The sequence below is a fragment of the Pelecanus crispus genome, chromosome 7 (assembly GCF_030463565.1).
Source record: "Pelecanus crispus isolate bPelCri1 chromosome 7, bPelCri1.pri, whole genome shotgun sequence".
NCBI lineage: Eukaryota > Metazoa > Chordata > Aves > Pelecaniformes > Pelecanidae > Pelecanus > Pelecanus crispus.
Window position 1 is genome coordinate 14,409,356 of NC_134649.1, and position 54,666 is coordinate 14,464,021.

General features: G+C 49.6%; 2 protein-coding genes across 2 annotated transcripts; both read right to left on the reverse strand.

The window, feature by feature from the left end:
• Window positions 1-13,227: 13,227 nt before the first annotated feature.
• BCL2L10 (BCL2 like 10) lies at window positions 13,228-16,049 on the reverse strand. Its single transcript, XM_075714365.1, has 2 exons — window positions 15,648-16,049; window positions 13,228-14,069 (listed from the first exon to the last, which is right to left on the reverse strand). Exons 1-2 carry the CDS (start codon window positions 16,047-16,049, stop codon window positions 13,938-13,940), a joined length of 534 nt encoding a protein of 177 aa, XP_075570480.1. The 3' UTR covers window positions 13,228-13,937.
• Window positions 16,050-21,814: 5,765 nt separating this feature from the next.
• On the reverse strand, window positions 21,815-48,942 carry GNB5 (G protein subunit beta 5). The gene is made up of 11 exons (XM_075714168.1): window positions 48,817-48,942; window positions 42,240-42,351; window positions 36,053-36,189; window positions 34,289-34,330; window positions 33,423-33,499; window positions 31,762-31,894; window positions 27,718-27,861; window positions 24,469-24,560; window positions 24,299-24,347; window positions 23,058-23,154; window positions 21,815-22,023 (listed from the first exon to the last, which is right to left on the reverse strand). Exons 1-11 carry the CDS (start codon window positions 48,940-48,942, stop codon window positions 21,815-21,817), a joined length of 1,218 nt encoding a protein of 405 aa, XP_075570283.1.
• Window positions 48,943-54,666: the final 5,724 nt, after the last annotated feature.

Here is a 54,666-nt window from a genome sequence, read left to right on the forward strand (position 1 = left end):
GAGCCTGCAAAATAGCCTATAATGTACTTTGAAGGGTAGGGTGGGCATCAGGGAGATGGGCCACACCCCCCCGGGGAGGTGGGAAGCATCCCTCCATAGGGGAGGGGGGCTGGCGGTAAATAAGCTTGCTGCCTTCCCTCTTAAAGCACGTCAGGCTTTGCCCATTCCCAGAGGCCTGGTGCCCGGATGCTGCCCGTGCCCCAGCACACGTGGGCGCCGGGAGGCCCGTCCCCACCTGAGCACCGGGGTTTGCCTGCGGCCCCGGTGCAGCTCGATAAGCCGGCGATACCGCATCCCGCTGCAGCGGCCCCGCCGCGGCTCCTGTCACATGATGGGTCAGCAGTTCGTGGGAAGTTGCAGGCTGAAAGCTCGGAAAAAAAACCAAGTTACTTTAGCCAGCTCCTTCCCCACAGGAAATAAAAACTGGATCTGAGCTTTAGCAATCTGGGTTTGACCGGACTTATCTCGCCTGGGGCCCGGGGTGGGTTTGTCTCGCCTCACTCCTGACCAAGCTCCCAGCCATGAAACCCAGCAGGGAAAGGATTCACAGAAGGGCAGGAGGGGCAGAGAAAGGAGAAAACACCACTGCATGCGTTATGGTGGGGGGCAAAGAGGGTTGCTGTGGCTCTCCTGGAGCCCCACATCGGGCCGACTCCGCATGGAAAAGAAAGTTATCTCCCAGACTTTCCCGTCCCTGCGAGGCCGATGGGAAAAGCCAGCACAGCAAATATTCCCACGGCCGCTGTCCTCATGCCCCGGCGAAGCCGATCCCAGCGCGTAGCGCACAGTGCGGCACGGAGAGGCTTTTGCCCTTCCTTTGCCCGGGCTCCATCGACAATCAGGCAGCTATTTTTAAACCGGCTCTTTCTTTTCCCCTGCAGAGGCGCTTGAATGGCTTTCCCCTCGCGCACAGAAGCACAGGGAGCGTGGACGTCGTCTCTCATTGTGATGGGAAAGGTTATCGGGTACAAAACAAAAGTGAAATCATCCACTGGCATTCCTGGGACCAAAATAGCCGCCTGCTCTCCAGCGCTGACGTTATCGCAGGGGAAGGAAGGCTCCGGATACAGGCAGTCCCGCTCCCGGGCTCACGTACCGACCCTGTAGCAAGCCAACACCCAGGCTTGCTGCAAGCAAGAGCAAAATGAGACATTCTTGCCATGAAAGATTAAAGATAACTCAGTGGGCAAGGTCCCAAAGTTGCCATCGCTCCCAAGCAGCCACAGAGCCTCGCACAAGCATCACTCCAGCAACAGCCCAGCAGAACAGCTCGGCTGTCTCGTGTCCATGTGCAGCACCAGAGACCTCCTGGGGACAGCGGGGGAGCGGGGAGTGCCGTGGCAGAGGGACGCTCCTCCCGGGGGGCCCTGTGAGCTGCTGGCCCCCGCTCCCAGCAGCCTGGGGGCTGCGGTGCCCTGCAGAGCTGGGGCGGCGCAGGGAGACGGTGAACCGCAAAGGCAAGCCTTGGCTATCAGCTCACTAAAAGCATCTTTGCTATTGGACTTAGCTGGGGGGTTTTTGTTATTTTTTTTCCCTCTTGCACAAATAGATTAAATCCAAGAAACAGCATTGCCATAACACCGGGCGCATCCATCACGCCTGTCCCGACAGAGCCACTTAGGCGTTTCTCAGCTGAAATTTGTCACAAAACACTGGTTTGCTGAAAGCAGAGCTTGCCACCAGCCCGGAGGCCCGTGCGCTCAGGAGGGCTCCGGTGGGGGGCTGCCCAGCATCACCCCAAGCTGGCAGCATGTCGCCGTATGACCGAAGCGCTGCCCCCGCCCTGGTCCCCTCATTGCCTCGTGCCTTTCTGCAGCCGCTCCCGTCGCGCCCTCTGTGAGAAACGCCAGGGAAGCACCCAGCCCTGGGGGATCCCTGCTGCCGGCGGCTTCCCAGGGATCTCCCACGCCTCCTGCTATGGGAAACACGACCACTGGAAAGTCCTTGTTTTGATTTCTCTTCTCAAGGCAGGACCATGCAGGCGCGGAGCGGAGACCCGTGGAAACCATTTCTAGTGACACTCCGAGGAGAGGAGCCGGAGGTGGGGATCGCAGGGAGACTCCAACACCGCAGACCAGTTGCTGCTTGCAGACCTGCTTGCCATCTGCAACTGAGCAAAAAAACTGGGTAAGGGCCGCAGGGCCAGGCCGGGAGGGCTGTGGGGTGCTTCGCAGATGGAGAAGGCAGGGACATCCAAGAGATTCTGCAGAGTCCTGGTGGAGATGGAGTGGCTGGCAGCCAGCACACTGGAGCTACGGCATGGCCCAGGACATGGGGAGAGCGGGATTTGGGGAACCCTTCAGTGCTGAGCAGCCTTCTGCGCTGCCCTTGGCACTTCCCAGCCTGGAAGAGGAGCTCATGTACTGGGCATCTGGGCTGAAGAGGTAAACCTCCTGCAAAGCACAGAGACTTCATTGCTTAAATATCTCCCTGTGACACGACCGCTGGGGGCGAGGGGTGAGTCGTGGCAGCGCTGAAACTGAGAACCAAGGAACATGAAAACTAGGGGTAAATTTTACTTCCCCCGAACACACAGTAAGATATTTACCAAAACTGTCCAAGGCATTTTCAAAATAAGCCGAGTGCTCCAATGCCTGCCAAACCCAGATTCTTTTCAGAGAAGATTTAAGACTCTTCTTCATTTGAATTGCAGTAATGAACTAATACTGTGAGTGCCTCCAGCTGCCAGCAGCTGGCTCGGACTTAATTGCGCCCAGGAGCCTTTCCCAGGAGCTGCGGAGTCGCCCTGCGCCCAGCCAAGCCCAGCCCAGCCCGGGCAGCAGGAGCGGCCCACGGGCACTGCAAATGTCAGTTCATGCAAAACCAAGCAGGTCAGGAAACACACGCCAGCGCTGTCCGTATGGACTCCGGCGGGGATGGCAGGGCCGCCAGCGCGGGCTCCAGTGCGGCTTTCCTGGCTTTGTTGACGGGTACAGCTTTATCGCTGTTAAAACACTGTTTGTTGCTGTGACTTTTCCCCCCCTTCTTAAATGTCAACTTGAAAAGAAAAATTTGGGAAAGGTCACTTACCAGAGAGACTGGAACAACTCCAGTCACTTGGATAAACACGTGTAGGGTCAGCTGCTGCAAGAGGGGTTTTTAAACCAGTTATTTACCTGGCTGAACAAGTGGTGTGTTTCTGCAGGAGGGCGAGACTTTATGTACCTTGTGGGAGGCAATCAATCTCCTTACCACCCATCCATCTGCTGCCAGGATCGTTAACCCTTCAGGACACCCAGGCAGAGAAGATGCTTCACTCAGGATGCCTAACTCCATATTCTAAGGGGGCACGAGCACCCGTCAAAGCCCCAGGCTTACCCCAACACCACTGGTCTGACACTGTGGAGAGCTGCTCACCCGCAGCCCCGCCAGACCCCTTCCCCGGGCACCCGCTGAGGCTGCGCCGTGCCCCTGCATCACGCTTGGTTCTTCAAGCCAGTCGAGTCACTAGTATTTGGCTGGAAGCAACGTGCCAGAGACCCTGTTAGTGAGGAACAGCACTATGCATACATAGATGTACGCAGAATGGGTCCAGAGCCAGGCGCGCTGGGTCCTGTTCTTACCAGCAGTGTGAGCAGAGACCTGCTGCACTCCGCAGCTTCCCCCAGCTGCAAAAAAAGGATAACCAGGAGATCCCATTGATAAAAAGGCACCCATTTAGAAGATCAGGGGAATGGGATGGGGTTTTCACTACCCCCAGCTATGATGGGGAATTGGAAGGTGAGAGCTGAGCACCGCAGCAGACACAGTGAGCCAAGCTTTCCCTTGCTGCCTTCCCAAGGATGCTTCAGCATCCAGCAAACACCATGCAGACCCTGGCAAAGAGCACCCAGTACAGAAGGCCTTCCCCTGCCTCCCCTTACCTCCCAGTTGGTGCCCAGCCACCTTCAGCGCATGTTTGAGTGTGCCCAGCACTCACAGCCCTCCTGCCCCTGCAAGCTGGCAGCAGTTTGCCCCGTGATTTGCAGGTAGTCATCAAATCTGGTAATTGCCTCTGCTGACAGCTGTAGAATGGGGCAGGAGTTTGCCTGCTGATCCAGGGAGCGGGGAGGGTTTGGCAGCCCCAAGCACACCCACTATCCTTTTCGGGGAGCCTGGGCAGCTTAGGCGGGGAGGAACCACAGAGGGTTTCCTGCAAGGTCTCACCAAACACCATGATACACCGCTCACCTTCCCAGCGGCGGAGCAGTGGGTGTTGCCAGCAGCTCTAACCACTGCTCCCCTCTGCCCAAGCGCTGCGCCTATTTCAGTGCCAGCAGGGCACGGTCAGAGCCCCGATAACTACGGCTCCTTCAGAAAAATTCCCAGCTTCCCAAGGCGCAGGTGGCAGGGGCTGCTTTCGCAAAGAGGTCAGCAGGTGCATTGATAAGGAGCAGCCCCAACAGACACGGCCTCGTGATGCCCTTTAGCTCTACCTGCTGCCGCTGCGCTTGATCTCGGCGGGTATGTTTGTCTCTCACCTGGTACGTTTCCACCCCGCCGCTGAACGTGCTGGCTGCAGCCAAGTCAAGGATTTGACTAAAATAATAAACCTTTTTTCATTTGTTTCCCCTGTCCCAGCCTTCATCCCCATGGCTTCTCAGCAAGGCAAACTTCAGAATTTCGTTAAACAAAATCCATTGAATTTTGCCCTTATTTATAGCCAGTATGCTCATTTATGACTTGCACAGAATGCTCCATAGCTCAGTAGCACACAAGCTAGCACACGGACCAGAGCAGTTCCAGACAAACCTGCTGCAAGTTGGGCCTCCCAACCATCATCACCGTCTGAACCTGTTTGGTTGATCAAGGTCCCTAGACGCGCACCGCCTCCATTCCCCCTGCACCCTCGCGCTGCCTGGCGCGCATCCCGCGCCCAACGCTTCCACAAGGGCCTGGATGAGACCATCACCACCGCAAGCTGGGAAGGCTGGAGTTACTCTGGAGGGTCAGTGCTAACCCCACAGCAGGCAGGGAATGGCTTTGCGGGCGCCTGCTTTGTGATCACCCCCTGTGGCCACGTTTGCTGAGAGACTTCCCAGCGGCAGCCCCAGTTTCAGCAGGGAGCAGAGCACACCTCTGCCAGCCCATCAGCAGCCCCAGCTCAGCCTGTGGAGAGATCAAGCCAAGGTGCATGCTGAGCCAGACCAAGGTGTTTCGTGTAAGCACTCTTCCCACAGCAAAAAGGGGATCACTGTCTGTGATCAAGTTTAGCTCTGTTGACAATTGCTGTGCCTACTCCTAAATAAAAGTGGAGCACACAGCCTTATTCGGGACAACTACTCAGCTGCAGACACCTGAAGGCTTATGTTGACCTTGTAAGGAAATCAGCACCAGCCAGGGACCCCACGTCAGCCTCGTCCAAAACAACCAATGCTGCTCAAACCTAACAACTCAACGTTATTGTGTGCAGTGAGCAGCTTTATGGCCTCCAGCAGCCGTGCAAAGGGTACCGCGGTGGTGCAAGGTCAAAGGCATAAGGTCTCTGCACAGTGGGAAACCACCACCACGAGGCTTTCAGAAGTTCAGCTAGACAGAAGAATTGCCAGCAGCGGGGAAAAGGGCAGCTGTTGGTCCTGCCAGTAAAAACAAAAAAGGAGAAATCAGCCTACCACTGCTTCCGATCGGATGTGACAGCTCTGTCTGAGTTCCTCAGCAAACCCAGCCTGTGTTGCAAGTGCAGCAGGAGACCCAGGAGCTCCCAAGTGAGGGGAAGTGGAGAGCCCCGGCTCCAGGGGCATGGGAGAGGGAGCCACGGAAAGCAGCCCCCACTTCGGCTCTTCCCCACAGCCAGCACTACGCACCGGCTCACGCATGCCTCAGGAAGGAGCCCAGGTCCCGGTTACATGCGTGCCATAGCCCCATTAATGCTGGTGTCCCGTGCCGGCAGCCTTCCCCAAGCAGAAGGTGGGTTTCTCTAAGAAAACCAGAGACAGATCATTTCCTATAGCTAGGGAAATGAAGAACCTCTTGCACCTCTGTGCCGGCCAGGGGAGACTGCTTCAGGCAGCCTGTTCCCATACACAGCAAAGTGTTCCCACATGCCCCTTGAAATAATTCATTTTTTGTGGAATTCAGTCACTTTAAAAAAAAAAAAAACAACAGAAAACGCTTCCACAGGCTTGCAGCAATATTTTGTCTGTAAATAATCTGGAGAGCAAGGTCACATTCCCAAGTGAAAGCGGAGCAGGGGAGGGTGGGCAGGAGGGCGGAGGAGGCGTGCGGTGCAGAGGGGTGTGCAGCCCGCGGCCCTGGGCACAGCCGGGCTGGGGGACCGGGGGAAAGAGAAATGGGGGCGGGGGAAGGGGCAGAGCAGAAAGGGGACCCAGAGGTAAGAGGTGAGTTGATTTCGCCTTTCTGGCGAGGGTGAGCCACAGGCACCGAGCTCTGGGCATGCCCCGCGCTGCCTGCTCACAGGCTCTTGCACATCTCTGACATCTCTGTGCTCCTTGTCTGCAAAGCGGGGACAAGCGACTCCTCTGTCCTCCCACGCTTTGGCACGCATGCCAGGCCCTGCTGCCGGCAGGATGGTGTGCCGGCACGCAGCCATGCGGGGCTCGGCCTGCCCCGCTGCTGGCTCACGGGGACAGCAGCAGCGGCCGGGCGGTGGGCACGGGCCGCCCCGCTCGCCGGGGAGCATCCCGCGCTGCTGGTGCATCGCTGCAAACGTGGAAACGCGAAGCGCTCCCAGGGAAGCAGAGGCTGTCCTGCCCGGGCTCTCCCTCCCCACGGGCACGGCACAGGATGCGCTGACCCCGGCATCCCCTGGTGCTCGCGCTGTTCGTGCCAAAGGCGTTGAAGTCCGTGCTTTTCTGGCTCGCCGCTGGAGCGGGCTCTCAGCGGCAGCTCCAGTGCAGTGGCTGGGCCACGGCACCTGGCTTTGCCCTGCCAAAGGGCAGCTCCTCTGGGAGAAAGGAGATGCAAATCTCACCCAGCTCTGCAGCGCCAGGAACTCCAGGAGTTCAAAGCCCTCCGCCGGCCGTGTGGGGAGCGGGAGTGCTATGGAAAACCACCCACAGCCCTGGATCGAGTGTAGAGCAGATGGCAGAACAAACGGCACCGGGATTTCTGTTTCACATAATCTTTTGCCCTACTTGCTCCCACATTTAACCTTTTCCTCCCATGGAGCAGACCTTCTCTTGGAAAAAGCGACCAGAACACTGGAAGGGTTTCAGAGCGGCAGGTGGTGTTCTGCTCTGAACATCACCAAGGACAATACACAAGACCCCAGAGGATTTTTTTTTCTTCTTCTTCTTTTTAAAGATTCAGACTAGTTATGTGGTATTTTGTGTCCTTTTTTTGAGAAAAGAATTTTTCTTGTTCTAGGCCAGGGGAAGGGTGATACTGCTATGGTAGATGGCTGCCTACACGACTGGCAGTAAGAACGTCCAAGATGCTGGGTGCTTTGCACTACAGCTGTGAGCGTGACTTGGGCTGAGCAGCAGCCCCGCGCGGGAAGGGTGCTCACGCTCAGCAGGGCCACTGCAGGTACACGTTCTTCAGGGCATGGAAAGGTTAGGGGGGAAAAAAAAGAAAAACGAGAAAAAAATTCAAATCCTGCACATGTTTTACAGACTTCTCACACGGCGGAAAGCTCAGGGGTTTCTGTGGAGTTTTGGGACGGAAACCACATACTGACTGGCTGACTCTGCAAGGCCAAGTTTCACCCGCAGCAGACAGTGGCTGTGCGACAGCCCCATGCTCCCGTCGCAGGGGACGCTGTCCCTGCCCAGTGGTGCCACCCCGTACACGGCTGCATGCGGAGACAGGATCCAGCCCAGGGAGAAGCCCAGCCCTCCTCGGCAGAGCTGGCACCTGCCGGATCGCGTCCCACGTTCTGCTTGAAAATGCCACCATTAAGTTTGGGTATGAAACGCTCAAGAAACCACATTGCTTGCCGGCTCCCAGTACAACGAGGTTCAACATTTAAAGCGCTTGCCTGTATCAAGGCGCCCACCGTGCACATGCCGAAACAATCGTTTGCCCGGCGTGTCAAGCACCGTCAGCTCTCCGCTGCCGCTGGTCTCGTCACTACCGTTTTACAAGGTTATTTTACACCCGACTGGTGGAATTCGTTCTTGCTCATGCATTATAATCATTAGAAAGTCATCTAACCACCACCCACCCCATACAGCACCAATGTGACCACTCCTTCATGGCACCGTTCTTGGCACCAAGAGGCGGCGTGGCCGTGCTGCCTGGGGCACAGCCCAGTGCGCAGGGCAGGGCGACGCTGGGTGCATCCCTGCACGGCCACACTTCCCGCAGGCAGGCTACTGGGACCTCTGGGAGCGCATCCTCTGTCTCAGCAGAGGTGGGAAAGCCCCAGGCTGGTGAGGGCACAAAGCAGCTGTGTCCAGCTGGAGGAGCAGGAGGGTCCAGCCTATGTGGCAGGAGCTTGGGTGATGAGTGAGCTTTTGCTGGCAGCTCACAGAGACATAAGAGTTAACACTGCTCGCCCTGCACTGACTCCATAACGGAGCCACAGGGCTCTGCCTGTATTTTAGGAGTTGCCAATGGGCTCATCATAAAGCTTCACAATTAACGCTCAGAAATTAATTACAACAGTCTGGGATTCTTCTAAAGACACTAATAGCTACAAGGAAGAAGCCAAATAGCCTATTAGCTCAGCAGACTACAGCCAGTGCTTTCTCTCTAGCACTTTGGTGAAGCCAAGCACTTTTGCACTTTTACTATTATGCATTGCAAATTAAAAGTGCCAGCAAGATCTCCTGGCTTTGGCATCAGGCTGCAGAGCAGGCTGCCCATAGCAGAGCTCTAGATACCACGCCTGGTCCTCCCTGAGGTGCAATGCAGCACGGACAACTTCCCCGCAGTTAGACGGAGCCAGGCCATCGTTCCCCACAGACCCAGCTGGGAACAACACCCATTTCAAAAGAAAAAGAGACAGTATCCAAAAGCTGTGAGCAGGGTGTGGGGTTCCTGCTGTTACTCACCATGTGCTGAGCTGTTCAGAGACAAACAAAGGAGCAGGTTGGGTCAAACACAGGAACTCCCTCAAGTGAACTGTTGTCACAGGTCAGAATCATTAAAGGGATTCAATCCAGAGTGCACAAACTTTCTGCAGTGCCTACAGTGGCTCTCTGCAGACAGACTTTTCTAATTCCTGTGCTGTGGTATCTCTTACAACAGGACATGAGGGATTTCAATCGCCCCGATAGCTGGCATGGTTCCCTACTGAATTAAACCAGACATTTTAGTAGGTTTAATTCTTAACCGACAGAAACATGCAACGCACGTCAGCTCTGACACAAAATGGGTGAACATCCAGAAACCATGAGATTGCCAATTTGTGAGTATCAGTTACAGGCTGCAGTGCTAGAAACTTATCACAGGCTCAGCAGAAACAAATCACCTGTTTGAAAGGAGACCTATTCGACAAGGAAAGCCAGGTCCTCTCTTCCTCATCTCATTTGCATAAAACAAATAGACCAAGCCCAGGCAGAGAAAAAAAAATCCAATTAAACAATCGTGTCAGTTCAGCAGAGAGCTGATTTTTAGACTTCCTACATTTGACTTCAAGCAAATCAGGATTTTGCTTTTTTATTTTTAACTCTGTTCTCATTTAAGAGCTTCAATTTGTGACAGGATAACTGTTAAAGGTAACATTTTTAAGTGCTCCAAATAACAGCAGCACTTATGAAGGCACTACACTGACTCTTTTTAAACCTGAAAGCAAGTCACTTCCCAGCTGCGCCTGCTCTTCTCACTGCAAGGACAGCCCAGCTCGAGTCAGGTACAGAAAGTAGCCAGGAAACCAGAATTGAAACCCAGAAGTTTGCTTTCATTATCCAAACTGAATGAACACAAGAAGTGAAATTACGTGAATAAATGCTACACGCATCTTTTTTCCCCTCCAATGATTCGCTGGGGGTTTTTTTGGCTGTCCAGTTAGTAAGTTATTTGTAACAGGGCTCTCCCATCCTGGCCGGGCTTGGGTACCACGCCACAGGCGAGGTCCGCGCTGCACCCCTTCAGGACGGCAGCATGCGCAGGCAGAAAAGGCCGCAGCACCAGCACCAATTCCTTCAGCGAGACGTGCCAGACCAGATTTTTTGCATACCACAGCAAAGCAGCTCACAAACTGCCGTATAACACCATTCTGCAACTTACATTTTTTGAGCTCTAACAGCGTCTCATTTTTTCCAAGTCAAAAAGAAACCCACTGGCTAGTTCAACGCTCTTCAGAAGCCTGATGAATCGATTTCTCTTTCTTTTAACAAGAAGGCAGCTGGGCTTCTGCAACAGCACGGCAGCCTTTGCCCGTGGTTACAGTGGATGCCCCTTCAGAAGGGAACCGCGTAGGGAGCAGGTGCAGCACCAGCAGGTAACACCAAGAGCTCCAGCAAGGCCACTGCGAATGCCATTAGCAGCTGGGAACACCACCTTCTCCACCCCTCAGCCCTGCAAAGGTCTCCATACGCAGCAGAGCAGGGAAGACTCAGAACTGGTACGAGCAGCCAGGCGACGGCCGCAGCTCAGCCGGCACCTCCAATTCACTTCTCTCCCCTCGAACATGAAACCCTGCCCGGCACTCGAGCACCTCAAAGTGACCCACGATTGATGGCTGCTGCAGGTGTAGGCACATTGGGACCCAACAGAACCTGCAGCAATTACTGTGTGCTAATCGTCAGATAGGACGAGGCCTGTTGCATCCACCACCTGCCCGGGAAATACACCAAGGCTGAAGATCTGAAAGCTGTCATGAGGATTAGACACAGCCTTGTGCTTAAATACCACCTACTCTCCTTCTGCATTTAAAGAAAGGAACAGCAGCGCCTTGCTTCCCTTTTCTGAGGCAGAAAAGAGGATGAACAGCAGTTTTCAATTGAAATATGGGACTTCATTGAGACAAACAGTCAGACTGAAACGGAGAGAAAAAAATTGAAAAATCAGAAGTGTCAGGCAAATGTAAGCTAGTCTAAACTGCCCTGAAATCAATGGGGCTGCAGTGATACAAGCCCTGGTCTTCATCACCACAGTCCCACGGCAGCAGAGACCGGCTCGGGGAGCGCGGCTCCGGCTGGGACAGGCAGATCCCCTGGCAGTGCCAGGGCAGGGAGCGTGGGCTCCGGCAGCCTGGGCTGCGCCCACTGCTCTCGGAGTGGCTGAGTGGAGCACCCTCGGGTGCGGGCTGCCAGCAGAGACCAGAGCAGGCTGGCTCTGGGCATCAGGCAGCCACAGGCAGCATCGCTTCTATGCTGCTGAGCTGCACTGCCGTCTCCTGACTCAGCCTTACGGCTTTCCTAAACCACCCCCGATTCTTCTAGCTCTTAGGAAACCTACCCCCAGCTTCTCCCAAGCCAAGGAAGAATGGCAGACACTCTCCAAGCTGCACCTTGTAAAGGGTCAGGTTTACACCAAAGGCTGATGTGACTTTACTCAAGAACGTTTCCAGACTTTTCTTCTCTTTTCCAGAGCGCACTGTAAAAACCAGCATAATATCCTCTCTGCTATTGCTTTTGTGGGGCCTGCCGGATCAGGTTACACTGGAAATCAAGATACTGATATTTTACCTCTGTCCTGCTTGCTATTGGGGAGACCTCGAGATCTGCAGCAGGACATTTCCATGCAACATTTGTCCTCTGTTTAGAGCATTTCTTGCCCCGTTTGCCACGCTTTTCAGCACACATCCCCTTAAGCATCCCACATTTTGGAAACTACCTTCACTTCCCAGCACCAGCCAGCTCACTCCCACCATAGCCAAAGTTTCAGGCACCGCAGCCTCCTGGCCGCCCAGGAGAACCGGAGGCAGATGCCCGAGAGCATCCAGCTGCTACGGAAGCAGGCGCCGTCCCTGTGGGAACTCAAGAGAGGAACTGAGCACAAGGGTCCCGCACCGCGGGATCTTAATCCTTTTGCCGAGAGGAGCCAAGCTGGAGTTTAGAGAACTGGAAGTCAGAGAACAAGCAGACGTTTGTTCAGACCAGGCGGTGCGAGGGGGAGGACCCCCAGCTCCTTCCCGCCTCCGCGGGACTTACCGTCCCTGAATGTCCCTTTTTGTCCTTCTCCCTGCATCTGCGGCCAGTCGGCACAACGCCGCTCTGTCCAGCGTGGGGCCGCGGCCCCCGCCGCACACCTCCCCCGGGGCCCCGTGGCCAGCAGAAGGAGAAGCAGGGTGGCCGCTACCGGCCGCGGCGATGCCGACCCGGCTGCCAGGCTGATCTTTCCCAAGAGGAAGTCTGCCGCCCGCCGGGTGCTCTTCCCACGAAGGAGCATAGCCTCTTGAAGGGCTGAGGGGTGGGCGGACGGGCAGCCGGGGAGGGAGGCTGAACAAAGGGCTTGCACGGTTTAACAGGCATCAGAGCCACCAGTGCCACAGAAACATCTGCCTGGGAGACGGGAGCATGAGACCCTTTTTTAAAAGCGTTAAGCCCAACACCCTCAAAAATTACAGCTGCTCAGTATTACTAATCTGAGAAGGGTTGAACTCCGTCACCTACCGCTCAGTCTTTATCGTAACTCCTATCAGAGACTCCAGTTTCGGTAAAAAAGCATGCATGTGTGAAAGAGAGAGGCAGCAGCAAGTCTTGGCAGAGAAGAAACAAGAGCTCTGTCGCTCTCTACAAGCAGGAGCAGGTATCAGAGGAGCCTGTCTGTACCCAGCTATGTTAGTAAACTTTGGAAAGTTTTGGCCTACAAAACCACCAGGTTATTTCCAGTCGCAGTGGGAAAGATGGGCCTTTTGGGCTGGATTTTCCCCTCAGGCTGTCTTACCCCTAGTTCTGACTGCGGGACTCCTCTGCAACGAGGACTGGTATCACACTGCTCTGGTCCTGCACAGCTCCTCGTTTCAGGTCAAAGCACCGGGAAGGTGGGTACAAACTGATGCATCCAGGTAACCACCGAAACACTCACTGTCTGAGTACCATCACCCATCCGATCAAATAAGCAGAAAGTTTTTTTAAAATAAAAATACTTAACATTTATTCACCTTTGAAGTCACCACAGTAAAATTGTACACACTATGAGTAACCCAGGAACGTTATTAAAAGCTACGAGAAACATAAGGCAATTTGTACAACCATTGAAAGAAATACACAGCATGTTGAAAATAGAGTGAACGATTACTCAAACAAGACAATGCTTGATACGCACTAGAGTGACAAGAACCAGCATTAAGTTTTAAACAAAAATAAAGATGTCATGGCTACAAGTATCATACAGTGATAAATACTTCAAAAATATATTAAGATATATGGAAATTCTTGTTTTGTCAAGGAAATCCAGAGAAATCCCAGCCTTCAATGGATTTCAATATACCAATTAAGGTTTAATATTTAAATTCCTTTCCTTTCAGTAAGAACCAGTACTGCAGCTATTATCATCCTGTATCAATACTTATCTTCTTGTAGTGTAATGAAATCAGCCTTATGTTATATTAAGCCTTAATGCCTCTCACATCACTGGCACTAATTGCTCTAAATCAACCATGAGTTGCCTTTCAGTAACAAGTGCTGTGCACCACATCTGAAGCCATAAACCATGTTAAATCACAGTCAGCGTTCGCCCACTTTACAGTATTAATGGAAGGCGGGTTCGAAGACTTGCCTCCATGTAAATAAGACTTCTCAAACAGAGGGTTTAGTAGCAAGTCCACCATAACGTTTTCCTAGCGTAACATTGAGCACTCAGAAGTTACAGTACATGAACCGTGCTAAAGTTTAGGTTACACCTTCAAAAAGAAAGTCCAGCTGATGTTTGGAGACGACAGGTTTTGAACATGCACAAATGGTGGTTTAGTACACATTTGTTTGTGCTGTTACTAGGTAGCAAGTGAAGCAGTTTATAGCCAAGGATTTGGTGAGACAGTTTTCTGAGCCAGTTTAAAAATATAAACTTCTTCTTAGAGAGTCTGTTCTATAGAAAATAAGAGTGAAATCTGGTAAATTGTCAGTTTTGAGAGTACTTTCCCGTGGCAAGATCCGTTCATCAGCCTACCGCACCACCAAGAGAAAAGCCAATCCTGCTATTCCAAATCCTGCTGCGGCCATGATCGCGTTGCTTATGGTACTGCTCTGGTCAGCCGGCTGGGAGCCGTGTCTGCCGAAGAAGCGACAGAAGCCGTCCTAGAAAAGCAAGAGAAGGACATTGAGTTTGTTGGCTACAATTAACCGGATTTCTTTTAACAGGTCTTTGAGCACAGTTTGATTCACGCTCCCAGCGCAGCATTTGTCAGCTGCAGAAGTCTCTGCTTTCACGAAAGTCTAAGCCTGCTGCCTTGGGCACACAAAAACGCTTTGTGAGAGCCTTTGCACGAGGCGACCAAAAGCAGTAGCTCCAAGTGTTGTTCAAAAGACAATTGCAAACTTCCTATCGAGATGCTCAGCATGTCATTACGTTATTTTTGCCCTTTCAGGCAACTTTCTGATGGGAGCTGCCAGCATTGTTCCCCCTCATTCAAGTTTCAGAAAGCATCTGAAGCACGGGATATGGAAATTTCCACTTGAAAGAGAGGAGCCCGAAGCTGGTCCCATCTCAGTGGACGTGGGACTGGTTACACGCTCTCTTGGAAGGGCCAAGTGGACGCTGCTCGGAGCTGACCTATGACAGAGCAAAGCTGGCAGCTGCTCTCCCAGATCGTTATTTGTGATAATCAGAAGTGGCAGCAATACAACTCCAGATGGTCCTGTTTGAACTCTGCTCTGCAGATGTCTATGTAAACAAGTTATACTCTTAATTTCTTCCGGAACTTTGTTCTTTACACTTTAATTTGTGCGAACAGGCAATGCGATTCTGCCAAGTGACAGTGTACGTTGTAGCCAACCACCATACTGTTCCGAGCAGTCAGATGGACCGGTGACCACTGGAAAACCAACTTCATTTTGGTCTCTGGAAAAGTCAACGAAACCAGTGGCCGCTTCCCCCCCTTTCTATTTTTAGTGCTTATTTGTACTGGCATCAAATATTCCACTAGGACCGAAAATAGGAAATGTGCAGTTCTGCGGGATAGCTGACATTTTGTTCAGAAACGCAGGCAGAGAGCTGCACGGATGCCTTACAAGCCGTGCTTTGAGCACGCATCTCAAGCGGCAGAACGCAACGGCAGCCAGCGCTTTGCATCGCAACGTACGTTTATGCTATTGCCCGCACCTTCCCGAGGCCCCGACCGGTTTCGGGACGAGCAGGAACCAGAGCAGCGGGTCGAGCGGGATGGGTGGCTTTATCCACGGGTAGATTTAAGAACGAGCACATCGGGGTTTTGTGTTTACACCTGGGAGAAGGCCCGTGTCAGCCTGCTCCCCAAAACCCGACGGCTGCGGGCCCGAGGGGAAGGCACACCTTGCCCCCCGCAAGCCAGCGGCGCCTCTCCTGGATTTTCAGGAGGCTGCGGCCTGACAAGGCCGGCCACCGGCACCTTTGCGGAACCGGCCTCGGCCGCAAGACGGGGCGCCCGCGGGCACCTTGCGCAGGCCGGCGCGCACCCACCGCCCGGCGCTGCGAACCAGGCGGCCCCGCAGCCGGCCCGCAGCCGGCCCGCAGCGCCCAGCGGCTGCACGGCGCGGGGGGCGGCCCCGCTCCGCCAGCCGCGGGGAGGGGGCCGGGCCCGCCCATGCCCGCCCCGGGCCGCTCCGGGCTCCCGGCTCCCCGCCCTCGGCCTCACCCGGGCCGGCGCCCCCCGCCCCCGCCGCCCCGGCCGCGCTCACCCATCCGCCGTGCGCCTCCAGCCACTCGCCCCGCTCCTCGGCCAGGTAGGCGGCCAGCGCGGCGGCCAGGCAGCGCGGCCCGTCGCTGCAGCCCCGCTCGGCCAGCGCGGCGGCCAGCGTGCCGGCGAAGACCACCAGCGCCAGCAGCCGGCCCCAGTTGAGGCCGCCGTCGGCCTCCAGCTGCGCCGCCACCCGCCCCAGCAGCGCCGCCGCCTCCCGCGGCTCGGCCCGCGCCAGCGGCGCGCAGGAGCGGAAGAAGGAGCGCTCCCGCCGCTCCAGCTCGGCCGCCGCCCGCCGCAGCGTGGCCGCCGTGGGGCTGGGGGCCAGCGCGGCGCCGCCGCCGCGGTGCTGGAAGTAGTCCTCCAGCAGCAGCGCCGTCTCCTCCTTCAGAGAGCCCGGCATGGCGGCGGCTGCGGCGGCGGCCCTCGGCGCCTGCGGCCCCCGCAGCAGCAGCTGCCGCCGACTAAGAGGCGGGGCGGCCCCTCCGCCCGGCCCGGCCCGGCCCGGCCCTGCCCAGCCCGCCCCGGGGCGCTGGGGAGCGCTCCCCTCCTCCGGGGCGGGGCCCGGCGCGGCGGAAAGCCAAAGCCGGGGCGGGGGGGAGGCGGCCCCCGGGCCCGGGGGGAGCGAGTGCCGCTTCCCCACAAGGCTCTGCCAGCATCCCTGGGGAAGGCAGCCACCGCACAAAGCCGCGGGTTTCCCTGTGCAGTCGAGCAGGACGCCCAGTTACCGGGCGCTGCCTGAAAGATACTTTTCTCACGTGCGGGTTTTTTTCCCACATTAGTGGCCAGAAGCTGTGTTCCTTGCATCAAAGGAGACTCCGGTTTTCTAGGACTACAGGACGAGTGCATTGTCTGTTTACCAAACAAACGCAGTGGCATGTGCTTTTTGACGGGCATATAGGCAAAATTTAGGATGAGGACCTTGGCGGTGCAAAGGTTGGGCCCTTCGCTACTGCCAACGTGAAGTAAAATGGCTGAGAACAGCACCGGCCAAGCGCTGTCACTTGCACAGCACCGTGGAGACGTCTCAGCTAGACGCCTCCCTTGCATCCCAGCTGCGCCCTGCGAGCTGTCAGCACCATCAACTGCTCAACAGATCGTCAAAACTCCCGTAAATACCACCTCAAGATTTACAGCAGGCCCCGCGCGGGTACACCCAACTCGTGCTTCCTGCTCGGTGCCAGTCTGCAGGTGCGGTTCAGCCGGTGGCCCGCTGCAAAGCGTGGCCGCGACCGCGCTGTCACCGCGCAGCCCTGCGCCAGTGCTGGCAATGGCGCTGCCGCGGCCGCCTGCGACCGGGTCACGCTCTCACCCCTCGTCGCACAACGGGCTCAAGGTGCCCAACGCGCCGGCATGGGACGGCTTGGCTTCACTCCACCTATCTTGAGTTACAGCTCTCTGTCTCCATTTTACATCCGCATTAGGAAATCCAAAAATAGATCGTTGGAATCAATCCTATTGCCATTTCTCAGATCGCTGTCAAGGCCTGATCTCTTCGAGTCGTTCCTAAGGCAAACTCTTAGTTTTACATCCCCATATTTGGCTTTTGTTTTGTTTTTAAGCAGGGAAATCTAGTCTGTGTTTATCTGCTCGAGCAGTAGCTGGAATGATATCTACTTTTCACCAGTGCTGTACACGCATGCCTTTTAACTAGAGTGTTCCTTATGATTGTTAAATCTGGAGCAGAAATTTCCTATTGCATTCCTCGCAGCAGGAAAGCAAGAGGGAGAGGCTGCTCTTTCTCTAGCAGTATCCTTTTCCACCCTTCCTGTTTATATAGCATTTTTGTTTAACAGGACGGAGCCGTCTGACAGTGACTTTGCCCTGGCTGTAGCTCCCTTGCTCTCCCTGTGTTTAACCTGGTGATAGCCTGCTTGCGTAGCGTTTTGGGACTGCTTTTCCTTCACCTCCTGGCTTGAGCTGAGGAGCTGGTCAGGAAGGTAGGGCCAGTGCTGGGGCTCTGATGTGACACTGCTGCTGCCCTGCTGCGCCCAGAGCTGCGCAGCTCTTCTCCAGGGCTGGGACGTGCTGGGGAAAGGACAAGAAGCAGGTAAAACCTCTCCCTCTGGAAAGGAAGAGAGGTGTTTCCGAGACGCAGATAGCTTGACAGACCAATGGCGGGGGTCTCAAAACACTGGGTTTTCCAAAGCTTCCCTGGCCAACCTTTAGTGAGTAGAAAAACCATGGATACTTCAGTGCCCTGTTCCTCTGTCTTCATTTATCTGATGGGAAGTTGAGGCCCATCTTGGTTCAGAGTTTTCACCATTACCTCAGGAGCAAAAAGGTGGTTTTTACAGGTGCCGAGACCATGCAGCCTGACTTAGGAGTCCACAGGCAGTGGCCCTGAAGTGAGAGAACCACGGGATTTCTGCCTGCAAGAACAGAAGTGCAAGATGCGAGGTCAGCCTCATTCTCACTGGAACTGGCGACTGTTTGGGCACCGATGTCATTCGGAAAAGGCTGGCTCAGCACTTTCCCCAGCCCCTCAGAGCAAAGGAAATGAAACAGTGAGCCTAAATGGAAGAGGAGCTTTTTTCAGTGTCTAAACTGAGCGCTTCCACCAACCACCTTTGCGCTGACTACAAAACCTACGCTAAAGCGGAGAGGACAGCTGACCCCAGCACAGTTCTCTACTGACAAGGCAGAAAGCTGAACTGCTGCATCTCAAGGCGATGTGCAAATACGGTTTACCCAAACAGTGCTAGCCTGAGCCCTCAACAGCGTTTTGGGGCCCAGCTTTCACTGGTGTCCCACTGCAGCGCGAGGAGAATCCTGCGCTCCCACAAAACACATGCTCTGCGTTTTCCAGTGCATTCCTGGGTATGGCGATGAGGATCTGGAAATAAAGTACCACATGTTAGCTGTGATCCTTCTGAGCAGGAAAACGTAACCTGGATTCTGGCCTCCTGAATGCAGAAGGAGCTCAGGTGGAGTCTCGGGTACTTTGAAGGACTGCTCACTCTCAGTTGCTCTGGCTCACCTTGGGTATTTCCAGAAGATGTTCCAGAAGCAATATTCTGGTAGATCTGGATTTCGCCAGGACACATGATCTAAGAAACTGTGTGGTGCAAAAAGTAAATGCCAAAAACGCAGAAAAAACAGCTACCATAACAAGTACCTAACTGGTGGGAGAAACGACTATATACACATTCTCAATACGTAAAATACAATTTATTGTATTTAGGCCATTCATAAGTATCAACACAATGTAGTGTGTTTGAAACAAACATCTTACCAATAAATACTATCTAAACATTAATATTAATCTTTTGATCAAACGTATACAGTGTATTGACTCAATATTGCACAGTGAGCTCTATATGACATTTCCATAGTGCATTCAGCTTGTTACAGGGATAGTTTGCCACAAATACTGCAGAGCATTAGAGTTGGCTTTTCCAAGTGAAAACAGCTGAACTATTTCATTAGGGACTGCAGGCTGATATGAATGGCAGTGTCCTAGGTTAATTGGTTATGTTTTCATGGAACCTAATGTTTTCATGAATGAGGAGACTTTATTTCTAATACAACTTTTATAGAATTGTAAAAAAAATCCCACTCCCAAACAGAATGAGGATATTATCATCAAGCTTACGTGAACAGCCAACTCCAGTGATCCAGCGATCAGTGAGCTTGTGATCAAGCTTGTTTTCTCTTGTTTCAATCTAAATATAAATCATATCTTTGATCTTTTTGGAGATGTATCTCACCACTTGCATTTCAAAGCCAGACCGTGCAAGCCCCCAGCACTACTCCAGCACTTTGCTCCCTACGTGCCTCTGCTCGGGTTAGACTCAGTACCCATCAGTACGAGCAGAGGTCACACACTCTAGTCTCAATAGTTTTCCACGTATAAATGCAGATATAATTTCCCAATAGTTCTATAATTCACTGTATCTCAGCTTTATCTGGTTAAATCTTAATTCTACAGCATCGGCTCTGCGTGGGGATAGTCCTGCCAGTTTGTATTGCATTCCGATGCTCGCGCAGAGGGCAGGGGGCTGCCAGCAACGTGGCCAGCTGTACTGCTTCCCTGAAACCCAGCGGCTCCCGGATCCCACAGGCTCGCAGGCTCTGGTGAGCACAGTACCAAACGCTGGCAGGACTGTGGCTCACAGCAGGTGTTCAGCAGCTCACTGTTGTTCATTCTCAAGTCCAACTATGACAAAACCATGTCCACGCCAGTGGGAGATTACTGTTAGAGTAAGGACTGTACGATTTGGCTTGGAAGGTGTGACCCCCATCTGCATGAGCCTATACTGCTCTGACATTGCAGAAAGACCTTAAAATGGGCATATTCTCCCTTAGTACACATTTAAGCTACATTGCCCTGCCAAAGTGGTATGAGCTGCTCAAAATGCAAATAAGAATCATGAGCATAGAATGGCTATGACTGACTTGGAAAAAGATTTGACCATCACTATAACGGTGCTTAGTGCTTAGCGTGTAGTATTCCTTTAAGTAAAAGAAAATTCACTCACCAAGTGATACAATTAAAAATTTCTAAGAAACTACTGGTTAAATATTACCTCATGATTATGTAAATCATGTTTATATCCCTCATCTTTCCAGTTTATCATTTTGTATATATTTAGATTCTTTATATTCTGGTAACAGAGATGAAATACTTATTTCTATCTAAAAAGACAGTAGGAAAAAACAGGGATTGAAAGGATTCCTTTTTTGTACAGAAAATACATTTTTATGACAACAGCCAGTACCTTCACAGCAGGTCTTTTGCTCCTCTACTTAATACCAAGGTTCAGTCATCCATAACGCCATCATAAAGTATCAGGATTGTTTTTCTTTCCACATTTCAACACCAAAATTCAATGCACTACTATGGAATGTTTCCAAAGTCTTATGCTACATCCTGATAAAATCAGGCTTTTTTTTTCTTTTTTCTTTTTTGTTTAAACTTTAAAAAGGAACTCAATTCATGCAAATAAATACATGATGTGCACTGAAATACTCAATTCTATGATACAAGTGAGATACTTCAGAGAGAAGTCCCTTTACAATTATCTAAACTAGTTCTAATAAAAGAAGATAATTTCAAAACAGATTAAAAACATTTCATTTAACTACAAGTTGATGTTTGCTATGTGTTGAAGCAGATTACATTTTCTACCTAGTTGTGTTAGTCTGTGGGTTCAGTATCACTCTCTTGTAGTGTAGCAAATAGTTGATTTTGAGGGGTGGCTTTTTTATGCAGTTTTGGTAGTCCGGGGTATCAGTCTTCATTTGATTCTGCATACAGGATCTCGGGTTAAGCCCAGATCTGCAGAGAGAGAGTTGAACAATCATTTATGACATTGGCTATTCTATCAAACATTTAATTAAAATTTGGCAAGGCAAGTCAGATTAGTGGTACAGCATATCAGCAGCAATGATATTATTTAACCCATAAGTTCAAAATTCCCTTAACAGTTCAGCTAGCACTTTGTGGGGGTTTTTTAATTTGAATTTTCTGTTCATGTTCTACACTGTGGTTTTGTATCCTCATTAGTCCCTCTAGAATCAATTTTCCTGTAACAACCCTTCCCCCTCGTCCCCTTTTTTTAAACAATCAAAGAAAGAGAGAAAGTGTACTGGTTTTGGATGGGGTAGAGTTAATTTTCTCCACAGTAGCTAGTATGGGGCTATGTTTTGGATTTTTGCTGGAAACAGTGTTGATAATAGGGAGATGTTTTCATTAATGCTGAGCAGTGCTTACACACAGTCAAGGCCTTTTCTGCTTCTCACCCCACCCCACCAGCGAGCAGGCTGGGGGTGCACAAGAAGCTGGGAAGGGACACAGCCGGCACAGCTGACCCACACCGACCAAAGGGATATTCCGCACCGCATGACGTCATGCTCAGCATATAAAGCTGGGGAAAGAAGACGAAAGGGGAGGAACGTTCAGAGTGATGGCGTCTCTTCCCGCGGAACCGTTATGCGTGACGGAGCCCTGCTTTCCTGGAGATGGCTGAACACCTGCCTGCCGATGGGAAGCAGTGAATGAATTCCTCGTTTTGCTTTGCTTCCGTGCGCAGCTTTTGCTTTACTTGTTAAACTGTCTTTATCTCAACTCACGAGTTTTCTCACTTTTACTCTTCTGATTCTCCCCCCCATCCCACCGGGGGGGAGTGCGCGAGCGGCTGTGTGGGGCTGAGTTGCCGGCTGGGGTTAAACCGCAACAGAAAGAACCCAAGTGCTCCCAGCACTTACTCGGAGAGTGTGGTCCCAGGAGCCCGAGCAGAATGCCGTCCCATCGGGAGAGACCCGCAAGGTGCTGACACGATTTTCATGTCCAAACAGAATGGATACACGGGACCCTTTCAGCACATCCCAGACATTTATGGTGTAATCATTATAGCCCGCAAACAGTAGGCGACCTACAAAGAGAATGAGATTTTACAAAGTGAGGTCTTAAGTGGGTAACACGTCTTGACTGCAGCAAGGGCCTTCATCACCCGGTGAGCCACAACGCAGCCTTTCCCATGCCACCCTCTGCACACAGCGAGCCCTGACCATGGCTTCCCCCAAGCTAGCTGTGCTCCTGTTTGACACCCCTGCTCCACTGCTGAGCTATCCATACTAAATGCTGAACCAATTCAAATTAATTAGTTAACAATATAGTTAGAATTGAGTTGACTTATATAGAATCTGTTCAGTCATTAGAGATGGGGGATGCCTCCAAATCATGACAGACTGAAGAGCACTTCAACAGCTAATGCAGGGTGATAATATTTTGCTCAGACTTTATGCAAGAAGCTGAATACAAATGGTTGAATGATTAGTAGACAATTTGGTAAGTGATTCATTGTCCCCAGCAGGACAAGCTGTGATGCTTGTGACTGTCACAGAGACGTCTGCCTCTGTCCTGAGCGGAGGGCAGTTCGCCACCCACTCATCCCCACGCAGGGTGACTGGAGGAGCTCTGCAGTTGTGCTGGGGCAGGAGAGAGAAGACTCAAGCTCATGTCTCCGGACCTGTAGTGAAAAATGGTAATGTCTCTGTCTTCATGCTCCTCCAACGTACTTCTACTATCTATTAATCATTTATTATCCTTTTATAAACTATTTATGTAAGTGCACTTAATAATCTAGTTACATTTCATGTTTCCTTTGAAATGTTTTTAATCATTATTGTGAAGTTCTAGCCCAGCTGTAGTTAAAGGCAAAATATTTCCTGCCTTCAGTAGGGCCAGGAAAATACTTTTCATTGCTACAATGGAGCGATAGCCAGCTAGGTTATTTAAAGAGTAGTTATTTTTACAGAGGCAGAAAAAGGCTTCCGTGCATTAAATGTTTCTTTTGGTACTTACTATTACTTTTAATAACAAATTATTTATCAAATTAAACTGGCAAAACTTTACAGTTCCCCTCAAATCCCAAGACTAAGATAACCTCCAAAGTTCAGGTCTCACCGCTGAGAGAGAAGTCCACACTGGATGCTCCAAAAATGATGCTCTCTTTGGAATAAATTGCTACTTCTCTGTCTGCACGAAGGTCATATAAACGACACTAGGATTAAAACAAAACCAACAACATGCCTCAGTAAAGGCTGAAGGCAATGGCTACTACATTTCATTGAAAGAACTGGGATAGGGAAGGACATCATGGGAAGCGGCTGTTTGGCTTCTTTCCTTTTGCCCGTTGTAGCCAGCACTCCTCTGGAGTCAACATGGATCTCAGCAACACAAGGCTGGTTTGTAAAAATTGAGTGAAGAACTTGTTTTTCCAAACCACTTTTCTAAGCCTCCTGCCTGTCCTGCTATAAAGAGATGAGTGGTGGGTTTTGGACCATGGCTACCCACTGAAAGTCCCCCCACCCTCTTGCTTCCCCACTGTGGTTTCCTACGTCTCAGAGCATCCTGCTGCTGGGGAGGTGCATGGGGAGACAGTCTCTAAAGACAACAGTTAAGCCACAGCTGGAGTCTGGGAGACAGATGATTAAATCTCTAGTCATCTTTGAGAAGACGGACCACGTGGCACAGCGCTCAGTCCATCCCTTGGCACGGGGAAGCCTGGATGGTGGTCCTTGGTCTGAGTAAGACAGGACAGCAAACAGCCCCTGCCATTCTGTGAGGCCTCTCTCTCTGAAAAACCTACGTGAAAATAATTCAAGTGAAATAACACATTTTTATACAGATCTTTGGTTTTCATTTCTCACGGAAAATCCCCAGTCACCTCTACAACGTGCGCTTCCTGTTTTTATCATTTGCCAGCATACTTAGGCTTGTTTAACATGGAAATAACGTATAGACAGACCAGACTTCACTGCCATGCAGAAAGGCGGTCTGTTGGCCCTGAAATCAAAAAGCACTTTTGAAACTATTTGAACTGAAAACCTTCCTCAATAAGCTAAGTTTAAGCAAACACTGGCCAGATGGGTTGGCTAATATTAAGACATTACTAATAAAATATGGCTGATACTCAAGCCTGCACATAAAGGAGAGGCTGTTTCATTTGCAGGGCGGCGGGGAGCTGCCAAGTATGTGAAGTCCAGGTCTGCCAGTGCTCCATGCTGATGAATAATCTGCAATTTTGGTGTCACAGGCCTAGTTTAGTCACTTAAAGTCCTCTGTGGATGTGACCTAGTCTTTTAGGAAAATTTGATTTGGGAAGTAACAGAACTTCCCTAAATTAAGTTTCTGAATTAACATACCGTGGCATCATCTGAACCAGAGGCAAAAGCATCTCCACTTGGGTAATATCTGTGCATGAGTAAAAAAAGACCAGAACACATTACATTACTTGGATGAGGTCAGACTTCAAAAATAGAACCAGCGGAGTGCTCAACATCGCAAATGTGCCCTCTCCCAGAAACATACTGACCTGACACTGTTGATATCTGAATCGTGGGTTTCAAATGACTGGATGCACTGACCAGACCGCATATCCCAAACCATGGCTTTCTTGTCACATCCCTAATGAGATAAAAAAATTCACTACAGTTGTGCAAATGGTGACATTCACCCCTCGTGTGCCTGATACACTTCATCAAGCCCAGCTACCTTCAAAGGCTCTGAACATCACAGCTCTGAGGGGATTTAGCCGGCAAAGCAGTCCCAGAACTGGCTGTACTGGTACCCCCCAAGCCTGGGAGAGCTGCAGTGAGGCGCAGAGTACGCCACGAAGGCTGGAGCCTGAGCGGTGCCGCAGAGCAGCACGGGCACGGCGCTGCCATGCGGCACGGTGGGGTGCAGACAGGCCCGGGGGGTTTGCGCAGGCAGTCCCGTACTAACCGGCACTCACGGCCCTGCTCTGCTTGTGCCGCCGCCATACCTGTGCCTGCAGTCCCACCATGCCACAAAGCTGCATAACTGACTCACTCCCTTACCACTTAACGTGCCCAACATAAAAAATTAATACCCAGCATTTAAAGTTTTATCATACAGTCTTTTCATACACTGAAACAGAAAATGAGATGAGTGTTTCTGGAGGGTCTCTTGCCCAGCCTCCTACCAGACTTAACCCCTGCTGTGGCTTTGCACCCACATGCTCAATGGTGTGGCTGGGATGAGAAAAGAAGCAAACAGCATTTCAGCCCATTGTCACGCTCTAACCTGCCCTTTTAAGCTGTGCTTTGAAAAGCTCCTTTAACTCTTGGTGCTTGCTGCAAGGTGCTCAGCACCCGGAATGCTTTGGGCAAGGGGCTCAGCCCATGTAGTCTGCAACATCCTCGGGGCAGGAACCATCTCATACCAGCCAGGCTCCCAGCTGCGATGTCTCGCTGCTGTCACAATCGCCGTGACAGGATAAAGAGCACGGACTTTTAAGGGTGACGGGAGGTTTTAATAAATATGACCCTGCTGAGGGGCAGGCCATAGGTAGGCTCCACTCCGGGGGCCTCAGCCTCTCTGAGGCTGCGTGGGAAGCACGGGGCAGGCCAGGCGGCTGCTGCTGCCGCCGAGCTAGCGCGTCCTGCCCAGCAGACCGTGCCACACATGTTATTTATTTTTAAGCAAATATGATTGCTAATTAAATTAAGCAGTCTCTTCACAATTCACATCTTTCTCTTTTTTTTTTTAATTCTCTTGTTAAAATGAAATCCTATTTTGTTTACTAATGATGTCATCATTTAAAAGAGGTAATGTTCCTTTGTACCAACTTGTGGTTTCTGCACAGAGGAAACCAAACAGGATAGAGAACATTTTGGACTCAGCATATTTCCCCCTCAAGCCCCGCCACAGCCCAAGCCCAGCCCTTCATATTGCTTCCATGTGCACTGTTCTTACTGACCTCTCTGGGAGTTTGGGGGCAAGACCAATCTGACAAGCTTGTGCTTTGACTCCTAAGGTTTTGAAGGAGAAACCAGCAATCACCTGCGGAGAGATGGGCCCCCTGAGTGCTATCCAATTCGCCCCGAGGAGCAGTGCTCAGAGGGCACTGAGCACAACAGCCTGGGACGCAGCCCTGAGCTCACCCAGGAGGGCTGGGATTTTCAGTTAAGTTGTTAAATGCAATAGCTCCCAGTCTATACACTGATGTATTGGCATTGCTTATTCCGGCTCAAGGTTACTGTATTACATAGGCACAATATAAAGGGAGTCTCTCTATGCTACCATACCTTCAGGTTGCACTGTTTTGCCTATACCTGCATTGACACGATATAAGACAGATCTTCACTGAAGTGGTATTTTGCACGTGATGAATTGAGCGAGTCCCTGTAAGGACAGACATGCCCAAGCTGCTACATCGACACAAGTATGACATATTCTCTTAGCAGTACCATAGCTGCTTGCGATTCTTTGCCCTATAATAAGCTGAGCTGTTCCCAGGGAGAATGAATCTATCCTTTCTGGGAAGCAAGCTTGGTGACAGGAAAGCCCGGGAGGAGTAATGCACTCAGATGGAATTAGCTTTCAGTCACGCTTCAGAGCAGCTGTGCTAGCAGCAGGCAAACTGGGCCAGTGTGCTGGGCTCCGCTCCTGATGGGCCAGCCAAATTTGATAAGAGAGCCATAACAGAAAAGGTCCAGGTTTATTGTGTAGGGATGGGACCATGACTCCAAGCACAAGTGGAATCCCCTAATCCATGGTCGGCACCCTCTGGCACAAGCGCCATTTCCATCAGCAAGCACAGGACAGCCCTGGGCCAGTGCTGGTGGGGCTCAGAAACTGGGTACCTTCAGCAAAGTTACTGGTAGCGACCTGCCTCCAGTAAGACAGGTCATCTCTCAGCTCCTGCCAGCTTTTACCTGCACACTCAATTTCTGATGTGGGAAAGACCAGGACCACCTCGAAAAGGAGCTGAGCCCCCTCCCACTCACCTTTATGCCTTGCCTGCCTCACTGCCAGGCTGCGTGCCAATGACTCGGCTGCCCTGCCCAGGAACAGCAATCCCTGAGCAGCGGGACAAGATTTGGAAGATGCCCTGGGTACTTTCCCAGCGAGGAGGTTTGTGTGTTCCTCTGGGCTAGGACAGGGAGCAGGCAGTGTTCAACTGACGAAGGGGCTTTAAATGCCTCTGGTACCACTGGAAGGCACAGGGGACTCAGCAACAGCTGAAGATGTGGCCACACCTCATCCCCCTGCTCCAACTTGTACCAGGGTTTAGCCAGCATCCAAGCTACCCCTTGGCTTCTGGGGAGAGGTGGAGGGACGTAGTGGCACGCACGTTACTTGAACCCCCACTTCGATGCCCTGAGCAGCCGCCTGGCACACCCCGTCTGGCTCCCGAGAGCTGGGTACGAGAAAGGAGCCAAATGTGGGAAGTCATCTGCCGTGCCGGGCTCCTATCCACAGGGGCTCACACCTCCTCTGCGGTACGAGCCGCTGCTCTAACTCTGAGCCTTTCCCTTCCCCGGAGAGGCGTTGTTTTGATCTAGGGCTGGATTGCTTTGGTGCGGGATGGAATTTGCTAAGTAAGCAGAACTGCAGTCAGACTGGCTGGGTGGGTTTGACCCCACAGTCAGGGGTTTAATTTGCTCCAGCTTGGAAAATGTGCTTGCAATGAGTGGATTGCACTGGGGCTTCCAACACATACTCCAGCACTCTCAATAAGATCACAAGCCTCCTGCTTTGCTGTCTTTTCCCTTCCACATTCCTTAATTTTATAGGACAATAGGAAGCTCCTGCTTACCCCAGAGACAAATGTATTTCCCGTTTCAGAAGGGGCCAGGTCCAGGCACAGGACATCAGCTCCGTGACCGTGGAAACTCTGTAGAAGCTGCCCACTCTCAACATCCCACAGAGCACAAGTTCCATCTCCACTTGCTGTCAGGATCTATAAGATGTGGCAAGAAGGGTCACAATACAAAAATCAGCAGGTGATCTTCAAGTTCACAAAGAAACAACTGACATCCTAGACATACACCAAGGACAGCTTTAATTTCATGAAATATTATGTAATACATCAAAGCCACAGAAACAACATGAATCTAAGCAAAGTTTGTTTTTTATTTTTAAGGAAAGAAGTTAGAGTGGAAAGGAGAGCTGTATTGACACAGCTATACCTACACAGTGTTTCGACAATGGTCAGTTTTGTGCAGTGGGGTTTGCAGAACTGATGGCAGTAAGGATCTCCTGGCATTTCCATATCCTCCAAAAAGGAGGCAGAACCAGACTGGTATTCCTGTCTGCCCCTGCATTTAACCCTATCCATATTTAAGCTGCTGGAATTCAACCCAGGTAAAGAGAAGAACTGTTGGAGTTAAGTATACCTGTTTAACTCTCTAATTTTCTTTTCTGCTTCAAGTAACCAGGTTAAACCCAAGTAATTGGGCTTAAGACATGGATTTTCTGAAAGGGAAGTAAGCCTGTCTAGACAGTTGTTTGACAAGTCCATCACCTCTCACTTGTCTAAAACCATTTGTGTGTGAAAGGGCTTGAACATACACTGACCGAACATAGCTCACAGCTTCCCTCATCTGCTACAGTGCTTGTAGAAAGTACATGTGATCAGTGCTTGTTATTGTGGCTAAATCCTGATGATGCTCAATTGTTCAAAATTTCCCCTTGGCATCCAAAGCTGTTACGCAATCACAAAATCTGTAGGTTGAAAGGGTCCCCGTGCGCTGGCGTGGAAGGAGGCAAGGGTGAACTTAGGAGGGCTCTCAGTCTTGTACACAGGTTTTTCTCATGGTCGGTGAGGAAACTCAAGGGATCCCAGTGGGTAGTTAGAAGTTAAAAAGAAAATACTCTTCAAGAAGAAAATCATTAAACCATTCACAGAGTTGCATAAAGGTTAAACACTGAACATGTTTGACAGATGCTCCAAAAACTCCTCCCATAAACAGAGGTCTGCAAAGCTGCAGAACAGACTGTTCCAAATCCTGCAGTAGAGAGACGCTAATACCCTGAGATGATGATAGCAGAAGAAAGCCCTGACTTGTCTTTCTGGCCAGCTTTTGAGCCTAGATCAATGAACTTCTCTGTTCTTCTGTTCTAAGGAATATTTGTACTTGGCTGAGGAATGAAGACTTTCAGCTCTGAGGATTTGCTCTTGTAATAGCGTGTAAGAAAGGTATGAGGGGAATAGGAGTAGCTAAAAGCGTAAGTGGAGGGTCTGTTGCCAACCCAGAGCTCCAGCTAACGCTTAAAGAGAAATGTTTTGGACTCAACTTCAGGATATTGCTATTGAAAACCAAACCAAACAAACTCCAAAAACCCAAACCCAGAAGGTAATTAACAACCTTTGCCATTAGACTCCGGCTTGCTGCACGAGGGGCTCCGTCAGCGCTGGGTGGGCATCCTCGCCTGGTGGCAAGCGGCAGCGCTGGCGCAGGCAGGGGACAGCAGGGACACAGCCCCCGCTCGCCAGGAGCATACGCACCCCCCGGGGCTGGGAGCAGCGGCAGGGGCAGAGGGGCCACCCTCACCGCTGCCTCCTCCGCCATCGCCACGGGCCTCATCCTGCTCCTCAGCCCTGCCGCACTGCGAGTACGGCTGCCTGCCCTATGCAAAACACTTGAGATCCCAATTAACTGCTGCTATTAATACACAGGGAGCATTGTCACGTGGGGAGCATTATCACACTGCAGAGCTGCAGATACCTAATTTAGGAAGCGAGGCTCCCTGGCTCTCTGCATACTGAGGCGGGGGAGGCTCTCTCTGGCAAGACCTATTTGGGCACCACGAACGAGGTGCGCTGGTCGCCCAGCCCTGCAGCTGAGCGCTTTTCTTGGCCCAGGGTGGGAACATGATGAGGAGCAAGGATGGGACCCCCTCTTTCAGCACCTACACAGCCTGAGAGTGGCTTTAATTAATCATTGATGAACCACCCCGAGATCTCCTCTCTTTCCATTGCACAGCCAGATGCCCATGGGCACACCAACTCCTAAACTCCTACCCTGTCTTTCATTCCTCTGAAGTAAAACCGAGCTGTAGTTTAAGAGAGCAGCCAAGGCAAAGCAGCAGCACTCACAGCACCTAGCAGTGGGTGCTGGGTGCTGCGGGGGCACCGCGCTGGGGACACCTCCACCGCGCGCTAGGGCTGCGCCAGGACGGGTACCGCATGCCTCAGTGATGCGAGCCGGGAGGGCAGAGCTGCTCTGCACAGAGCTGGGAAAGCTCCTGCACAGTGTGCCTGCTGTGCTGTGCACCCTCAGAGTTACTGAGTAATTTTAATTCTGAGGCTGTTATGTAAAAGGAAAAAGATAAGAAATCTGGGATTCTCTAGGATCTCCTACATAACAGTGTCCTAACAGAAGCTTGGCCAACCCGCTTGCTTGTATTTGTTTCAACACCACCACCCAGTGCGATGAATGATCGCTTATAAGCCTATCAATCACAAGAAAATTTCTCTTTAAAGTCTTCAGAAAAATTTCTGAATCACTGAATATAAAGCACCTAAATCCACTGTGGTATTATTTAACAATAGTAATACGTTACCTTCAATATCAATGCAGTTTGCTGTATTTAATATGGACAAAAAAGACCCAACTTTTCTTTCTTTTTTTGTTATGAAAAATAAATAACTATTTTTCCTTTCATAGGATTTAATCACAATGCATATAGGTATGGACAAGAAAAGAGAATACTGGTTTTCTATCTCATCAGAAACATTCCACTTAACTTAGACTGCTCTAATTACGCAGGGCTCCTGCACAGTAAGGTCAGGGCTAAGCAAGCCTGAGCGCTGGGTACCTCCACCACTTGTTTCCATGGCAATGGACTTAAATTAGCACCTCGGAGTCGTTACAGAAACCATAGAACGACAAACAACAACATACTCTTGGGCATCTCATGTCCTGAAATAGAAGCAATGAGAGCTGATACTTCCTTCAGAAGAGCTCCAAATATCTGGAAGAAGGGGACAAAGTATTCCCTTTCCAGCAGCTCTCCTGACACAGAGAGCAATGAAAGTCCTCCCTTCTGCCATTTATTTTGCTGCAGAGCTGCACTGAGCAGAGCTTCAATTAAATTCAAAACCAGAGAGGACAAGGGGATTATCCTGGCTCCTTTCATCATCTTTCATGTTCCTGGAGAAAGAGATCTTTGAGATATTCACTACAGAGGAAGGCTGGCCTGGTCTCAGATCTGCATTTAGTTCCCGGCTTTGCCATCGTCTCCCACTGTGGCCCTCTATGCTGCAAGCCCCGTCTGCGGCACGGGGATAGCTTTGCTCCTTTCCCTCGAGGGAACACACCACTGCACGTACGGACAACAGGGCTGGCTCTGTGGGGCCATCCTCAAGCTCAAATATCTCACTTGGTACAAACAAAAAATACTAAAAATGAAAGCAAAAGCAAAGATGGCTGGATGTCCAGGACAAAGCAGGCAAACACCACAGTCTCCACCGGCTGGCATAAGCACATACCCAACCTAGTCCTATCTCAGCTGGGCTTTTAACTATTTTTATTAGTTTGAGCTCCTAAAAGCACAAGCCAGCACAGACCCAGTGAGCAGAGAACACACAGGTACCAGCGAGCTCCCTCTGCAGAAGGGACAGGCCTTTGCAGGGTGCAGGCATGACAGCCTGGCCACGGGCTGTGACATGCATTTCCTTAGAGCAGCTTTTGCAGCATCCTCCTTGCCCCCAGCAAGGGTTTTCCAGCAGCCCCTGCATGGGGCAGGACACGGCCCTGGGTGCCCCATGTGCAGGGAAGGTTACTTGCGCCGCGTAGGAGTGCAGCTCATGTTAGGTGTTGCTGGACAGTGAGCAGCGGGTAGGGAATGCGTTTACCTGCATGTCTGAGTTAGTGAAGCTGCAGGCAGACAAGTAGTTTGTGTGCATTGCAACCGATTTCTTCTTTGCAGCCATATTTTCATTTTTGTCAAATGTCAGAGGGTACACAGAACACTTGTTGTCCAGGCCACTAGAGAGAGTAATAATAGCAATAACAGAGAGAGGAGAACTGGTTAAAACTGCAATGACAAAAGGCGAGTGGTGATAAGAAGGAAACCACCTGTCAGTGCTGCGCTGCCAAACCCTTACAAGTACCGACTTCCCTGTATTGTGCTGTCCGGGATCTCCCTGTGCAGGGAAGCCCCAGCTGCCTCACCAGGCTGGCTACTTTACAGAACTCGAACAGCTGCGCCTCAGTATTTTTTACCCTCATCTAGTTTATAAATGGCACTGAATGAAACCTCACGAAAGTATAAACTGGGAGGTGACATAGCAGTCACCTCAGGGTTAATGTTTCACACACAGCCAAACTGCCATTTTTCTGTTGACATCCGTCATTGCAAGGATCAGTATTTAAGCATCATTATTTACCCACCTTAATGAATTTGACCTAACTCCTATGGAAGAGATGGTATAGCAAGCAGTGAGTGTGAAGACAGGGCTTTTAGAGGAGTTTAGAAAAAAGGCAACAGAAGCACTGACTCTGCAGCTGGTGTGTCCCTCCTGGACAATGGCACCAGGTAAGCTGCGTCTCCCAGGCCAGATGTGGGACTCTTTTCTAAAGGGTCTGACTTGTGTCTGACCCTTTTCTAGATCTGCAGTAGATCAGCCCTGCCCTGGTCCCTGGGATCCTGGCACACCACCAGCTGCTGGTTCTGTGCCTTGTATTATGGGCACAGCACTTAACTGACAGCGCAACAGAAATACAGAATTAGGTAGTGCAATGCATATGCGCCCTCCCAATGTGTCTCCCTTACAAGGGTGAAGACAGAGTTTTTTTGCCATTCTTTGAGTTTTAGTCAAAACCATACAGTTTCCAGACTCCCCCTCTGCACACATTTATGCCGTCCGCCTGTCTGTCTCAGGCTGCTGCCTTCTAGATTTGCAAGCTGCACAGCAAAGTCTCCCCTTGTTCCTTTCTCTCGCCACAAGCTGGCTTTGTCTGTCTGATCCACACAGTCCCTTTTCAAAAGATGTTTTGCCAACACCTCATCTCTTTGTTTTCTCCCCGACATAAACTCAATTTTTTCAAACCTGAGCCCTCAGAAAACTTGGAGAAGATTACCGAGGATGGGGTTACTTCTGCCCACCCCATCTTGGCAAGATCTATTCATGTAATCATTAATGACTAACCTTCTCTATGTCATAGAAGAAAGAGTACAAAGTAAGAACAGGGTTAAAACCACGCTCCTGTAGAAGATATATCCAACACACACAACCAAACTGGAACAGAGAAGTTGCATGCATGCAGAATTCCTAACCCACTATATAAATGCTGAAAGAGGATTATTTTCCATGCTTACACAACAAATGTTATTGCACTGAAGTCAGCGGAGATAATGCATACAAGCCATTATGGGAACAGAATCAGAGGCACTGAATGCAGTCCTTCCACCCACAAGGCACGCAAACTTCTGGCTTTCAGCATCTGAAGGCACTGGGACACCACTACAAATCCAGCTTCTCTGCGTAAGCAGCTGTGGAAACCGGGAACTTACCCGCAAGCAATGGCACATCCAGATGGGGCATATGCACATGCCATCACCCAGGTGCACGGCATCGTCACTGCATGTTCCTGAAACACAGCATCTCTTTAAACGGGGATGTCACTGTTCCTCTAATCGGTGCAAGGAAAACAGTGTGGAGTAGTAAGTTCAGTATTTCTGTGGGACATCCTTGGGCTCAGTGAAAGGGACGGGTGTTTCCCCCAGCCGTAACTCACATGTAAGGCTGGGACAACCCTTACTGCAGAACCCAGCAGAGCAGCAGGAGGATGGCTAGTCCCTGCCTGACAGTTTCCACCTTATTCATGAACGTCAAGCTGATCACAGAGCATGTTTTATTTGGGTTACTCAGAGCTGCAAAAGGTCCCCACTGCTGCATGTGTAGAAATTGTGTTACAAACAAGCTTTTTTTTCCCAGCTGCGTGAAGCAGGGTGCTATGAGGCAGCCCTGGCAGGGCTTGGAGGAGCAGTGGCACCATTTCAGAGTCAACACCACGGCTGAAGGATCCCAGGTGATCACACATGGCACCTGGTACAGGAGTTACCCAGGGAGGGCCTCTGTTTTGCGGGCTGGGCTTTGCCCCCAGCCGGGAGCCCTCCCTGTAAGCAGAGGCTGGCTCAGAGCCTCCCGCTGGAGACCATGATAAACCCCAGTGCTCCGACAGGGACTTTGCCCAGAGACAGGTCACGGGAGGTGGTTTGCCCTGTGCCTCTTGGTTTGAGGTGCTGGTGGAGGTTTGCATGTTATCCCATCATCCCACCGCCTCCTGTGACACCTGTGAGCCCTTCAGCCCTCCATCTTACCCCACCATCATTTGCCCTGTGCACAGAAATCTGACTTTTGCCGAAGTTTCACTTACCTTGTTGGTAGTGAAGGAATCCCACACGATCACCTTCCCATCCTAAATGAAAGCACACAAACAGAGAGAGAAATTGAGGCCTTCCAGATACATGGCTGTTAGCCTGTTTCCCAGATTTGGGGAAAACTCTGCTGCTCATTTCCGTCCCCCAGTCTGTTATGTCATGAAATTTTTGTCTCCATTTTAACAACAGCACAATGGTCACAGCGAAGCACCGAGGAGACACTCCTCAGTAGTGTGATTTATGTCTTTAAGAAAAGCGTATCTCTTCCTCACTGAGATGACTGATGTTGGCTTAAAAGACTGACTTATTTTTTAATTTTTTCCCCTTCCCTTTTAGCAGGTTTATGAGACCTCCTCTTACTTGCAGCACACGCCATGGACAGGACCATCTCCTCAGGATAGGACCATCTCCTCAGGAAACTGCCCCTAGCGAGCCCTCCCTTACCTCCTTTCAGCCACGGTGCGTTTCCCCCAGCCTGGAATCACCACCTGCAAGGCTGCTCACCGATCCCATGTGATATCTGTCGGTGGCTCAGTACGGGGCCTTACAAACACAAGAGGTGACCTGCATTACAAATCACTTGTCAAGCTGGCAGCACTCATGGGGACTATTTATGGACACTGCACTGTTTATTCATCTTCCCTTTCCTGTCTTTTCCTGGTGGTCCCTTTACTTCTCACTACACTTACTTAACCTTCAATTATCCATTGATACAATCTGCTAAATAGCCATCATAAGAACACTCCACAGAGCACACCACAATCACTTTGTGTATGCCAGCTGCACTCATGGCAGCTACTTTGCCTTATGCACATAATATTGTTATCCTCCCCGTATCACGAAAGTGAAATGCTTATTACTGGGCAACAATTGTTGCTGTACCTGGACTCACTACAGTTCTTAAAATAAAGTAAAAAATGCAAAACTGCATTACAACTTGCCCGTTCAGCTGATCTACACACTGACGTTTTAACCACTTTTAAAAAGTTGACATTAGTTATTTAAAATTATTCTCTTTGCTGAGATCACCATGAATGGTAAAAACTCACAGTAACTGAAGGTGGCTTGCAATGTAGATTGCCTATTTTTATCCCTCAAGTGAGACCCCCTGACAGATTTCATATAGGTCAATGAACAGCTGTGAGATGCAACAAGCTCACTTACTGCCTTACTGGGCTCAGGACGAACCAGGGGATCTAGAAAGAAATTATCTCATTACCTCCTCCAGACTGGTCCTGAGCAGGTGTTAGGACTGTTTCTCAAAATGCCCAAGTAAATGCAGTAATTTTGGCAGGACGTTTGAGGCTTTCAAGGTCACACCAATCATACAGGCTGCAGAAGACATTTCTGTGCGCAGAAATCTCTGGAAGAATCAACATTTCTTCCCTTCCCTTTTCCTGATTATTTTCTCTGAACACATAAACTGAAATCATTGCTAAATATTTTATCTGTAAAGCACAAGGAAATAAAAGCGGCCTCAGATGAATTCTGTTTTCTATTGTAGTAGGGAATATGGGGAAAATCTGTATATGACTGGACAAGAAATATTTAGGGTATTGGCTACAGCAGGTGTAGCGACGATCAGAAGCTTGGATTTGTGCTCTCTGAAAAAATACATTGCCAATGAACTGCTTTAAGGGCATCTTGAAAACATTTACAATATACACAGGTAACATCTGCAAAGAGTGGCACACAGCACAGCCGAAAGATTTGTATAGTGCCCAACAGTAGCTTTGAAAAACATCTGCCCAACAGCATACCTGGGAGGAGCTCACAATTCTTCTCTTGTCTTTGCACCAGTCCATGCAGAGAACTTTATTTCCGTGGCCCTTCAAGGTCCTCCTGGTCTTCATCACAAACTGGCCCAGCGCCTCCACACGCTCTGCCACCTGATGAACTGCAAACAGCTGATGGTTAGAGGGCCCTGCTTCAAAGCTCTGCCCTGGCAAATCTCATCTTTATGAGTAATGTCACTTGGAGGAATTAATCCATGAAGTCTGAGTCTACGGTGCAAGCCAGTGAACTCTCCTTCAGAGCTGACAGGTGGTAAAACCAAGGTGGGTGGTGTATGAACATATTCACCAGATAAAGATACGGATTAATTTACTCAGGGCTTGAATTCTAGGGCTGTAGCAGCCCTGCAGACCATCACATCCAAGTACAACTGGAAAACAGATTATCCCTTGCCCCCTCTTATTGGGAAATCCTCAGTCTGACTGAGATTGTGCACTTTCTCTGACTGAGAAAGTGCACAGCCAGCCTCCAGCCTGACACATGCCTCAAGCAACTGAGCAGAAGTGAAGACCACTACTGGGTCTTGGAGGAAAAATCGTGCAAAAGAGGGGGGTAAGCATCAAATCTCCAAAGTTTCAATGGCAAAACACTTGTTTTGGATGTCAGACTCCCAGCTGCAGTCGGCTTTTGGCACCGCAGTGGTGGTGCAGCGTGATACAGGTACTAGCCACTGGTGCTGGAGACTTCTCCTCTGCTGTGCCATCCCTTCTGGTGGCCAGGGGAACACTGAGGGCAGGACACAGCTCTGAGCGAGCAGAGAAGCTTGGCATTTGCTGTAAGAGTGTGCTACCCAACTTCTCAGTTGTCTATGGACATCGAGGACTTCATGGGTGGGTCAGCTTTTTCTTTTATGGGAAAGAGAAACAGAGAGGACAAGCAAGCAACTTTCCTTAGTAGCATCCTCTGGTGGAAGAGAAGTCAGTTCTTTCATACATCATTTAATAGCAGTACTTTCAGCTGATATTCTTAACAACCCAACAAATTTACATTTTTTTTGTACTTTGACATAAAATTCATCCCGCTGCAGCTGACGCAACTAAAAGGTATCTCATGTAACCCTGATGCCTCATGCTGGGGTCACCTGCACATGTCTGGGAGAAAGCATCATCTGAGGAAACCTATTTGCTCTGCTCCGGCGTTGTTCACCCAGTGTGGAGCTGAGTGGGGCCATGATGTATCTTGGCACCTTGTGGCAGCTCTGACACACTTCACGTGGAGCATCAGGGAGGGTGGGAGTTGCTTCAAGTCTCACAGCAGAGTAGGGGTCCTGGGGCAGGAGACCCTGGCACCAGAATTAAAAATGACTCTGTCTAGAGAAGAGCTGATAGGATCCGGCGTTTCCCTGTGTTGCGTGTTTGTCCACGCTGAAACCCAAGATGATCCAGCTGCTGCTAGCTAAGGGGGCAATGCCTGACTCAAACCTTTTGAAATAAGTGCAGAAGCTCACATGCTTTAATGAGCTGGTGGAGGAAATCTTAAGCTTTTTAATGCCATGCTGGAGGCTGAGTTCCACATCCCACATGGCAGGTGATCGCTCTGGAGCTGCGTTGCTGCTTCACCCTTCTTCACTTTTCTAGAGCTGCAAGAAAGCTCATGGGCTAGGAAGGGCTGCCACAATGAGACAGCAGGCATCCTTAGCTTTGAGATCATTCCCTGGCACAGGGTCAGGCGAGCAATTTCTGCCTAAGGCAGAGACTGATTGCTGGTGGATTAGCTTTTGAAGAGTTGTCTTTCAAAACCACCAGCCCTGCAAGCTGTGCCAGAATAACATTCTCACCTGAAATCTCTGGTCGACCAGTCTCACCCAGCCAGGGGACAAGCGCTGTCCACCATTCCCGACAATTTGTCCATACCATCTCTAACAGCAGGTCAGAAGCAAGTTTCTGAGCAAGTACCATATAAACCCACCGAGGAACAGATACATTTCCCCCTACTTTTGCCCATGGAAACCGGCCAAATGATCCAATCAAAAGACATGAAAACACAGGACAGGAGGTTATTATGGCAGCTGGAAAGATGCTTGTGTCCAGAACATATCTGAAAAAACAAACGTTTCACAGACAATGGGCAAAGTGTTTCCATTATGTCAACGCAGCTGAGACTCTGTGGAATTGCCTGGTTTAGCCTTACTGATTCTCTGAGGACGCTTATCTCCAACTACAGCCATAATAATCCTGCACCCGCCTTGCACAGGTTTTAGAGTCAGATAATTATTTTGAAGCATTCTCCACTATTGTTGCAAGATAGTTGAAAATTATGCACTCAGGCAAGTAGATCAGCTAAAGCCAATAAGTAGCTTGGAGTGGCTTTACAAAGGTCCAGATAAAACAGGCTATTTTTCTAAAACATATCGTTTGGCCTGAAAAGGACGTGTGGACTTGATGCAGATACTATTGGGTCTTTGATCTTTTCTGTGCTGGAAGTCAGTTGGTCCTAATGGTCTCTTCTGGCCTTAAAAATTTATGGGTCGCAAGAACAGAACAAACCGTTTTATCTACACCTAAAATTTCAAGCGATAGAATTGAACCCTTAAAATTGTAAGATTGCAAATCAAATGCACGTTTGGTATTTCCTTTTCCTATCCACATTTTTGAGAGCTGCTGTTCAAAACCAGTTGAACAAATAAGGGCAATCCTAGTTCAGCCAGCTGTTTGTTTTGGGAACCATAGAGGGAAAGTCATGATCAGAGCAAAAAAATGTGAGAGATACAATTTTAGATTAGGAGAAAAAACAACAAAACAGAAGAGACGTTTTGTTCTGAAACTTACAATCTCTGCAGAAGTAGTTCTTGGGGATGATTTAAGTGCAAAAAAGCTCTGATACAGAATCAATGATGCAAAATATCATGAGGGAGCATTGCTCCACAGCAGCATGAGACACTTGTCTTCGCAGTCGTGTCATGGCTATGCAAACACAGCCTTCCAACGTAAGTTTACAGAATTTGTATGTGACAAAGACATACATATCCTGTGAGTATCAATGACACGCACAGTTGTGGTATTACTGCAATCATAGGTCAAACTCTTTGTGAGCAAAAATGGATTTAAGCATGTGCTTAAGGGGTCTGGTAAACAGAGGCCCCACTACTTCTGATACAGAAATGATACTGTAGGAACATGATGATTTATGGTAATGTTTCTGTAATGAGGCCATCTCCATTTGTGTAATGATTCCTATTAATAGGACACTCATATAACATATGATTGTCTAATTTAGACAAGAAAATGCTCTATTTACTCCAGAAGAAAATCTTTTAACCCTCCCCCACCTGAAATTTAAGAATGTTTGCCAGTCCCTCAGTCTTACAGAACACTAAGAGCTCAATTACTGGATACAGGCTCAGATTCCTTTTCAACATTTAAGGCATGAGAACTGCTGAAATAAAAGTTTTAATGACCCACTAATATTTCTAATAAAGTTAGCTACATGATTTCAGAGGAATACAGTAATTTGCATGTTTTTCTCAAAAAAACCCTGCAATATATTATATCATTGTAATTATAAAAATGAAATAAAAACAAAAGGAATTTTCTATCCCAGGACAGATGAATTAATACCTGTTTGAGAAACTCCATAAAAACCATAAAAATAAGGTTAGCTTATTTTTTCCTGAACGGGGGGGTGGGGGGATGGATGGATTGGGGGGGGCAGGGTTGAAATCTATCCATGTCATTTCTGTTTCATTAACCACGGATCTTGAAACTGCAGCTGATAACAGCCTTCCGCACTGACAGCTCCAGCGTTGCCTCACCCCGCACCTCTGAATCAGCACCGGATCCCTGCAAGTTGTTTCCTTGGGGGCGGCAGGGGGGAAGGAGCTGGTTTTGGAAACAACGTTCCTTTTCAAGTCCTTTCACCTTGTGTGAAATCCTGGCCTCATTAAAGCAAATTCCCACCAGCTTCCACAAGGCTGGGTTTAAGCTTTATTTCTGCCTCTAAGGTGTGCGCTAAAAGGATGCGAATCAATCTCAGACTCCACCGAGGAGGAGATTCCACGCTCCCTTCCCACCCCTGCCGCCCACCCCCACCCACAGCAAGGCCGTGCAGAGAGGCAGCGGTGTGCCCGTTCTGCGGGTGCTGCGGGGGTGCTGGGGCGGCCGGGGGTGCTGGGGCGGCTGGGGGTGCTGCAGGGGTGCTGGGGAGGCCGGGGGTGCTGCGGGGGTGCTGGGGCGGCCGGGGGTGCTGCGGGTGCTGCAGGGGTGCTGGGGAGGCCGGGGGTGCTGCAGGGATGCTGGGGAGGCCGGGGGTGCTGCGGGTGCTGCAGGGGTGCTGGGGAGGCCGGGGGTACTGCGGGGGTGCTGGGGGTGCTGCAGGGGTGCTGGGGAGGCGGGGGGTGCTGCAGGGGTGCTGGGGGTGCTGCAGGGGTGCTGGGAAGGCCGGGGGTGCTGCGGGGGTGCTGGGAAGGCCGGGAGTGCTGCAGGGGTGCTGGGGGTGCTGCGGGGGTGCTGGGGAGGCCGGGGGTGCTGCGGGTGCTGCAGGTGTGCTGGGGAGGACGGGGTGGTGCGGAGGTGCTGGGGAGGCCGGGGGTGCTGCAGGGGTGCTGGGGGTGCTGCAGGGGTGCTGGGGAGGCCGGGGGTACTGCGGGGGTGCTGGGGAGGCCGGGGGTGCTGCAGGGGTGCTGGGGGTGCTGCGGGGGTGCTGCAGGGGTGCTGCGGGGGTGCTGCGGGGGTGCTGGGGCGGCTGGGGATGCTGCAGGGGTGCTGGGGCGGCCGGGGGTGCTGCGGGTGCTGCAGGGGTGCTGGGGAGGCCGGGGGTGCTGCAGGGATGCTGGGGCGGCCGGGGGTGCTGCGGGTGCTGCAGGGGTGCTGGGGAGGCCGGGGGTGCTGCAGGGATGCTGGGGAGGCCGGGGGTGCTGCGGGTGCTGCAGGGGTGCTGGGGAGGCCGGGGGTACTGCGGGGGTGCTGGGGGTGCTGCAGGGGTGCTGGGGAGGCGGGGGGTGCTGCAGGGGTGCTGGGGGTGCTGCAGGGGTGCTGGGAAGGCCGGGGGTGCTGCGGGGGTGCTGGGAAGGCCGGGAGTGCTGCAGGGGTGCTGGGGGTGCTGCGGGGGTGCTGGGGAGGCCGGGGGTGCTGCGGGTGCTGCAGGTGTGCTGGGGAGGACGGGGTGGTGCGGAGGTGCTGGGGAGGCCGGGGGTGCTGCAGGGGTGCTGGGGGTGCTGCAGGGGTGCTGCGGGGGTGCTGCGGGTGCTGCAGGGGTGCTGGGGAGGCCGGGGGTGCTGCGGGGGTGCTGGGGCGGCCGGGGATGCTGCAGGGGTGCTGGGGCGGCCGGGGGTGCTGCGGGTACTGCAGGGGTGCTGGGGAGGCCGGGGGTGCTGCAGGGATGCTGGGGAGGCCGGGGGTGCTGCGGGTGCTGCAGGGGTGCTGGGGAGGCCGGGGGTACTGCGGGGGTGCTGGGGGTGTTGCAGGGGTGCTGGGGAGGCCGGGGGTGCTGCAGGGGTGCTGCAGGCGTGCTGGGGGTGCTGCAGGGGTGCTGGGAAGGCCGGGGGTGCTGCGGGGGTGCTGGGGAGGCCGGGAGTGCTGCAGGGGTGCTGGGGGTGCTGCGGGGGTGCTGCAGGTGTGCTGGGGAGGCCGGGGTGGTGCGGAGGTGCTGGGGAGGCCGGGGGTGCTGCAGGGGTGCTGGGGGTGCTGCAGGGGTGCTGCGGGGGTGCTGGGGGTGCTGCAGGGGTGCTGGGGAGGCCGGGGTGGTGCGGAGGTGCTGGAGGTGCTGGGGGGCTGCTGGGGCGGCCGGGGGTGCTAGGGGTGCTGCGGGGGTGCCGGGGGCGGCGACCCCTGCGTGGCCCCGCATCCCGCCGGCGCTGCCCGCCCGCTTCCTCCTTCCCCCGGCGCGGAGCCGCGCACGGTTTGGGCGGCGCGGCCGAGCGCAGGGCACGCAGCCGCCGCGCTCCGGCAGACACGGAAAGCCGGCCGCCGTGGCAGCGGGGGTGTGCGCGGGGGCGGCTCTCTCCGCGCCCTGCTCCCGGGCGGGATGCCCGCCTTTCCCGGCCAGGCGGACCCGGCCTGCAGCTCTGCTCTCGTTCCGGGGCGGCGGCGGCCCGCGTTCCCGTTTGCCGGGCGAGGCCGGGCCGGCGGTGCCGGGCGTGCGGCGGTCCCGCTCCCTGCCCGGGGCAGCCGCCGGCGCCCCTGCCGCCCCCGCGGCCCCGGCCCCGGCCCCACTCACGCTCCACGTCGTGCAGCTTGGCCCGCTCCTCCTCCAGCTTGCCCTTCAGGCTCTCGGCCTCATTCTTCAGCGATGCCAAGGTCTCGTTCTCGTGCAGCCCCTCGGTTGCCATCTTTGCAAAGGAAGCAGGGAGAGAGACGAGATGAGAGCGGGAGGGAGGAGGAGTTTGCTTGCCTGGCTCTCGGGGATGCTGCTGAGGCTCCTGCTGCCTCAGCAACGGCGCCGGCCCCGGCCGCCCCCCCCCGCTGACGTCCAGGCCGGAGCGGCTGCTCCTCCAGCCCCGGGCGCAGCCGGCACCCGAGCAGGCACGGTGCGGAGAGCCCCGAGCAGGCACGGTGCGGAGGAGAGCCCCGAGCAGGCACGGTGCGGAGAGCCCCGAGTAGGCACGGTGCGGAGGAGAGCCCCGAGCAGGCACGGTGCGGAGAGCCCCGAGCAGGCACGGTGCGGAGGAGAGCCCCGAGCAGGCACGGTGCGGAGAGCCCCGAGCAGGCACGGTGCGGAGGAGAGCCCCGAGCAGGCACGGTGCGGAGGAGAGCCCCGAGCAGGCACGGTGCGGAGGAGAGCCCCGAGCAGGCATGGTGCGGAGGAGAGCCCCGAGTAGGCACGGTGCGGAGAGCCCCGAGCGCCGGCAGCCCCGGCAGCCCCGCGCTGCACGGCAGCTGGGCACCCCCCGGGCCCCCAGGCAGGCACCCCCTGCCCTCCTCCTACCCACGGGCTCCCACCAGCAGAGCGCTGCCGTGCATCCCAAGCCGTTCTCACAGCCCGAAGGCGTCATGTCCCCAGAAATATGTGCAAAAGGGTGTTTCTGCTTTGTACCCCAAACTTGTTTGTACCAGAAGTTGCACACTTGGAGGGGGGGAAGGAGGAAAAGAAGTCATCAGTCACCCCAACAGCATTTTAAAATACCAGGCTGGGAAGACAGATTCTGCCCAGGCTTAGGAAATCCCAGCTCAGCTCTATCATTCATGCATCATGTGTCCAGTTTTGGGCCCCTCAATACAAGAAAGACATTGAAGTGCTGGAGCGTGTTCAGAAAAGGGCAACAAGGCTGGTGAAGGGTCTGGAGCACAGGCCTTATGAGGAGCGGCTGAGGGAACTGGGGTTGTTTAGCCTGGAGAAGAGGAGGCTGAGGGGAGACCTTATCGCTCTCTACAACTCCCTGAAAGGAGGGTGTAGTGAGGTGGGTGTTGGTCTCTTCTCCCAAGTAGATAACGATAGGACAAGAGGAAATGGGCTCAAGCTGCACCAGGGGAGGTTTCGGTTAGAAATTAGGAAAAATTTCTTTACGGAAAGGGTGGTCAAGAATTGGAAGAGGCTGCCCAGAGAGGTGGTGGAGTCACCATCCCTGGAAGTGTTAAAAAAACGGGTAGATGTGGCACTTTGGGACATGGTTTAGTCTAGTCTACCCTTGATTGGCTTAGAGTAGACTTGGTAGTGTAGGTTAATGGTTGGACTGGATGATCTTAAAGGTCTTTTCCAACCTAAACGATTCTATGATTCTATGATTCCCTTATACCCCTATGGGTAGGGGTGACCAGGAGACTCCATCACTCGGAAGGTCTCTGGCTCAGCTCCTCTGCCAGCAGGACAGACGTAGTGGTGTGAACCCATCTCTCTACTGTGCTTTGAACTCCTCAGTTTTAAATTTTGTGTCATCAGAGCTTGTTTCTTTTTCCCCTTAAACCAGCCACCTCTTTCCCCTGCACACAGATGAGCACATTGGGGTCTGCGCCCTTCCCAGCTCTTGAAAGGGACCAGTTTCCAAACCCCCAAAGGGAACAAAGAACCCTCCACTTCGGCGTTGGTGTGAGCCTGGGGCACAGCTCCACGGCTCTGCAGGCCCTGCTCGGGAGCGTGTGCTGGGCACACAGAGCGAGCTGTACATGGCACATGGCCTTGCAGCTTTTTGTTCTCTGGGAGTTCCTTGTGAACGTCCTCTTCTTATTACAGTGATTGTCCTTGATCTACGTGGAGTAACTTTGCTCACATTGACTCCCATTGTCTCCCTTTGGCCAGAAAATAGACAATCCAATGGCTATTGTTCAACCTGGAGATGTGCCAAGATTGAAAAAGGAGATAAGAAAATACGTATTTGCAGCTGTTGTTTAGACTCTGGGCACATCCTGGACACAGTGTGGGTCGAAGAGAAAATAAAAGTCCTTTCCCACACTGGGCTTAGCAGCAGTGTCACTGTCCGCCCGGGATGCACGGGCAGAGCTGTCGAGCTCTTCGCTGTCACCCTGGAGGCTGAATTCAGGCCCGGGCCTGGCCGCGTGCTCAAGGCCTCTCTTGGTCAATGGATCTGCAGGCAGGAGCTGGGTTACTTCGCTGCAGAGTCAAACACAGTGGATGTGTTTCCAGTCTTCTCATTGTGTTCAAAAAACGGGTAGATGTGGCACTTCGGGACATGGTTTAGTCTAGTCTACCCTTGATTGGCTTAGAGTAGACTTGGTAGTGTAGGTTAATGGTTGGACTGGATGATCTTAAAGGTCTTTTCCAACCTAAACGATTCTATGATTCTATGATTGTCCACAGAAACCGGCGTGACTTAACCCCACCAGCCTGATGGCCACGTAGGCAACCCTGAACTTGATTTTGAACCCTGAACAGAATTGATCGAGTTACATTCAGTATCGCAAAAGAAAAAGTAGGTAGTATAATCTATGGAGTTCACATACTGCTGGATATGGGAACATCCTTCAAAGCCCCTCAGTGTAAACAGCACATTGGAAATGCCTTCCAGCACACTGACAGTGCCAAGGAAATAAAAATTCAGTATTTTAAAACTGATACTAAAAGAACCAAAAAAGCATCTTTTAGCAGGAAAGTGACAGTAAGCTTCTACTGTGTTATCTTCATGTCTGAAAAAAGTAAACCTACTTATGTTAAACTCAATAATGCAGCTGTGTCCTGGGGGAGTGGCAGGGGAAGATTTTGAAGCAGCAGCTTCATTTTTGAAGGATTTTAATCTGTGACAAATGCCCCATTTCTGACACCTGATAAGTGTGAAGGGGCCCAGAAGTTAAATCCAACAAAAAATGTAGGAAATTTCTTTGCCTTGATAGGAACGCATCAGCTCTAAGGAATTTGGCTTAGATAACACCTGTATGTCAGATAGTTGGCACAGTTCTGACAGTGAAAAACCCAGACTTTCTTGCCTTACTGATGTGAACAGACTCACTGCCTTGGGGAATGGGATTAGAAAAATCTACAAAGAACAGCACAGCTGAGTGTCTTTGGGAACATACATGTTCAGACTGACACATGATACTGGTCCCAAGATGACAGGGATAAGCAGAGCCATGAGGTGAAAGAGAAGCCTCTGCTAAATAGAGTGAGCTATAGAAGTGTGTGATACATAACATGTATTTCATTAGTTTGCATTAAAAAAAAGTATTTAGCTCATCTGACCAAGCCGCTTAACTACTCATATAGTCATTAGCTAACCATGCAAAAACCACCGGTTAGAGTAAAGCCATTTGGAAGCTTTAAATAAAAAGAACCAGGGTTGGATTAATTTAGAGGATAACATAGTACTAGGTCAATTAAAAAAGAAAAATGTTACCATTTGGTAAACAATCAAGGTTTTTTGTCTCCCCCTTTTCATAAAATCTAACCGTACTGAAGGCAATGTATTTCCAAAAATGTACAAGCAATTGCTTTAAAAAAAATTGTAAGTAGTAAATAATTTGTTAACAGAGTATTAGAATTCACTATGCTGAAAGCACGTTTAATCTGAAATGGCAGTTCAGTCAGCAGCAGTGGATAAAGTATGGGTCCTCTTAGTCTGGTCTCTGCTTTCAGATGAGTTTCAAAACACATTGGCACAGGACAAAAGGCTGTGAAAATATCCTGCACAGGAGGTATGGTATGCGGAATATATGGAGAACCAGCAACAAGTAACTGAACTCCACTTTGTAATGTTACGATCCATTAATTGTGCCGTAACAACTGGCACATGAAAGTATTTGTTGCTGTGGCTTCATACTGACCATTCCCTAGAAAGCTGACCACTTCCAAACTGGCTGCTATGTCCTCAGCAGCAGTGAGCTTCCAAGTTGTCTAAAACAAGGACAGCTTCTTATAAACAGCTTTTTTCTCTGACTCTTCCCGATGGAGCAAAGGCAAGCTGACCCTTGGCTTCATATATTTTGAGGCTATTTTGAGGTATTATTCTATGGAGCTGCTACAGAAACATTAATCGCCAAGAATTGTGGCAAAACCAGTCATTACTGCAATCACAAACCTACCTTCCGCACATGGCAAATACACCAGATTGTAGTGATGAGGATGCACAGAAGAAAGTTGGTACTGTTCCATTAATAAGAACACTGGGGAAAATGGAGGGTCTAACAGCGTGTCACAAATTGTTGCCTACCTCAAAAGTTAGGTCTTTAAGTTTTCACTCTCCCTAATTCACCAGCTGATCTCTTTTTAAATTGTAAGCTAATTTACTAATACTTCTGTGGGAAGACTAAACCAAGAAACACTGACTGAGTTTATACTGATTAGCACCAATCTCCAAAGCAGGCAATTTCCCAAAGGAAAAAGATTATTTTGTCTAAAAGGCAAACAATTGAAGTAGGATGATCTCAACGCCGGGAATCAGCAATTTCTAATTCTGTTATCCCTCAACACATGTTGGTTTTGGGGAAATTGCAAGGACTGGCTGAAGAAAATGCATGTGTGCATCTGCTGGACTGAAATTAGGAGTTGCATGTCCAAATCAGGCAGTTGCGAAATGATCAGCCAACTATACACCACATTATGCACATGCATCCACAAACATGTGCACAAGCATGGCAAGGATATATTGTGCATTTTGATACAAGCCAAAGCATACCCACAGCTCTGAAAAATCAATTCAAAAAAGTAAAGGATACAATTTCCCTACCCATATGTATCTCGGTGCTAGTGCAAAGAGCTCGCTGTGTTCTCAGTCTTTGTTTTTAAATATTTTACAAAATAAATATGAAGCAGCAAGCTAAAGCCAGATCTACCAGAAAGCCCAAGATCCTACTGCAGTGCTAATAGGAAGCCTAACAGGCTGTTAGGTACTGACGCAATTCTTCCTGAAGTCTCAGTCTGCTTCCACCTAGCAGCTGTTTCAGTTGGAAGGAGTCTAACTTCCATAATGTGAATAATAAGGAGAAAGTTGCAGGAACTGTAAATAACAAACAGCCAGTTTCCTGCAATTCCAGCATGCATTTATCAAGTCATGCCAAAATTTACTGGATAAATAGCTATTTATAGGCTGTTGGCCAAGAAGGACCTGAACAAAGCAGCAATTTCAAAGTCAGGAGAAGCAAATAAACTGGGAAGGGACTGTCTTTTGTCTTGCAGTCATTACATCTAAATTTCCTCCTAAACAATGTAACGCATGAGGATGCGCTGCGTCAGCCAGTGAACTGTACACACCACACCACCTACAACCACCAAATCAGTGCTCTCCTCTGCCTGTAAAACAGCGTTTTGTAAACACAGCTAGTTAAACCTTCTTGCATTCCTGCAGAGATTGTTTCATCTGACACTCAAATGCAATAAACTATTGGACCCTACTCAGTCATGACAGAGACCAGTTCTGGGTAGGAAACAGTGAAGGATGTCTTCCAACTGATAATACACAATGATTCAGGAAGATAAAATAAAACTACTCCAAATTGGAGCATAATCAAGACAACAAAAGTCTTAAGTTTACAAAAGGAGTTTTAGAGACCAGCTCTTTAGTTGCCACATAGGTTCACGACCTTAGCTTTGTATTTAATCTAAAAAACCCCACCAGGATTGCTCTAGAACAGTGCTCCCTACCAGCAGAGTGGGATATCACCTCACCAGTAATTGCTGGAGATTAGAAAGCCTCCAGCGTCACCCCTTCTTCATGCAGGCATTCTGGCAGGACCTGCTGGTCAGGCTAGCAGGTTTGCTAATCTCCCCTATTACCATCTTGTGTGGTGATGCACACACATGGTGACAGAAGACACTCCACTGCTGTGCAACCTTTTCCCACCTTATCCTCATTGTAGCTACTTCCAGCTCTCACCCAAGTACTGCACACAGCATACGAGACGTGGCCTCAGTATGAAACGTGGGCCATAAAGGAGTTCTGACAGTAGTTCACTTGTGTCTCGTTTTTATTGAGACAGACTAAATGAACTTCATATCCCCTAGTCACTAGCAAATGAGTTGATTGCAATGCTTTCATCTTTTTTTGTTAAGTTCTCTTAAAGGTAATGGGAAACGCTCAAGATCGTAGGCCAAGCAGACTTGCACACGTATACCGCAGAGTTCAGACAGGCACGTAACATTTGCACAGCTGAGGAATGTGGTACCCTAGGGGGAAAAGCTCATGGCCGTTTTCCCATCAAGAGTCATAAAAAGTATCCTTGAACCCCGGGGCCACCTCTGTTGCAGGCTCATGGAAACAGCAGGTGTCTGCAGAGGTGTTCATTTGGCAGTCTATAGGCCTAGCAATGCTTATTTGCTGTCCAGAAAAATCCAACATAACAGACCATTAATACATCCAAGCCCCATTTTTTGCAGTCTTTCCACATTCTGGCTGATAAAATCAATAACGTACCATTTCCACACATAGCGAGCAGTAGCTGAGTTGTTCTGATTTGATGTAAACAGCCCTAAGGGGCTTCTCTTTGGAGCACTTGTCACATGGACCAAATACAACTGCTAAAAAGGTCTGGTCACACATCTTTGCAGTTCAAGAGAGCTGAAAGAGATGGAAAAGGAAAAAGTGCATTCCAGTCCAGCACAAAGCTTCCACTACTGCTCTGCTAGCTAATGCAGCTTAGACTGTATATAGACATCTATAGGCTGGATAATCTCTCTCTGTGACTAATCTCTTGAGCTTGATGAACTGTCACTATATGCAAAACAGTCACATGCTCTGCAGATTATATTTTTTATGAAGAAAAATACAAAGCAAAATATGTACTGTGTTATAATGTACACTGATTACACATTGTTATGATGTGCACTGTGCACATGGATTCACTACAGGCAGGAAATTCCTCTTAGTTTTTGCTTAACTACTGTCAGCAGACACTAACCAGAAATGTATAACAACAGCTGGATTTGTGAGAAATCTGCACTGATGAATATTTATTGTTTTTCCACTGCATTATTAAATAGGCAATATTATACATTATTTTTAAAGCCAAAAAGATGACCCAGGACTCAGTCAGCAGCTACAAAAATATGAACAATGTGCTGCTTGAGCAGAAATTGATGCTTCAAGCACACTGAAAGCTTGGTCATTATGAACCCACTTTTGTTCTCAAGCCAGGCATCTCCAGGATCAAAGCACTATCACCAACAGAGAAAACTATTTGAGAGTCAGAAAAACAAACAAGAATAATCCTGCAGTGTCATTGTTCTCTGTACATTTTTTATAGGGAAAATGGGACCTTTCACCACTTCCAAAATGAAAGCTTTTAACATTATTTAGACATGTACATAAATAATGAGTTTATGGTTAACAATTAGAAGAAGTTATTGCAAGAGAGATTTAAATGGAGCAAAAGACATTCAATGAGCTATGCAGATTTTAGAATTTGTTTGGCTGGACATTACATGAAAACCAAACCAAACCAAACTTTATTCTATGGACCTGCCTGCATTCTGCTGCTTATTCCTAAGTATTTCAGTGGACTACTCAAAAAATGAAATTATAAACTCAGAAAGCCTGCCCACACTCAAGTCAATAAAAGCTCTGCTGTTATCTCCAGGAGATGCATAACTTCATCCCAAAACATGTGGGAAGCAATCTGTCCTGAAAGGAACTACAGCGCATTAATCTGAAATTTGCATGGAGCTTTCAATCAGCTACATGCAGTCAAGGAGGTTTATATTCCATCTGATGAAAAGGTACAAATATGTCCTGAAGTTTTTAGTGCATTCTTTTGCAAACAATGAGCCTGAGACCACAAGCCACCATGCTTTCAGGGAGCTTCTCTGGGCTACTCTTGCTCATAGCTTGAAAGTGACTACAGCGCCTGGGCTCAGTCCTACTAGATTCTTAACATTGGACGTTTACAACTGAATAACCTGTTATTCCGAGGTTCTTAGAGTTAGTGGTTCCCACTGAGGGCAACTCAGGTGACATAATCACAGATTTATATACTTGCTCTGAAGCCTCAATACACTAGGCCAACTAGACTTTGGGAGGAAAACTTTCACTTCAAAAGAAGTGTAAAATGAAAGTATTACACGGAAAAATACCATCTTATTTGAACAAAATATCATTACTAAATCTAGAGACTTTAGACAAGGATCTGTTAGGCTTGGAATAAATAATCCAGAATTAATCTTTGATAAAGTGTGAGAATTTGCTGGAGTAGCATACAGGGTGAATCATACCTACTAACAGTATTTTACTTCAGATGAGATTATGACATATTACAAAATTTTGCTACAAGAGAAGCCAACAAAACTTCTGAATAATTAAAAAGCAGTTACTATACCTGAGATTGTTTGTGATAATGATGGATCTGTATACTATTTTAGAAAGATATCAACTATTTAAACCAAAAAGGTCTAAAAAGATTACAACTTCTTGCGCTATAGCCTAAAATTTTAAACTTACTAGGTTTTTAGAGTTACAGTAGACATTTAAAAATGGTGGCATGGTGAAACATTAAAAAATATGCTACTTACACAGAAATTCTGTACAATGAATCTCGTTGATAAATATCCAAAATTACCCACCTGTTCAAACAGCAAGAACCTGGAGATCGTCAAGATGGCTAAATAAGCTGTGTACGACTGCTAACATAGAAAGACAGCCCTTCCAATTAAGTCTGCTTAAAGGGTATTTAAAGCTCAGCCTCTCTGGTTGTATCACCTCAGGTCAGTTATGTACTGATGATCATAGTTTAAAGGCTTTATTTTAACTGCCCTCTTTCACAATATAGAATAAAGAACATAAACTATTAGGCAAACTAGACCTTACCTGCCTGACCCATACAGCAGCAATTTTTGGATGGCTTCCAAATATTAAAGTTTAAACATACTGGGGAGGTGACCGACAACTGATTTTTCCAACTATCAAGTTGACATTCTGACATATAACACTGTCAACGTTAAGTCTATCTCACATTCTTAATGGAATTTAAAAGTCAAACTAATTGATTAGTGTCCATGCTCGTTCTTCCTTGGATATTCTTTTACTATTAATCTGTTTTAAGACAATATATTTTAAATCAATACGATCAAAAAATGCTGCTTTTTTGCATTCTTTAGAAAATCTGGGGGGAAATTTATGAAAACATGCCTGAAAAATTAAAAAAATGCTGAAGGTCACATCTACTATTGACACTTTATTGAAGTCACTGAAATCATGCCATTAGATGTTTGCATTTCATAGTCAAGAGGATCTGAGACAAAATTAGGAAAAAGAAAGAAAAAAAAAAAAAGGTCTCAGCCCAGCAGAGACTTGGGTAGAAGTAACCTGTCCTAATCTTTTTTATTAGAATATTATGGGAACACAAGACTGAAAGGCACCACCTATGCTGCTGAGTCCTATTCCCAGAAACAGAAGGAGTTGCATGTCTAAACACATCCAAAGATACGAATAGCATCTTACACATCTCTCTGTAAGCCATTTCAGTGCTTTCCCACTGCAGTAAGGATCATCATTTGGCATTTTCCCATTTGAATGAAATAACTTTCTCCTTTACTATCGTTTTAGGAAAGTTAACCTCAGTAATGCCTCTTTCATGTATCTGCCTTCACTAAAACTGTTCCTTATATCTAGAAGAATTGCAGATAGCAAACAGAATTTTGCACCTACACACTGGTTGAAGGCATTTATGTCAGCAAAAGCAAGATAACTTTCTGAGAGCATACAGTAGACACTGATCATTCAGCAGGAGCAGGGAGGTGATTGTTCCCCTGTACTCGGCGCTGGTCAGGCCGCACCTGGAATACTGTGTCCAGTTTTGGGCCCCTCAATACAAGAAGAACATTGAGGTGCTGGAGCGTGTCCAGAGAAGGGCAACAAGGCTGGTGAAGGGTCTGGAGCACAGGTCTTATGAGGAGCGGCTGAGGGAACTGGGGTTGTTTAGTCTGGAGAAGAGGAGGCTGAGGGGAGACCTTATCGCTCTCTACAACTACCTGAAAAGAGGTTGTAGTGAGGTGGGTGTTGGTCTCTTCTCCCAAGTAGATAACGATAGGACAAGAGGAAATGGGCTCAAGCTGCACCAGGGGAGGTTTAGATTGGATATTGGGAAAAATTTCTTCATGGAAAGGGTGTCAAGCATTGGAACAGGCTGCCCAGAGAGGTGGTGGAGTCACCATCCCTGGAGGTGTTCAAAAACCAGGTAGACATGGCACTTTGGGACATGGTTTAGTCTAGTCTACCCTTGATTGGTTTAGTGTGGACTTGGTAGTGTAGGTTAATGGTTGGACTGGATGATCTTAAAGGTCTTTTCCAACCTAAACGATCCTATGATTTTGAACTTTCTTTTAACAAATATATTTTGTTGTTTGCATACACAGTGTTAATAGCGTACTTCACAGAAACCTCTCAAAGTAACATAGCATCAGACTGTCTGAACAATTTTCCTTGATCAGCAATTTTTGTCATAAAGACATACATGCCTTCTGACACTTCTATGTGATGCAGACATGAGAGTGGACTGTGATTTTACTCATACCGTCCCTGGTAACAGACATACAGCTCCAGTAACTGGAAAAAAAGGCTATATACAAATTACAGCAACAAAACTTGCTTGCATTAAAATATTTACAGTAATTCATGAGGAGCCAAGGGTAGCATACCATTCTGACAAGAAGATACACAATGTTACAGAAAAGCAACTGGACCATTAAATAAATGTTTATGGTGCAATACAAGACTGATAGTATTCACTAATGTTCACATAGTTCCAAGTAACTTCTTTCAAATGATCCCATACTGAAAACATAACTTTTGCATCACTCAAAGCACTACAAATTGATTTAAAAGCTACTTTATTTAACAGATTAAAATACTAGTCTACCTACATGTCTGTGATACAGCTTTTATTGTTACTGAACACAAAATTTTTCCTTCATATATTTGGAATACATCTCTGTGGATATCACCATGAATATTTCACTGTACACAGTAAACAGCAAGGTAAACACCAAGAACACTGAATAGCAAGAATGATTCCTTCTTTATAGTTATAGATTTTTCTGTGAAATTAAACAAGCAGTACTAACACTGTGCAATAATAATAATAATAAAAAATAATCACATCAATTGTTCCTTCCTGTAATATTTAAATTAACTAAATTAATTAGAATGCCTTAAATATTTCAAAGCTTTAGTACTCAATTTTAATAACTATGTCTAATAGACTAGCTAGAAAACTAGCATTATTTACTGCAGAATTTCTAAGTACAGCCATCATGGTGGTGAGGTGAATGACAGTTGTTCTGACAGGGTCCAGTACTAAATAAAGTTACTGTTTGTTGCATTCCGACTACAGGGAGAAGGCTGAACAAAGCAAAAAAAGGACCACTTCTGCTTCTAAGGATCCTGCAACTGAACTGAAATGAAGATGAAATGTAAGGAATTAAGCTTGGTTTATCAGTAAGACCAGACCACAGTAGCTGCATTCACTCCTACTCAGTGTCTGGACTGGAAGAGGGAAACCAGCAAAAAAGAAAGGGAGAAGGAAGATATGCATATGTGCACACTCAAGTGTATATTCTGAAATACACCACACTAGAGATGGACCCAAACAAGGAGATGACTCCTGTTTTTTAGAGAAACAAGCTTGTAATTCAAACATGGATCATGACATGAATTTTCTATCTGACTTTTCTACTATAATGACTGATGTGAAAATCCAGACTTGTCACTGCAGAGAACAAAACTGAAATCTGTCTTCAAGAAGAGCACCCGAGTCCTCCCCCTGGCTGAAGAGCTGTCTGGTGTGCCTGAACTGCAACGCAAGCATTCAGTGGGCAAAGCCAGCATGCCTACAAAAAGACAATGTAGGTTTGTAACAGCAATTCTCTTAGACGGATCTCGGTTCCCCAGTTTCAATGGACGTATTTATATCGATTTTTTTAAACAATTGTGGAAGGACCTTCCCTTCACTCCTACTACAGTCTTCTGGAGGAACTGTTATAAAAGACTTCTTATTTGAAAGGAATAAAGGTATAAGAAGTATAGAAGGGTGAAAGCTACTGTAAAACAGATCCAGTATATCAAGGCAATGAATAGAAACACCTTGGAAAAAAAATCTCTTGTTACAGGAAGTGAAGGCAAGGAAAATTGTAAAGTAATAACATTTATCACATGGCAGACTTCCCCTCTGCTGACTGGTGCTGACACGGCACCAATACAAACTTGTCAGATAAATGCTTTTCTTGTCAGGTTTGGGCTAAAAAACTGTATGGTTAGCTTTGTGTCCAGCTGATA

Excerpts from the sequence above, each read along its gene's own strand:
- BCL2L10 (XM_075714365.1), bottom strand. The coding sequence starts at position 16,049 with ATGCCGGGCTCTCTGAAGGAGGAGACGGCGCTGCTGCTGGAGGACTAC. Across the intron at positions 14,070-15,647 it reads TGGAGGCGCACGGCGGATGG|GACGGCTTCTGTCGCTTCTT; the intron begins GTGAGCGCGGCC and ends TTGCTTTTCTAG.
- GNB5 (XM_075714168.1), bottom strand. The coding sequence starts at position 48,942 with ATGTGTGACCAGACCTTTTTAGCAGTTGTATTTGGTCCATGTGACAAG. Across the intron at positions 31,895-33,422 it reads GGATGTGCCATTGCTTGCGG|TGGCCTGGACAACAAGTGTT; the intron begins GTAAGTTCCCGG and ends TACTCTCTCTAG. Across the intron at positions 24,561-27,717 it reads GAAATACATTTGTCTCTGGG|GGATGTGACAAGAAAGCCAT; the intron begins GTAAGCAGGAGC and ends TTATCTCATTAG.